This window comes from Hydra vulgaris, chromosome 11, assembly GCF_038396675.1.
Source record: "Hydra vulgaris chromosome 11, alternate assembly HydraT2T_AEP".
Taxonomy (NCBI): domain Eukaryota; kingdom Metazoa; phylum Cnidaria; class Hydrozoa; order Anthoathecata; family Hydridae; genus Hydra; species Hydra vulgaris.
In genome coordinates, this window is record NC_088930.1 from 16,957,634 (window position 1) to 17,029,722 (window position 72,089).

General features: G+C 26.3%; 3 protein-coding genes across 3 annotated transcripts in view; all 3 read right to left on the reverse strand.

Annotated features, from left to right (window-relative positions):
- Positions 1-8,457, reverse strand: part of LOC100212624 (3-hydroxyisobutyryl-CoA hydrolase, mitochondrial) — a 28,035-nt gene extending 19,578 nt beyond the window's left edge. Inside the window, exons 1-6 of the mRNA XM_065810300.1 lie at positions 8,315-8,457; positions 7,770-7,797; positions 7,098-7,136; positions 6,489-6,617; positions 5,414-5,498; positions 4,219-4,296 (exon numbers count right to left, since the gene is read on the reverse strand). Coding sequence (XP_065666372.1) covers positions 4,219-4,296; positions 5,414-5,498; positions 6,489-6,617; positions 7,098-7,136; positions 7,770-7,797; positions 8,315-8,328 — 373 coding nt within the window. The 5' untranslated portion in view covers positions 8,329-8,457. The remainder of the gene's footprint in view (positions 1-4,218; positions 4,297-5,413; positions 5,499-6,488; positions 6,618-7,097; positions 7,137-7,769; positions 7,798-8,314) is intronic.
- Positions 8,458-8,536: 79 nt separating this feature from the next.
- LOC101237483 (pituitary tumor-transforming gene 1 protein-interacting protein) lies at positions 8,537-16,644 on the reverse strand. Its single transcript, XM_065810301.1, has 7 exons — positions 16,538-16,644; positions 15,948-16,006; positions 15,612-15,714; positions 12,998-13,118; positions 9,239-9,304; positions 9,079-9,125; positions 8,537-8,832 (listed from the first exon to the last, which is right to left on the reverse strand). Exons 1-7 carry the CDS (start codon positions 16,590-16,592, stop codon positions 8,789-8,791), a joined length of 495 nt encoding a protein of 164 aa, XP_065666373.1. The 5' UTR covers positions 16,593-16,644; the 3' UTR covers positions 8,537-8,788.
- A 6,114-nt stretch (positions 16,645-22,758) lies between these two features.
- LOC101237570 (ceramide synthase 6) lies at positions 22,759-50,178 on the reverse strand. The gene is made up of 9 exons (XM_065810302.1): positions 50,041-50,178; positions 49,580-49,782; positions 41,402-41,747; positions 33,649-33,744; positions 33,377-33,505; positions 28,437-28,543; positions 28,174-28,264; positions 27,831-27,896; positions 22,759-23,002 (listed from the first exon to the last, which is right to left on the reverse strand). The coding sequence occupies exons 2-9, from the start codon at positions 49,771-49,773 to the stop codon at positions 22,931-22,933; spliced, it is 1,101 nt and encodes a 366-aa protein (XP_065666374.1). The 5' UTR covers positions 49,774-49,782; positions 50,041-50,178; the 3' UTR covers positions 22,759-22,930.
- Positions 50,179-72,089: the final 21,911 nt, after the last annotated feature.

Genomic DNA, 72,089 nt, shown 5'->3' on the forward strand with positions numbered 1-72,089 from the left:
TAATAAAAATATTTTTATTATAATTAAGAAAAATAGGAAGAAAAATATTTATTATAATTAAAAAAAAATATAAATATTAAGAAAAATTATTCTTTAAGATAATTACATAGCCGACTATATAACATGGCTAGATTTATTGTCTTGAAGGCAAAATATTTAAATGGTTTAAACTACATATTTTTTAAAAAAATGAGCAATAGTTTATTTTGAAATGCCGAAAAAGTGTTGTGCTGTTAGTTGTAAGAGTAATTGTAAGCAAAAAATTGAAGAATGCCCCAGTAACAGCAACCACATGCCATACAAAACCGTCTTTAGTTTTCTTGATAGCAATCATTTAGCAATCATTTAGAAATTGTTGAATTAAGTTTGTTAACCAAGCTAATTGGAGCCTCACAAAAAACTCAGCAATATGTATCTATCATTTTGAAGATAAATATTTAAAAAGAGGTAAACGTATAACATTGAACTATTCCAAATATCCTATACCAAAAATTATTACCAACCAAAATATTTTGTCAAAGCCATCTCTAATTCAATCATGCTTAGCTTTACGTAAGCTGCCTGCAGTTCATATATAAAACCTTGCTAGATAAAACAGATGATTTCAGAAAACCTGATCCAATTAAAAACATCGATCTTAATTAAAGTTTTTGTTCAGAAGGATTTTCATTTAAAAGAATCGATAACTGTGTGTTATACCTTTGAATTCTTTTTGATTAAAGTGACGCTACTCCTAACAAAGAGAGTATTACAATTGATAAAAACATGTAAAGCTACATATGAAAGGTATGCTAGTTCCATTACCTAAATGGTTTCAAAAAGGCAGTGTTTGTAAATTGAGCAGTGCTAGTATGCTAGTTAATTTTGTTTCTTATATGCATAAAGTTGCAGAGAAGGTATCAAATAGTATATTATCAGAGTTATATAAATTATCTCTTTATAAACCACAAGGACATCCAATTTACACAAATGAAATAAATATACATCAAAACAGGCATTATAATTATTAGAATTATTATTACTTTTGGAAAATGCTAGTGTTAGTGCTGACTGTGTTATTTTAATTGATGAGATGTATTTACAAAAGAGTGTCCCATATCACAGAGGAAGTTTGATTGATGCTGATGATGATGGTAATTTCTATTCTGGTATAGTTGTGTTCATGGTAGTTAGCTTAAAAGAATCAATCCCCTTTGTTATTAAGTTTGTTTGTGAAATTTCTTGAAGTTTATTGCATAATATCTATGAGAAAGATAAATTGTTACCTGCTAACTTAAAAAAAGTTTTCAATTTATCTGTTCAAACTTTATGTCCTGAAAACAACAAACAAAGTGTTCCGTTAGCTTTAAATATTTTTAATGAAACCACCAAACAACTAATGCAATAATTACAACACTGAAGGGTACTGTAAGTCTGATAGAAAGGTTTATTTTCAGAAAGATATAAGTATGTTTAAGTAGCAGTTTTCAAACTGATCCATTATAAAGACGTTTCAGCAAATATCGTCAAATGAGTGGTGGAAGATTTTTAGTCAGTTTAAATGAAGTTGAAAACTCCCTAATTAAAGTTTATATCAATTGTTGGACAAGCAATGTGATATCCAATGCAAAAATTGACAAAAATTACCTTTTATTAAAATTGGAAACGATATTCAGGAGAATGAGCTGTCTCGTGACTCTTATGAAGTTGCCATCAATGTAACTGATTACATCACAAAAAAAATTGCAAATAAATCTAACTGTGCTAACTGTCTGACATGATTAAGTTTCAATCAAGTTTCAACAGAATATCTTGAAACACTGTCACATGGTGGTTTAACAAAACCTTCTAAAGCATTAGCTAGTTATGTTTGTAATGGGTTTATATTCTTTGACACTTTTAAGAAATTATTATTATAGCATTTCCATAATATAAAAAGTGCATCCTTCTTGGCACTTGAAACATACCAAGCAAATGATAGATGTTTTAGGTGTATAGAACATAAGGAATGGGAAAAGAAATTGGTAAACACAATTGTTACCAACATATATTTCAACAATGAGCAACAGAATAAAAATAGAAACATTAAAAAATATGAAGTTGCTGTTTTTAAAGTTCGACAAACCATGAAAGACAAATAAATAAACACAAAAATAGTATATATATATATTTTTCACAACAAAGTATATATATTTTTTCTTTGAGAAATAAAAGAATCTTGATAGAACTTTTATATAAATGTTGTTGTTGTTTTAATGTAAATATAAGTGCACATTTAAAAAAAGAAATGATGATAGTTTTACTAACTTATTCCTGTATTAACAGGAATATGTTAGTTGTTTGAATCAATAATTTAAAAACTAAAAGATTTTGTAAAGTAAAAAATAATAATGGTTAAAATAGCTAGTTCATTTGGCTTAATGTGATTTATTATTAGCTAGATGTCTAAATAATTTATAGTTAAGAATTTTGGTAATAATAAAAATTTTAAGGCTAGTCAAGTAAATTATTTCGATAAATTCTTTAATAAAAACCTTCAGGTTTTGATTTTGAAGCTAAAAACTTTATAAAATTGGCCCACTAATTTTTTGCCTTCAAGGCAACAAATCCGGCTGTGTTATATAGTAGACCATGGTAATCATAACAGTATGTATATTGCTTTAAGTCCCAGGCTTCTAACTGTAAAAAAAAAAAATCACACAGAAATTGAATATATATATACAATATTACAGTGTATATACCTGGGATATTCCTAAGCCAATCTAAAATCAGATTGTTTTGAGAGGTTAATTATTTTTAGTGAACTTTGCAGTGTGACACGATGCTTTATAGTGCATAAATATTGATCTTGTTATTAAGAAACCACTCCTTTAATTCAAGCAAAAAAAAAGGTTTCAATGTTTTTTTGTATTGTTACATTAACATGCCTACAATGTACAATTAATCTAAACGTTGTTCACTAATAATCTAAAAACATAACTTTTAGAGGATCATTGATTGTCTTGATTAAACAACTTTTTCATTTGATGCATATTTGACATATTTAATCTTCTGAATTATAATTTCATAAACGCATCACTGAAGGATACCAAGAGAAAATAGAAAAAATATTGACAAAACTTTGAATACTAGAAGAAAAATTTTATCAAAGTGTTATATTGACTCAATTTCCAGCCACCAAAATAAAATTACATTATTTTTTTGCCCAAAATAAAATTACATTATTTTTTTGCCCAAAATAAAATTACATTATTTCTTTTGCCCACTCCAAACATTTTGCCTAAAATATTGACAAAAACATGAAAATATTGACAAAACTTTAAAATCAAATACTAAAAAAAAAAATTTATAAAAGTGTTATATTGACTAAACAATTTCCAGCCACCAAAATAAAATTACATTATTTCTTTGCCCACTCCAAACATTTTGCCTATGGGCATCAGTGAACTTTGATTTAAGAGCTGGCCTTTTGCTTATAATGCCAAAAATATGCTAACTCGTTTACATTTATTTATTATTATATTATTTTTATTTTTCTTCCAGACTTGCCTTGACTCTGAGTATTAAATGAGTTGCCTTTTTCTGATTTACCTTTGACTGTCCTCACAGTACTTATGATATATCATATTTTCTTTGTCTTTTCACATTTTGCGATTTTTATTTTCACCATTAACAAACTTTTAACAATAAAAAACTTTAAATAGGATAAAAAAACTTTAAATAGGATAAAAAATTTTTAGAGAAGTTTGTACAGAAAAGTATAAAAAAAGTTTAGAAAAAAATTTGTTTAAGATTTAAAAAAATATTTAAACAAAATCCTTTTTTTTTTGAACAAACTTCCTTCACAAGGCTGCAATGAAGATAAACATGAAGATGGGAGAGAATGTCAAATGTTCAAGGAAAAAAGTGAGATGAATAAAAGTTTTTAAAGCATGAACAAATATTTATGTTAAAAAGATGAAGCATTGTTAAATGACACTGAGATTGAGTTTTGGTTAATGGAAAAATTAACAATAGAATAGAAATTATGGTAATACTTGTAAAAAAGAAAAATACATGCAACCATATGATAATGGAACAAAGTGAAAAATCTAAAAAGTAACTAACAACCAGTCTTCAGTTAATATTATTCCAGCATAATCTATTAACGATTGTGAGCATAAAATCTACGTTTAGTGGTTTAATTCAAATAACTTTAGTGTTAACTAATTTCAAAAAAATTAAAACATTAAAATGTACCAATTTCTGAGTTTAATCGATACTCTTCTCTGAAGAAAACTTGAGATAACTCACATCTTGGACCACCTTCTGCAATTGCTAACAATAAATAAGATTATACTTACACCATTATTGTTTAAATACCATAAAAAAGTGATTATATGGAAAGATAAGGAACAAAAAATCTGAAAAAGGATTATAAATTTTCAAATTTTTCTCTATCAAAAAACTCAACAGTTTATACATGTTAACTGAACAACAGTTAATACATATAAATTGTATTTATTTAACAAAACTACCAGAACATCAAAATTAAAAAATTTTTTTTCAAAATTATTCAGTCAAAATAATAAATAAAACAAATGTAAGAAAAGTTTTTTTTAGAGTTGTATCAGTTAATTGGTATGGGATTTTTTTCCTTCTTGTTATTGTACAAAATACTCTTCAAAATTAGACATTTTTCTGTGTATAAAAGGACAACATTTTTGAATATTTGTTTTAATATGATATTGAAAATATACTTTTCAATATCATATTAAAACAAATAACAATATATGATGCACACCCTTACATGGACCATGAATTAGTAAAACATGAACAAATTACTTTCTCATTCATGGAAACTTACATTAAATGAAGAAAGTAGTATGGTACACTTTGTTGAATCAGGATTAATTAAAGGACTTGACTTTCTATTTACTTGAAATTCTGCAATGAAAAAGGGCATTTTTTTTCAGAAAGATATTTCCATTTAAAAAAAGCGTTAATAACATATTATCTATAAATGACATATTTTAAAATGTTAACCTATAAATAACTTAATGCATTTTAATACTTTTATTCTTAAATTTTGTTATTATTAATATACTTATATTATCTTTAATTACAAAAAAACATCATAATTACATATTTTTATGTCTTCTTGTACTTAAGATCTATTAAAAAATCATGACTAAACTTTTCTTATAACAAAATATGATTTAACTACCTTGTTATGAAACCTATTTTTTGTTTTAATTAAATCACTTGTTTAAAAGATTTCCTAAAAACCTCTAATTAACCCAATAGCATGTTCAATTTAGAAGTTGTGAAAAAATAAAAAAACAACTTTTTTGATTACTGCGTCATAAAGTGGCATAATCAAAATGTTTATAAAATAAATATATATATTTCTTTAAAAACCATTTTTGTATACCCTTAACAATAAAACTAATACCTCTAACGTCTCCTCCAGCACAAAATGCTTTGCTACCAGCACCTTTCATAACAATTGCTTCAATTAATGGATTGCTTTCCCACTCCTAGAAAAAAAGTATATTCTGTACACACGCTCTTGTTTGTGCTTGAATAAACTCAACTGTGAATCACTTAAAGTTCTTTCTAAACAAATTAATTTGATGCATAAATCAACTTTTGAAACAAAAATCAATTATTAGGCAAAAAAAATGCATGATGTAAAAACATAATAAATTCTAGTATATTATTATATGAAACAACACATCCTTAATGAATTTCTTAATATAATATTGCATTTTTTAAACCCTTGAATTTTTAAAACTTTACAAGATGCAAAGTTTGTCGATATAATTTAACAAAAATTGTATATATAAGTTTAATAAAAAACACTTGAATAAGACTTTCACAAATCAGTGAATAAAAAAATGAAACTATTTAATAGTGTATATTTGTTTAAAGTGGTAGGTTGATTAACAAGTTGTTGTAGCTATGAAGATATAAAACATGACAGCTAGGGATTATTCCCAGGTAATTTCTAAGAAAAATAATAAACCAAAATTCCCTGAAAATTTTTTCCATGATCCCAGGATTTTTTTTTCAGTAACCATGAATTTTAATAATAACACATTGCCTAATGTTTCCGCCAAAACTATAACTTTTTGTTTTCTGGACAATCAGAAGATCACTTAATGTTATTGTATGCTTGTTATAATTTATCACTGTGCAATAAAAATTTTAATTAATATTATATAAACGTCTTCAAATTGTAAAACAGGAACACTATGAATAATTCTTGCTATCTCAGATAGAAAAAAGTCCTATACCCGCTATCCTAGGAAAGCTATTTTTAAATCAATTCATTATAACATGATGTGTGTGAAAACAGGTTTTCTTAAACAAAAAACAATTATTTTTGAATTAAAAATTAAAATTTTGTAATGAAATAAATATTCTTTCAACCGAAAAAATATAACCAAAAAAATATGAATAGAGATTTTAGTGTGCATGTTCAATAATAGTCATATACAGAGAGTTTATTCTACATCTTTAAATACCTTAATGACTGGATGTATGGTTCGGACCATATTTAAATTTAAAGCATTTAAAGCCTTTGGTCTGTTCAAAGTTATCAAACCAGTTCGATTGTGGATTTCGAATAATACTTCATCTTCTGAGTTGCTGCACTAAAAACACAAAAAAATGAAAATGAAGTATCATATACACTGCGATTAGTGAATTAGAAACAAACTGGTTGCATATAATATTAAACTGATATTTTTTGTAATGTTAAATAAATATTAAAAAAAGTGTCAAATTATGACACTTAGTTTGACATTACCACTATCACAAAATTTGACAAATTGTATCACATGACAAAATGGCACATGAAACATGCAAAAGTGTGACTAGCGCCAAAACTAAAACACTGTCTACTAAAGAATTATTGTATACAATTAACTATATACAGTAGATATGTAACTATATACAGTAGATATGTAACTATATACAGTAGATACGTAACTATATACAGTAGATATGTAACTATATACAGTAGATATGTAACTATATACAGTATATATGTAACTATATACATTAGATATGTAACTATATACAGTAGATATGCCATAGCTTGGCATAAAAGGTATTTTAAAATGATTTCTTACCAAATTTTTTGTTACAGAAAATAATCTGAATGATAACTTCTAAATTTAAATAAGAAAAGTTAAAAAAAGCAATTATAATTGAAGAATTAAAAAAAAAAAAAAAGAAATATTCAGTGAAGTATAAAATGAAAATCTTTGAATAAATTCAAAGAGTCTGATATCACAAGACTAAATATTTTTTTCAACAATTAAATACTTGATACTAAATAGTAAATGTTTCGCAAATTTTTTTTTCCTCAACTTCTTTAAAATCTTGTCCTTTTAAAAGGTAGAAAAATTGATTTTCTAATAAAAATTTTGAAACTAAAATTTCCTAATTACATATAAAGTTATTACGTATAGTTTCCAAAATGAACAAAAAAAAAAAAAAACTAAAATTAATTAATATCCAATTAATTTAGATAAAAGTTTATTAATAATTAATAAACTTTTATCTAAATTTATATATTTATTTAAAATTAATACATTAATTTTATCTAATTTTTGTATTTTATAAATGAACTATTCCTGGTTACAAGTTGCATGTAGGTGTCAGGCTTCTAAATAAATTACTAATCGAATTATCTAATCATTTTTTCAATTATTTTTGTATTGTTTATTATTGTAGTTTTTGGTTAACAATATGGTAGGTTATAATATAATTTACAAACAAACATTATTACAAATACTTACCGAACAGTTCTTCAATATTCTGACATTTCTAAGAAAAATTCATAAAAAAATCAAAAAGTATTTCCAAATAAGCCTTATGAAACTGATTTTTTGGATGTTTTGTATCAAAAATATGTTTACCATTATTGTCACATTGGTAATGGTTATTCAAGTAACATGGGTTGAATAACTATTAACATAATAATTAGATTTAAACATTTCTATTAAATCTACTTAAAAAGCTTAATTCATTCTACATCTTTAGACATAGTGGTAAGGAAAGCAATAAAATAAATCTATAATTAGTTATAGGTATAGTTAATATTATAAAGTATATTTCTTAAACATTTCATTCATTTTATCTGAATTTACAAACCTATCATGAGTTTTATATATGCTGGATACATATATATATATATATATATATATATATATATATATATATATATATATATATATATATATATATATCCAGCACTAATTAGAATAGTTTAAAGTACCCATGAGGAAGGTATTTCCATAAAATTATATATAGCTTTTATACATCCAACAAACAAAAAACTCACATAGGAGAAAACATTCTTTGTATTCTTCTTCAGCTTCACTTCAATGACAAAACAATAGGTCAGTTTAATTAAACTGATCAAATATATCAAAAGGTATTAATAAAAATCAAATAAATATGGATTATAATAATAATGACTTTTAAATAATTAGCTACATTTTAGCTATCATTCAATAAAATATGGTGAGCAGAGTAAAAAAAAAAAAAAATTTAAAACAAATAATGCATTTAAAAAATTTTATACAACACTACAAAAAAATTACAATATTTATAATGCAGATCAGATAAATATAATGCTATTAAAAAACAGGTGAATTTTTATCTTTAAAAAAAAATTGACTTTAAAATTGAAGACAAACCAAGACGCAAAAATGAAAAAATGGTAAATATTTAAAACTTTTAACTGAACATAGAATGTCTTAAAAACTTGATTATAAAAATGAATATTTATATAAGAATTAAAAATAAATAATCTTTATGCAAAACGCTCATAGCTGGCTGTTTGCTTGTCTTTTAAACCTATAATCCAAGATCATATAAAATTGTTATTTCAACAAATTTTATAATTTATTTATTATTTACAGAGTAGAATGATAAAAACCAACAAACTTATTAAAAAAGTAAAAAAAATCTAAAAAAGTACATACAAAAAAAAATTTAAAATAAAATTATATAAACCTCTATTATAATTTAAACTATACAAGCCTTAAATTTACAAAAATAAAAAATCCATCTCAAAAAAGACACAAGAATGTATTCACAAACCGTATTTCAGTCGAATTTGATCGTGCTTAGCCTTCATTTCACTTTCCCTTCAAAATAAAAATTAGTCACCTAATTAAATAAAATCCTTAGATAGATTATCAATCATTTGATATTAAGTTACCACCTTGCAAAATAATAATAATTAAATTAAATGAAACACCTTTCAGAATGCCTTGCTTGTCTTTCTTCTTTCTCTCTTTGTTTACGGGCATCTTCTTTTGCCCACCTAAAATGCATATGTATTGTGCTATAAAATGTTAAACACATAAAGTAAGTTATTCAAAATTTACATTTTCAACTGCCAATTTTACTATAACGTCATCAATGAAATTATGCTTAACTACATGAAAGATGTTAGCTTTGTATTGGGATATAGCGGTAACTGATCAACTAGTGGAATATTAACAAACTTCTCTTGATCACTGTTCTAAATATTGGGAAATTTTAAAAACAATATATATTGATGTGTTTTTAAATTATTGATCATTTGGGTACTAATTTTTTTTTTTTTTAGACTAACAGTTGTTTTTGAATTATTGATTTTTGAATATGCCAACTTTATCCTATTTAAAATATCAACTTTTAAAAATATCAACTTTGAAAGCGGCAATCCTGATTATCTTTTCAGAAAATGTAAACAAACTTAAACCAATCTTTTTTTTTTTTTGATAAAAAAACAACTAATCAAATTATTACTCTTACAAAAGAATCTTTTGTGTAGTTTTGTTTTTTAATATTATAAAAAAAAAAAATACTTATAACAATTTCTTATAACAAATGGGGAAAAGAAAGTAAAATAAAAAAATCAAACTATAATGTTAATTTAAACCCACAATGACTGCTTTACCTTCTCAGACAAATGGAACTGTTCTACAATATTATCAGTATGTTATTACAGAAAAAAGTAAGAGGATTAAGTCTACTCAAGAAAATTTTTCATGCAAAACAAAGAGTGGGAGAAGAGATATGGTTTGCCATGAGAAAGATTTCTGTTATAAAAATATGCTGCCTTAGAAAAATGAGGAGATATGCTGCCTTAGAAAAATTGTTAATATATAAAATATGCTAAATGTGGAAACAAAATAATTACTGAAGTACAAATTGCGCAAAAATTTATCAAATTAAATAACACATTTCAATGCGAAATACAAGTTATTTAGCCTGGAGCACAATTACCAAAAAAACAAACACGAGAATTAGGTTGAAGAACTTTTTGAAAATTATTTATTTGATATTTCTCAAAAAAACATAGAAGCAAAAATAAAATCAGATAAAGATATGCCAAGATTGAATGCTGAAGTGATAGAAGATATGGCTTTTCTTCAAGATCAAAGAACATTGATGAAAGGTATAATGAGTAAAAAGTATGACATTGATATAAAAACAAAGAGTTAAAAAGAGAATTAAAAGGTACTAAAGAATGAGATCTTTTGAAGAAAAATGCAGAGTTAATGAAAGTTTTAAAATTGATTTAGAAATGAATGAGGTGATATCTCATGACTTAGATGAATCTGAGGCAGTTGAGGCATCAGGTAAATTATATCTTAATCATTAATTCAAAAATATTTAAATAATTATTTTTAAAAATGGTTTAATTTAAACTTTTATTCACTTTATTAAGTCAATAACGCTTTTTGTTACTTAGGTTCTGCTGCTCACCAGTCTTCAGTTGCTAGTGATAGTGATTTTAATTTTTCAATAAGCGATGAAAATCAGCTTCCAACACACCCAAGGGTAAAGCATCAAAAACCCTCAAAGTCTGGCTATTCAGAAAAAGCAATAGAGTTTGACAGAGACAAGCTTCTATTAGCTACAACACCTGTTAGTGTTAGATGCAGAATTAGCATTTGCTAACAAACAATGTTTCTAGGAGCTGTTATTAAAGCTTTAGGGGGAAAATATTCATGATTTAAATATATCTAGAAACTCAATAGCTAGAAGTAGATTTAAGTATTTCAAAGATTTAGGTAAATTTTTTTAACATTAAAAATCTTTATACTAAATTAAAAAATGATTATAAAGAGAAAAAAAATCTTTTTTAATTTAGGAGCCACCACCAGATCAAGCCATTATGAAGAAATGTTGGGAAAGAACTTGCACTTTGACAGTAAGTTGGTAAAAGAAATAAAGGAAACATTAAAAATTACAGTTAAAAAGGAAAGGGTTGCGATATCTGTTACCAGTCCTGAATTTAATACAAAAGACGATCCTTGACGTGGAATTATAGCTAAAGAGAGCACTAAAGGAAAAGATCAAGCTATTGTTATTCAAAACATTAATATAATTGGAGTCTGTACTGATACTAAATCAAGTAATACAGGTAGACTAAATGGAGCTATAATAATAATTAGTAGAATTCTGATTAATAAGTCATCACCGCATATATGAACTCCATATAACTCATGAAATACATCACAAAAGTTAGATTCAAGGGTTCAAGCAAACCTATAAACTTAGCCTTCCAAAGATACTGGGAAATTTCTCATGAATCCGTAAACTCAATAATTTTAGAACTGAAAAAATTTTAATTTAATTAATAAATTTAAACTATTTAGAACAAGAATTATACCACAATTACAAGTATGAACAACAAGATTGCTTTCAATGAACTTTTTAAAAGAATCATTAAAGTTAAAAGAGTCAAAAAAATAACAAAAACTTTTAAAAAGCAAACAACATAAATAAAAAGAATTATAAATATAAAATGTTTAGTAATCCAATTCCTATAACTCTCCTTTAACCATTAAAGTTCAGATTTAAAGTGTTTGGATCAGTAAAAAAACAACCCTTATCTCTTGCTCTTCATCAACCAATTTCTGCAATACTCTTTTATTTTGCTTAAGCATTTGATCTTGTCAGTCATGACATAAAATACTGCTAAACATATTCTACCTAGCAGGCTCACTTCCTAGATTGTAGCTTACTTATCTAACTGCTGCCAAAGAATTAAAACAAATGATCACACCACTGAATAGAAATATATTGAAGTCTGTGTATTTCAGGGTAGTTATTTACATTAACGTCTCTCTCACCTAAAGCCATTCTCCAAATATCTGTGGTCATCCGAATGAAATTTAATAGCTCTAAATATAAAATCATTAGAATTATTTCCAGGTGTTTTGAAATTCAAGCTTTATCTTCTTTTGTAATCAATAAAACTGAACTTGAAATAGTCAACAGCTACAAATACCTTAGAATCATGCTCAATGATAATCTTGATTACAATGGAAAAATAGATCTTGATTACAATGGAAAAAAGGGTACAACAATATAAAATCAGTACCATATGTACTTGATTGCCTCAAACAAATCGGACACACTTATGTTCAAAAATGTTCTAAACATTATTGGAATCGATACAACTTATTCAAGTGGCTTCAATATTAGTTTTGCTATTAAAGAGTTACTAGACAGGACCTGTATTAACATCCTTATAAAGATCTTATGCCATCTCAAAGCAACTATATTAGCTCAAACCAACAGCAGAAACCCAAACAGATTCCCATTTGCTGTGAACACTATAAAGATCACTACCTATTAATAAAATTTTATTCAAAAATATCTCTGTATTCTTCATGATGTTGTCAGTGTCCTCTACCTACTATGAAACATAAGGAACTCCGCCATCTTTTTAATACATAAATGACATCCACTTTTACCTGCATTTTCAGCAAATTTTTGTTTAATATTTAACAACAGATAAACTGTACAACTCATTACTTGTAATGCTATTCAATTTTAAATAAAGATTTATAAAATAATAATAATAAATATATATATATATATATATATATATATATATATATATATATATATATATATATATATATATATATATATATATATATATATATATATTGAAAGAAAACATATATATAGCACACAAACAAAAATATACAATAAACATTAAAAAAATTACTGTTTTAAGTTTCTTGATCTACAACAGTTTCGACAACAGCAGCAATAAAGAACTCCAATCACAATAAGTAGAAATGCTCCAGCAGACACAAAGAAAATTATTAATATAGCTGTACCATTTACTAAAATAAATAAACATAACATTATTTAAACATAATAAAGATTTTGCAAAAAATGTAAAAAACAAAGTAAAAAAAACAAACATAAAAAAACAAACAAACAAACAAAAATAGAAAGAGATGTTCAAGATAAAACAATAAAAATTATAATCTAATTTTTTTTATTGCTATTGTCTTTAGTTCAAACTAGACATAAGTAATTGTTAACTTAACAAGTTTAACTATTTCAGTATTTTTAGTTTAAGAAAATCAAGTTAAAATTCTACTGGTTTAAAGTTCTACTGGTGTCTACTGGTTTAAAGTTCAACTGGTCTAAAATTCTACTGGTTAAAGTTTTACTGGTGTTATCAGGCTGTTAAACGCCTTATACTGCGCAGTGGGAGGATAAGTGGACCAAGGATGTTTCACACAATGTAAAATTGGACATTACGCAACCAGTTTTTCAAAAAAAAAAAAAGGTAAAAAACTTTAAAATACTTTTTTTCTATTAATGCATTCATTATTAAATTAAAAATATAAATACATCTTACTTTATGAAACAAATATTCACATGAGTCAGAATAAAAATAAAAGTTGTCAAAATATTGCAACTAATTTGGAATCACTTTACTGTTTTCGCAATTTTTACAGAAAACTTGTTTTAAGCCAAATAAGATATGATAATTTATCTCCATTCTTGGTTGGTGAAGTTGGGAACACATAGGTAAGAAATTCTACTTCTCGGAAATTCTACATCTTGGTAATTTTTCTACAAAAAATCACTTTTTAATGCATTTATATTTTTTAATTTATGACTTTTAAATGCAAAACATATTACTTTTGATGGTTGACATATTTTATTGAAACTTCATTCTCTTATGCAAATTAAAAAAAAATATATTCTATGTATCTTTAGCTATGCTATCATATATGCTTTTAAACTTAACATGTTTTGAAATAAATAGTTTTTTGCGTAAATTTTTGTTTACATTTTAAAGCAATGACATAACCTTGAATGGGGTTTCAGGCTATTATCTAGAAACTTTTATCGAAACAACTGTTTTCAAATAAACAACAAATTTTCAAGTATAAAATAATCTGCTTTTTTTCTTAGGATAATCAGACTTATATCAGATAAGTTGTTGTATCTTATTTGATCGAGTCCATCTATTTCTCAATAAATTTTATTTTATTTGTTTGTATTAGGTTTACATCACTTCTAACAATTTTGTTAACTAAAAAGAAAATTTTCTTTCAATTGATGGTTAAGAATTTGACATCTTATGTTTAAGAAGTTTATAATTATCTTGAAATTTGGGACAATCTCAAGTGGATTTGGGCAAAGAGGTATGGCTTTTTTTTGCTGGGAATAAAGGTGGAAAGTATATGAAATTTTATTTTAAGGTTTTAATTCTAAATTATCTGGATCAGTGTATAACTTTCATTTATTTTGTATGTATCATTGTTTAGATGTCATCAGATTTATGATTTATCATTAATCTGATGACATCTAATTCATTTCAATTCTTTTAAAAAACTTTAAAATTTTACAAATTCTGTTAAAATCATTATTTTGATGGATGATTGTTTATAATCTGTATCCTTAGAAACCAGAATTCTTATAAACATATTAACTTTCTTAAAATATTTTCAAAAAGATCATTGAATATAGAATGATCAAAAACCGAATGAAACAAGTATAAACCTAAAAAATTTTTGAAGACAATATTTTTAAAGTTATATTTACCTTTCTTTTAAAAAGTGGAACATAGCCCCTGGTGCACCCGCCTCATAGACTATCTGGTCTACCCTGGAAACAATTATAACACACATTTATCATTGACAACATAAATGCTGAAATTTTTAGAGCTTCAGTTTGTCTGGCAAGTAGAGAAAAATCTATCGCAAGATTTTGCTACAAAAAAGCGGGGCACATGACCTAATCTCCCCTTTTGGTGTCTTGGGCTCTGGAAACAACTTTAAAATGCATGTTCATTATCACTACAGAAATACCAAAAGACCAATCCCTGCTTAAAGTAAAATGGTCATATTTTAGGATCTTCTTGGAGCTAGAAGCTAAAATTTTCAAGGAATTTTAATAAGTACTCTCAACTGTATGAAAATCAGCAAAATCTGAGATATAGGGTGAAACTTTTAAAAATTTTTGCCTCATTGGATATGGAATCACCTTAAAGATAAAAATACAATCTTTGGAAAAGGCTTACAATGCAAACTTATATGAAGATAGACGTGGTGGAAACTTAGAAACTTCTAGTAAGTTTTTTGTTAAATTATTGGTTCTATGATTTTTCCAATAATAACTTTAGAAAATGTAATACCTCCTACTTTGCATATTATGTTAGAAATACTGTTAAACTGTATAAAATATTGTTAAAGGAATATAAGACTTTAGATTGTCAGGATGATTTATCTAGAGAAATTTTTATAATGGCATTTTCTTTGTTGATGTTTTGATAACATAAAAAAAAGGAAAAACCTTGAAAATGCAAAACATACTTTTGCAAACATTAAAACTGTTCCATGATCCATCACATTGCATTGATGTTGGTTTCAAGCCATCTCTTTGTCCGCAAATTTTTGTCTCTGCACACCAAAAGCACTAAAATTCAAATTTTACAATACTACTTATTGAATTAACCATGTCTTGTCTGATAATTGGAAAAACCAAATAATTAGGGAGAAACAAAAATATTAGGGAGAAACCAAATTATTAGAGAAAATAATTGGAACTAAAATAAAAACATTTAACAAAAAAAAATCAGAAAATAACTTGAGAGTATTTCATTTTTATTTGAAGTATTAAAATAAACTATAAATCTTTTTAAAACTCACATTAATGTCAGCCACGCAGTCAGAGCATGACGTGTTACTCTTTTGTGAACAAAGTGAGCCTAATTCAAAAAAGCATAATTTTTATAAAATACTATAACACTCCACCCCATTTTCTTGCACACTCAGCTTTTTTATGCTCAAAATTTTTAAACTTTAAAATATTATTTATACACTTTTGAGAAATATTTTACTCTAATAATAATATATTGATAAACCATTTAAATTAAACTTCTGATAATATTAAAAATATCTTATATATAACATATAATTAAAAAATATAATAATATATTATCAATATAAAATATAATAATAGTATATTATTACTTTACATAATATCTAATATTATCTATTATTATTTGTTTAAGGCAAACGGTTTTGCACTTGCATGATTTGGAAAGACTTCCATAACACTATTTTTCATTTTAAATAACCAAATATTAATTATTTTTCTTATTTCATAAATTGTATATTAATAAAAATTTCTCAATTTGAATAAAATTTAAGCAATTATTAAATTACTTAATTTTTAGCGATTATTTTATTAATAAAAACTAAAGTACAAAATTGAAGAAAAATCATAAAATTTAAACCTGCAGAAGTAAAGTAAGCAACAAATGATAAAATCACAAATAGTTTCAAGAACATTTTAAACACGATACAGGCCTCACATCTATTTTTTGAAAACGTTTAGAATGATCTGAAATAAAATAAATAGATTTGATATATTTATACATACAAACTGATGTATGTATATGTATACATAAATATAAATATATATATATATATATATATATATATATATATATATATATATATATGTACATATATATATACATATATATATATATATATATATATATATATATATATATATATATATATATATATATATATATATATATATATATCTATATATATATATATATATATATATATATATATATATATATATATATATATATATATTTATATATATGTATATTTACATATATATATATTTATATTTATATATATATATATTTATATATATACATATTTACATATATATATATTTATATATATATATATATATATTTATATATATATATATATATTTATATATATATATTTATATATATATATATATATATATATATATATATATATATATATATATATATATATATATATATATATATATATATATATAGAGAGAGAGAGAGAGAGAGAGAGAGAGAGAGAGAGAGAGAGAGAGAGAGAGAGAGAGAGAGAGAGAGAGATCTGTGTATGTGCTTTTTTCGTATTCCATACTAAATTTTAATACTAAGCGACTATTTCTTTACTCATACATTCATCTACTTCAATAATAAGGTCTGTCTATAATACTGCCTTGGATACAAGTTATGGCTTTTCCGTAACGGATATTAAAGCCATTTTATCTTATTAGTATTTATTTACTGTTTTTTTTTTAATTATTATAAATTTCTGTAATGTTTTAAATCGTCGGCTTAAGGCCGTTTTTTTTGACAAAAATGATTTTTTATAACGTATCATCTTAACGTATGATTTTTGACGAATCATCTTAAAGGTTAAATTTTTATTCATTAATTATCGGACTACACAGAGACCACACTTAAACAAGTACGGTCACAGTGTAGTCCGGTAATTGATAAATAAAAATCAAAAAGAGAATGGAATTATACAATCACAGTTGGAATTATACAATTTTTTTTATTGTAGTAATTTATAACTGAAAATCTTCTCTTTTTTTTTATACGGCTGTGCGCACAGCCGTCGTTACTAAGCAATTAAAGCGACAACTTTTTTTCCTATAGCAAGAAAAAAAAAAGTTAATAACAATATTTTGTTATTAACATTATATTGTTATTAATTTGTTTTTTACATTAATAATAATATATTGATATTAAATTTTTTATTATTGTTATCATTTTTATTATTAATAATAAAGAGTTGCTTTTTATTAATAATACTTGTCGAAAGAAATTTTCTTTATGATTGATATTTATTTATTTTATTGTTTTTAATAAAAATGTAATTTATAATTCTTTTTATTTCTAAAAATAATTTTTTGACAATAAAAGTATACAATAAAATGAGGTTGTCTACAAAGTCACAAGGACAGCTGATTGACCAATGAAACTTTTTTCCTATCAAGTATGTTGGTAACATTTTTGTTTTGCTGCGACATAACCTACTGCAGTAAATCATGTTAAAAAATAAGTCCGAGAAGGTAAAAAAAGCCAATTTTTTCAGCAGTTCTAGATTTAAACATCTAAATGCGTTTGATAATTAAGTTTTTCCTAAATTTAATTATATCTCTAAAGGAATGCAAACAAAAATCTTTTTTGCAAGTGGTTTATATGGGCTATAATAGAGTTTAATTGCGCTCCATTGAACATTCGTAAAACTGTATCCTTTTGTTAATATCTATTAATTGTCTTATTTTGTTATCATGTATTTATTGTTTCACACGTTACTCAGTTCTTCATTGGTTGTTCAAACAGGAAACACTTGCCAAAATCAATTTTTAATTGTGTGAGTTCGATTTATAGTGCAGCTAAAAAAATGCGTTATTATGGTTTTTCTACGGATACCCATAATACCTTTTGCCCTAGTTGTTTATACAAACACCAAGTAATGCTTTTTCCACTTGTTTAATGAGTCCTTCAGTATATATTGAGAAAAGAAGAATTTATAATAGTTAATAGTTTAATTATTAAAAATTCTTATATTATTTAAACTTAATTTCTTTTATTATTTAAACTAATTTTGGACATAGACATTGTTTTAGCATTTTGTTACTCATACAGGCCTGACCGATAGCCTTATTATTTTTTAAACTTTTAATTAGCCTTTCAATTTGGGACTCATATAGAATATTTATGCATAAATAATAAATATATTTGCTTTTCCATTAAATTACAATATTTTAATAACTAAGTAAGAAGCATTTATAGTTTATAGTTATATATTTATTTATATAATATATTTTGTTATATATTTATTTATGTAATATATTTTGTTATATATTTATTTCATATTTTTTAAACTATTTTCATATTATATCAGTCAATAATTTACAATCAATAAAGTCACTTACTAATGTTGAGTTGTGATGAATTTTTTTTATATATATATAAAATTTGTCCGCACAAATTTTTTGCAAAAGTAGATTGATTTTTGTTGGTTTCAAAACTTCTTCATTAAATAGCTTTTTAAAATGTTACTCTAATTTATTTATAAGGATATATGTTTGTTTTTTTAAATTGTTTCCAGAATTCATTGCAATTTAGTTTGCATAGTATTAAGTTACCTTTTGCAGTTTCTTGCAGTAGTAAAATTTCGATTTAGTGCGTTAAATATTGCACAAAAAAATGTTTTTAAATTCATGTAAACATTTTTAAATATTGGATCAAAGTTATTTATTTTATATTGCAAGCAGTAAAAAGTTTTTTCATCAAAAAGATTTTGCACATTTTGATCCCAGTTGCTTTTTTAAAACATGTTTGTTGTGCTGGTTTTTATAATTTACATCATTAGGAAAAAAAATTTTATTTGCTTTATTAAGTAAGGTAGTTAGCTCATCAATAATTTTATCTATTTCAATTTTCTTTAGTTAATTTTTGAGAGATAGTAACCTTTTATAAACATTAATTGCATTAAATATGCTTTTGATTTAAAAGTATGCATGCTTATATGGGTGCCCGTTTGCTCCTACGCCCCATGCGTCATAAAAGCTCTTGGCGGGTATATATATAAAATTTGTCGTCATCACTTGTTAATTTAGTTGTTCTTTGGTGCCAAACTCTGACTTAGAAACACCAACCATATAAGTAGTTTAAATGCAAATAATCTTTAATGTTATTTTTAGATATTTGGATTTTTTCTTTTCTTAATATTCCGTTATTGTAAATAATTTTTTTTTTAAATAATTTTGACAATATAAAATAATGTAAGTAAATTTTTGAAGCAACCATTTCATTTAGTTTAATTACAAATTAGGGAAATAGCATGGTTTAAATTAGATACTCTCTACTGAGAATTACTTTAGACTCCTCCATCTTCAAAATCAAAAGGAAAATAAATAAAAAAGTTACTTTTTTAGGTTAACTTGAGTCAGTGGTCTTATTAAATGCCCTATGTTTGAGAACCTAAACCCAGTGAAATTATTAGTCTAATAGTGATCATATGATGTAATATGATATGAAATAAAAAGTATTTTTATTATATATGTTTAGATAATATCTAAGACAGTTAATAAAAAGACTTTTTACTCTGTATCGTTGTTTCAGTTCTTTAGTTTGTAAATGCCAAAACCAAGATCTTAGTTGCTTAAGGTTACAGTATTATTCTCGTCTAATTATAACTAATTTATAATTAAATTTGTTTAGACAATGTTTAAATTTGTCTAAGCAAGGTTTTGGCAACTCCAATTATAGAAAAAGTTTACTAGGTATAACGGGAAAAGCGGTAGATATAAATATCTAAATTTATTCTACTAGAATTGAACACAACCCTAGGATCACCAGCCTCCGGCTTCAGGTTAAAATTTTGACCTGTGTTACTATGAAACTACAACTTGTTTCCTCGATAAATATTTCCGGTATGTAATTTTCCAACACTTTACTCGGAACACGGGATGAAACTCTAAGATATCTGCACGTTTTAATTTAAGAAAAAAACCGTCTTTTAATTAAGGTGGCTCATATGGAAAAAATTATTTTTAATAGAATAAATTGCTACGGTTTATATATATTTTATTGTTCTTTTGATGATAAATGAAACTCAAATTTCATAAAGAAAATTGTAGATAAATTATATTTAAGGCAACATTCTACAAAATCAGAGGTAAAAGAGCAATTTTGAAAAAAATCAAAACAATTTTTCTTGATTAATTTTAGTTTAAACTCAAAAACTTTTTGGTTATAGCTTCATTACATTATTTTCATTCATTTCTACTAAAAGAATGAAAAATTAATTAAAATATCAAAAACGACACACAATTCTTAAAAAAATCACAAATTTATACATAAGAAAAAACAGGAGTTGTGTTATAAAAATTGATAAAACTATTCTTAGTTGATTATTTGAGTACATCTGAAGTCTTAATGATTAATGAACTTTTCTTAATCTCGAGATATCATGTTTTGAAGTTGCAAAGTAAGAATAAAATAAAAAAGTTATGAAAACACCGACCAAAAACAATAACCAAATTCCGATAAATAGAAATTATTAGCAAAAAAATGAGACTGACCAATAAAAAAGTTTAAGTAAGATAATATTAGTATTTTATGCAAAATGTACATATCATCTGGAAGAATTATAAATTTTGCATTAAATGGTATATTAAAAATTTTTTTTTTTTAAATTGAGTATTTTTTCTATGAGCCACCTTAAATTCGCTTTTGCGCGTGTAAGACTCTAACGAGTATACGCGCTTAAGATACACGAAAACATATTATCAAAACGTGCTATACTATTATATCGTATTTTCAACCGTGGAACCTAAATATTTTTATTAAAATCTTTTTTACTTGCATAAAACACATGTAAGAGTACGTAGTACGAGTACATACATCTTAAATACCCGTAAAAGTTATTTTTAACAACAAATTTAAATTCTGACACAAAAAATATTAATATTGATAATATTGATGCATCAGGTGTTCATATCTGACGGTAATATAATTTTTAGCATTTTAAACCTGACTGTGCGTGTGCATTTTTCCAGTTTTAAAATTCTAACGGAAGTTTCAGCGTTCAGGTGGCAATTCCAGTATTTAAAAGATAAATTTGTAGAGATTTAAGACAAGAATTCTCTGCAATTTTGTGGTATGAAACGAAAATATAACCAATGCAGAAACGAAAATATAACATAGTGAAAAAACTTTTGTAACAAAATTTAAAATTTACAGAACATTTTTATTGCTAATTTACACAATGTATTTGAACATTTATAACCATTTTAATCAAAAGCTTTTTTATAAAAACACACGTTTATTAGAAAAAATGATGGACATACTAACCAATAATAACATTCAAAAGAAAGTAACCGGGACAAAACACAAATCACGTTTATAAACATAAAAAAAATCTTTTATTTTGATTTAAAAATTTATCACACACATGCTTAACACAACTTCTTAAGTAAACACTTAATGCAAAATCTTTAATGACACACACTCAAAACACACGTTCAACACACACACACACAAAAACACACACAGGCTAAACATAATTTCTTGTGAAATAGATGCAAGTATAGCTGCATTTCTACAATAGATGTATGTGAAACGAACAATTGATTTTTTTTCTCTTGTACTTTTTACTTTTAGCTTCATACATTTTAACACGTACATTTAAATGAAAAATAATTAGTACATTAAAAAGTTTGAAAAAGAGTAAAATTTAAAAATAAAAAATAAAATGTAAAAAAATGTAAGAGTAATAAACACGTTTCCGACAAAATATTTTATAATTTTAAAACTCTTTTAAATTTCGTGATTCACTACAAAATGTAATATCAGAAAATAAAAAATAAAAACTTTCCTTAAAAAATTAAAAAAAAACCCACAAAAATCAATTATTATTTGGTTGAAAATATATTATTTCTAGATTTCTTTCTTGGCAAATTCTATATGTATATGTATATATATGTATATATATATATATATATATATATATATATATATATATATATATATATATATATATATATATATATATATATATGTATATATATGTATATATATGTACGTATATATATATATAGATATATAGATATAAAACATAAAATCTTTTCATCTTAATACAAACATAAAATCTTGTTAAATTTGGTGCAAATATCAGAAGACAAAAAAATATTATTTAGATACATCATTATTATATTACTCTTAATATATATTACCTTTATCTATTTCTATATATTTCTCTCTATCTATATATAATATCTATCATTGTATAAGGATATTTCATATAATGAATTAAAGTTTCTTTTTGTTAATACGAGAGTTGTCATCAGATTCTTCATCATCACTGCGATCATCTTTACCAACCTATAAATTCATAAAACTAAATTAACGAAGGTCAAAAGGTAATTGACGCCTTTTAGGCCTGTTACACCTTTTTATTAAAGGTTGTTCAATATAGTTAACCGTTTACTAATGAGGCATTGTAAGCAATGAACATAAACTATCACAGTAAACACATTAACCTATATTTATAGTCTACTTAAAAAGAAATCCAACTTCCAAATAAAAGAAAAACCTTTGAGCAAACAAGATAACAGAAAGTTATCAAACCAAAGAAGTAAATCTTAAAAACAAGTGATAAAATAGTTTAAAGCAAAAATTTTATTTCTATTTTTTTAATAAAATTCTAAACACATTTCCTTCTTCTATATTACAATGTTTTCAATAATCAGTTAAAGTTATATTTTTTCAGCTTTATCAGTTATGTCTTCAAAAAAAAAATGTTACAGACCATAAGGAAAAACTCTTTATTTCGAACTTTAAAAGGGTTATACTTCTTAAAACTGTAAAACTAAATAGCAAACCAGTGAATTTTAAAAACCCTTAGGCTTGATGAGTTACATTGCACAAAATACTAATAAATTTAATTAATGTAAACAATTTTAGTTTTTCCGGACAATTTAACAAGCAGGTAAAAATCGGAATAACTATTTGTTGAGTCATTCCTCAGCAAAATTAGATCTTTCAATTAAATAAATTCAAAATAAACAAAAAATCTGTTCATCTTACCGTAAAACCGAGTAACTTTAGACATTTTAAAAATTTTTAGTTACACAGTTTTAACTTTTAAATAGATAAGTAGAATTATGAATTTAAATAGATAAGTAGAATTACTTTTGTCTTATTTGTAAAAACAATTCTTCTTGCATAAATTGTAAGGTGAAACTTGTTATTATTGTTATTATTATTATTATTATTATTATTATTATTATGTATTTCACCATAAAGAAAAATTTACAAAACTAGTTATTATAAAATGTAAATACACAGATGGGGCAAGAACGAAACAAATTCAGTCTTAGCCCCAAGAATACAACTAAAAAATAAAAGACAATATGTTGTCTGGACGAAGTTAAAAATTTGACCAAACAACACAGTTTTCTATCTATTTTCTAGAAAAATGTTCAAATAATATACAAATTTTGTTTTGACTCAAAAAACAATATTCTACGTTTTTTTTACAGGATGGTTAAAAAAAAGAAGAGGTTTATAATCCTTTGGGGTAACTTTGACAATGTAAATAATACTCATTTTACAGTAGTCTTATCATTATTTATTCTACCGAAATCTTTTTTTTGAAAGATGTTATCTTAATGACTCATTTTATGATAATTAAAATTATTTATTTTCAAGCTGAATTGTTTTTACTTTCTTGCAAATTTTTTGAAACTATATTTCTATTAAATCTAAAAAAAGTCGAATAGTGTACAATAAGTGACTAATGTGATAATTATGTGACTGTCAACTATAAATTGTAATTTATTAAGTTTAGAAGTAAATTAATAAACTGCACATTTATTTGCACAATTACAAATTGCAGAGTTTGTTTGTGTTACTTATATTTACTTTTGCTATAAGTATGTCTTGAAACATAACAAAAATATTGGTAGAAAAAGTAATTACAACAATTATTCTAACACCATTCTTTTTAAATAGTTTCAACTCTATTTGTCAAGCTCCAAAAAAGTTTAATAAAAAATGAATTTAAAGCATAAAAAGTGCATTGGTGCAACAACCATATCTACTCATGAGTAGCATTTATTTTCAATTAGAATCATGGTTATGTTTTATTTTGGGATTTCAATTAGATAAACTTGATGCCAAAATGTTAGTTGCTGCTTATTTAAAATCACAAAATTGTACAACAAAAATATTTTCAAACAATACTCTTGGTGATGATTGGATTTCAGCTTTTATAAAGCGTTTACAATCAACCCATAGAAATGCATTAAATATAAAAGTTTACATAACTAATAAATGTTTATTTTGAAAACATTAAACATGAAACCATTTTATATGACAATCCCAGGATCGTCACATAAAATAGTTTAATAAATAGTAATAGGACATATTAAATAATAAATAGGACATAAATAGTAAATAGTACAATAAATAGTAAATAAGAAAAAGAAATGAAGTACTTAAAAAGAATAATGAATAGCAATAAGGATAGCTTCTCAGTGATGTTTTGTGAAAACGGTGTAGAAGAAGTAATGGCACTTCAGGCATTCATTTAAGGAATACGACAAAACATGGTCCAGAAAATTCTCACTTTAATAAAACCCAATCTGGTTAATTTGATTAAATTAGTTTTGAGGATTGGTTTTTTTTTACATTATTAACATGTGTTTAGAAACAAAGTGGAAAAAATAAAATAATAGAGTGTTAGTAAAATTATAAATGTTAATGTAGGCAAAAATAACTGAAAATTAATCCAGGATAAATTATTCAAGTAGATTATTACAGTGAAACAGAAACAGCTTCTGAAGGAAAAAGTGAAGTTGACTTTATGAAAGACTGAAAAAATGGTTGTTATTTAAAAAAATGCTCGGTATTTATTTTATGAATTTTTTGTGCCTTTATTTTATATTATGTTTATATTTTAGACCACTCATAGTTTTTATGTTATTTACTGATACATATATTTCATAGACATGAAATATATGTATCAGTAAATTTTTAAAATCATCAGGATAAGTTAAATACACACATGACAAAATATATTCAAATTACTTAAGCAAATAAGTTGCTTTAATAATGTTTATACTTCTTTTTTGTTGTTCTTTGCTAAGTCCATTTAGTTACTTTAAGTACTTTTTATAAAATAAATGTTAACTACAAATTTAAATTACATTAAATGAAGATAATAACACAATATTTCAGCCCTTGGAATTAGGATCGGCATTCGGCAACGCAGGCCTGAAAGCATTTGAGGTTGCCAAAAAATTGCTGACTTTGTTTTTATGTTATACAGTAACCCCTTTGTGTCAAATTTATTCACTAACTTGATCCCAATCTCTAACAGTTTGAGTTTGGCAAAAAATTGCCAACCTCATTTTTCCTAATTATAAGGGTTGATATTTTAGCCTATGTTAAAAACATATTTTACTCTCACAAAGTTACCACTTTACCGGGTAACTTTGACTGCCACATTAATTCCATAAAATCTTAGATTTAGTGAACACATTTTATTAATTAAATAACACCAGTTATGCACAACTTTTAACATTAAAATAGTTCAAGGAAAATGCTTTTTTTAGTCAAAAAGTTATATTCTTTATCAAAATTGGTTTAAAGTTACCCTATTTTACGGAACATTAAATATTTCTGTATAAAACAACTTGATAAAACAATTAGTTTAATAAAAATTTGTAAAAAAATAAGTGCCATTACTTACTTTTTCTTTTTTTTTAAATTTGAATTTTATTTTTTATAAAAACATCTTTAATTTACTGTTAACTTTTATTTTTTATAAAAACATCTTTAATTTATCGTTAATTTTATTTTTGAATAAAAAAAATCTAAGAAAGTAATAAAATTTTATTTTCTTTCAAAAAAAAAAACTCTTTATGAAAATTGCACAGAGCTGACATGTTTACTCTCTTGAATATTTTAAAGTAAATCATTTTAAAGTTTAACATCTATGGTCCACACTTGAGTGGTTTATACAGGTTTTCATAATGCCATTTTGAAATTTAAACACGTCACTGAGGAATAAATAAGGTAATTATTTACAACTAGATGCCTCACCTGGTGTTTTGCAGATCAGAATATTTTTATAATGCTACTGTCACTAGAAAAATTACAATCTAAAAATTATGAGCTAACAACTCACAATAAAATTGGGTTTTTAATTTCAGATTTTTTTTTTTAATTAGTTGACTTCACACTAATGAGCCTCACCTGTGTGAATATATTATCAGTTTATTGTCATGGCCAGTGCAATGCAACTTTGAAAACAGTATTCATTAATTTAATTATAAGCACTGAATTCACAATGTTCTTTTGAAAGTTTTAATAAAATTATCAAAACTGATTTACAGAAATCCAACCTAAAAGTTGGGAGATTTTCTTATTTGTATGTTATGCAAGTTAAATGCCATTTTTGATCATAACTTGTTTTTATTAGACTTAAAATTCATTTAGTTTATTTTGCTCTCCAGACCAGCTTTGTTATATATTTGCATCCTGCACAACATAAGCGTAAATATTAAACAAAAAAATCGTAAATATTAAACAAGCGTAAATATTAAACAAAAGCGTAAATATTAAAAAAATCGTAAATATTAAAAAAGCGTAAATATTAAACAAAAAAATTCTTAATATAAAAAAAAATTGAATAAATTCTTTATAAAAAACAAGTTTACTTAAATACACTTAATAACAAATTGACAACAAACACATTAATTTAAAAAAAAAATTACTTAACTATACAACAATTGAAAACAACAACATCAACATAACTAAGAATAATATCAAATAAATATTTTTTAACATTTATCAACATTTTGTTTTAATACAGTAAGGATTATTTACAAATTCAATATATACAAACTAAATATTGTTGCTAAAGTTAGAAGGTTATAGCAATTAGCTTCTTCCCAGTTGACATGCATCGTCCAAGGGACGTGCTTCAGACGTCTTGTCCAGATGTTTGTAAGACATCCGATGGACATCCCCCAGACAACGCATACCCACTAGGTCTACTGTGATGCACATTAATTTAATTCAGATTTAACAGGATTAGCTGGAAATCACTTGCAATACCAATTGCCTTAAGGAAGCATTCTATGCTTGTAAATCACTGTATTTTATGTTTGTTTTTATTTAAAAAAGAAAAAAAACTTCTCACCTTCCCTAACACAGCAAATTTGTAGACCATTTTACCGATCAAAATTCCCCAATAAAAATGCAATCCCTAAAAATATTAATAAACTCAAGTAAAATAAAACAGTTCTGTTATGTCTCATAAAAATTATAAAAACCATGTAATTATGCCTAAAATCTTAAGTAGAGCAACCAAAAATATGCTCTAGAAAATTTTTTTTTATCTATATTTTTTAATGCAATGGATAAACATCTTATTAGCATTTATTAAATGCTACATTAAAAAAAAATGCATTCACATATTTTTGGTTGCCATAATCATAGCTTATACAGTAACTTAGAATTTTATAATTCCTGCCACAACATACCTGTAAAATAAAAAGAAACCCAACAAGTTGATAGTAAGCAAAAAAAGGTCCAAGTTCAGACCAACTATAATATATCATGCAATGTATGACCCTAAAAGGCATTCAACAAAAAAATTTCAAAAATATTATATGTATATATATATATTATATATATATATATATATATATATATATATATATATATATATATATATATATATATATATATATATATATATAGGAAAAAAAGATACATAAAAAAATAACAATAGAATAAAATCTACCAAAATGGATAATACACCCAACGGGTCAAATAAAATACAACTGCAAATAAAAAAAACAATCCATCACAAAGCTTCTGCATTTTTGCATAGTTATAAACTTTTGCAGCCTTAAAATAAATGAAAAAATTACAAATAAAGAAAATATAACTTTTACTATGAGACTTCAAGTTACATATTGTTTCAACAATCATTAGACATATATTTAAAAAAAAATCATTTAAAAGTAGTATTAAAAATAATAACTTTAAAATATATATATATATATATATATATATATATATATATATATATAATAATATATACAGTATATATATATTTTATATATATATATATATATATATATACAGAGTGTTACCCAGGAATAAAATTTATACCGCGTTTCCATCAGATTGGGAATTTAGGCTGATGTCGGCTTGGCTGGCGAGTAAAAAAAAAAAAAAAAAGCTCCATCATTTCAAAAGTTTCTTAGATTAATGACAATAATCTTGTATGGCTGTAAATACAATATTCTTTCTTATTCCTTTCATTTTTTTTTATTATAAGTATAAAATTTAAATTTGTACAACAGAACTTTTAGATTAGTTTAAATTGCAACAAACAAAAATTGTAAAAACACAGTTGGAATACAAATAAATCACCGTGAATATTTTGTGAAAAAAATTACAAACAATAAATATTCACCAATAGTCTGTAGTCTCAAATAAAAAAATCAAAATATGAGATTTACGTGGTAAACTATCAATTTACAACATAATTCTCATATTTGGATTTTTACGTTTTAACTCGTCGACAAAGTACTCTAACAAATCGTCGTCAAAACACTCCTTCGGACCTTCTATTGCAATCATCATCAAGCTTTCTAATGTGCTTTGGCTTAGCTGATTTCAAAGACGGTTTTTAACTATTTTTAATTTTGAAAAAAATCTTTCAACGCAAGCTACACTCAAAGGAAATATAAGGAGTAACTTAATCAAAAACATACAATTAGCATAAACACTTATCAAAACAGGGTCAATATTAATCACTTTCCATAACTCTTGAGGCGTAAAATTGTTCCTTGACTTAGTTAAATTTTTTACTATCTCTTGATCTTTTTCTTTTGATATACGTATATCGAAACTGTTTTCCCATTCTCGGCGTTTATTAAATAACATAATTTTGAAACTTTCAAATTCGGTTTTTGTCTCAGTTTCTGAGATATCTGGAACTTGAACGTGTAATGCTCCAAATTTGTTACTGCTTTTTGGTTTGCCATAGTGAGCTATAAGTTGCTCTAAGCTTTCTTCACCATAACTAGAAAGTTGGCTGAGTGTTTTAGGCAATCGTCTTGGGTCAAAAATCGAAAGCGATTGCCAAAATTCCATTTGCGCGAAAGTGTTTTTTAGTTCACTTTTAAAACTATTTACAAAAGATCTAAAAATGTTTAACTCAAACTCACTTAGGTCAAAGTTTTTATTTTTTTTTTAATCGGCTTGTGGCTGGTAACAAAAAAATTATTTCATCAGTCGCTGATTTCATTTCAATAAAATTTTTTTCCATGAAATACTTTCATCGAGTACCCGAAACTAAATCATTTAAACTATGATTTGCTTGATTGACATAAGTTGGAATGTCGCTGAGACTAATTCCTACTTGCGAACTTTGTAGTGCTAGCACAAGTGGGCGAATCGCTTCAAACACATCTAAGAGCATTAATATTGTTGCAATGTTAGATTGTGAACTCGCTTGTATAAATAGCCCGAGTGCTTCTGCTTCTTTTCGTTTGGTGTAACATGTTGACAAAGCTTGTAAAATTGGTTTATAACCTTTGAACACAACTAAACAAGCTCGATCGTGTGCAATCCAACGAGTTACACTTGGACACACTGGAACTATGGATTCTAGTTTTCCATAGATTTTGGAGCATTCTTGCAACAAATGCATGGCTAGTGTGCGGTATTTAAAAAACTTCCATAGGTTAAGTAAAAAAATATCTACCTCCATAATAGTAGGAAAGTCTTTCAAAATATGTTTAAAACATAACGCAAGTTTGTGACTTGTACACCCAATCCAAACACACAGTGGCACAGCATCTTCAATGTAAGTTTTTAAACATCCTTTTACACCAGAATTGACGCTTGTTGTGTCCATACAAGCAAAGCGAGCATTTTTAAATGAGATATTGTTAGCTCTAAAAAAATTTCGAATAACATCAAAAACATTTGGAGCTGATAGACCAGAACCGGTGAGCTTACTTAAAGGAACTATCCCTATAAAATGTTCTTTAACGATGCCGTTGTGTTCGAAAGTGGCATGCATAGTCAACTGTTCAATCGAAGTAATGTCAGAAGTTTCATCCAAATAAAAAGAAAAACTCTCACCTCTTCTAAGTGACTGGAGTAAAGGATTTTTGACAAAAACAAAGATAATGTTTATATACTTTGCAATATATTTTGGAGACATATATGTTGCGTTTGCTGGGCCAGACAAAACGTGCGCCTTAACTTCCTTACAACCACACGCAGCAATAAGTTCAATAATGTCTGAAAAATTATGAGTATGTGCCCAGTTTTTCCTGATTAACAAATGCGTGACTCTAAAGAAGGTTTTAATAACGAAGCGAGAGTTACTTGTTTTTAATGTTTCTTTTGCAAGAGTATTTTCACGCAGCATTTTCCATATACTCGAGTCTTGCTTAGATATTTCATCAAAAGCTTGTTTATTTTTTAAAGCTATAGTATGCCTATGTGTATTTAAGAGATCTTTCGCACGCTCCGAGGGGTGATCTGCAAATTTGCCAGGGTTTTCAATAAATGCACGATTACTTTTTTTTCCAGGGGGCAAACGATATGCAAACTTTACATCTCATACTTTTCTGTTGTTTTATTTCATAGGTCATCTACATTTTTGATTGGTATTTGTGCTGGTGTGACTCTGTTTTTTTTTCTTTTTCCAAGAACTGAAGTTAAAGGAACTGCGTATACATCGTTTTCGCTTTCAGCTAATGTAGACTGATGAGGACTTTTACTTATTGCTGATGTAGGCTGAAGAGGACTTTCATTTACTACTGATTTAGACGGGTGTGGACTTTCACTTACTGATGATGTAGACTGATGAGGACTTTCACTTACTGCTGATGTAGGCTGAAGAGGACTTTCATTTACTACTGATTTAGACTGATGAGGACTTTCACTTACTGATGAGGACTTTCACTTACTGCTGATGTAGGCTAAAGAGGACTTTCATTTACCACTGATTTAGACTGATGAGGACTTTCACTTACTGATGACGTAGACTGATGAGGACTTTCACTTACTGCTAATGTAGGCTGAAGAGGACTTTTATTTACTACTGATTTAGACTGATGAGGACTTTCACTTACTGATGATGTAGACTGATGAGGACTTTCACTTACTGCTAATGTAGGCTGAAGAGGACTTTCATTTACTACTGATTTAGACTGATGAGGACTTTCACTTACTGATAATGTAGACTGATGAGGACGTTCGCTAACAAAAGATGCAGGCTGATGAGGACTTTTGCTTACTACTGATTTCCATTGTTGACTATAGTTTTGCACACTTGTTGTTTCTTTATGTTTCTCAAATAACGTTACAATATTTTTTGATTGAATTTTGTTATATTTTTTTTTAAAATAGTATTTTCCATTATTTGAAGGCATTTTTGTGGTCGCTTTTATTTTATTGAAAAATTTGATTTTTGTATTTGTTAATTTTGTTTTAGTAAATTAAACTTTATGTTTATTAAAATTTTTGATTTGTAAATTTAAAAAAAAATTGTAAAAACTTATGTAAATGTAGTATTCTTTTTTTGTTTTACGCAAATAATTTATAACATTTACAAACACAAATGATTTAACTTAATTAATAATAAAATGCTTACACTAAAATGCTTTACCAGCAAATTTAATTTACTAACAGAATTTTTAATTACCTTAATAAAAACTTTTTATTCTTTTATTTAATGAAATTTTGAAATGACATTTACATCCACCAAAGTCATTTTTTGAATAATTACTGTGCTAAAATCTTTGTTATATTCTTAACTAAAGATAAACAGCATTTGTTAGTTTAAAATTTTTGTATTGTAAATAAAAAGTCTAAAATAAAAACACGAATAAAAAAACAAAGTAACAAGCGAAATAAAAAATCCAAAGAACAACTGACATCGTCAATTAAAAAATACAGTTTTTATTTTATTTTTGAAGAAATTGCCGCGCTTTTTGAATGAATTTGAATTGAATGACTTACTTCGCTTTTTCTTTAGTAAAGAAAGTAATTGTTTTCGTTCAACTAAATTATTTTCTTCATTTACTAAGTATTTCTACATTTCTTGCGTAACACTTAAAATCTAAGTCTGTTAATAACAGGATTAAAGGTTGTTTTTTTAATAATTTTTTGAACTTTGGGAAATTTAAAAAAATTGGGAATTCCGCGTTATACTCGGTGCCATCAGGCTAGTTAACACTCTGATATACATATATATATATATATATATATATATATATATATATATATATATATATATATATATATATATATATATATGTATGTATATATATGTATGTATATATGTATGTATGTATATATGTATGTATGTATGCATGCATGCATGCATGCATGCATGTATGTATGTATGTATGTATGTATGTATGTATGTATGTATGTATGTATGTATTATATTTATTGAATACTAACTGTATTTTTTTTGACAGTTAATTCATTTTTATTATATTGATGATTATTAAAATGACATTGTAATTAAAGTAAAAAAGTTCACACACAAAAAGAGTCGTAAACTACTGGCATTACTACTGACAAAATTAATATGTACAATAATATAATTAAATACCTAATATTTAATAACATTAAAGTAATATAACTTTATATAACAGTTGATTAAAATAAATAATAATTCAAAGAAAAAATCAAAGAGCTTACTTCTAACCATATATCAGATGCATCATGAAGTACCATAATGACAGCGCCAATTCTTGTGAAACCAGACATCAAAGAATGCAGAATAAGTATGATTGTTACAATATGATGAAGGAACATCTGATAAAAATCCTTAACAAAAAAAAACTAAATTGGTGATCAATATCTTAATAAATACATATATACAATAAAAATAAATATAGTTTTCGGAAATTTTGGGAAAAATTTTTCTAAAACTGCTTGCTTAGTTTAGTATTAGGTGTTGATAAGAATACCTTTCTTTTTACATCAATAAACTGTGAAAATAAAAGTGAAGTGTAAAATGCCAACTCTGCAGAATAGTAGATTCTCATTGAGGTAGTGAAGTCTTGCTAAATATAAACATTTTTTACTACACTACAATAGTTATATCACAATAAAAAAAACTTTACAAATTCAGAAAATATTCAAAAGATAACTATAATATATATATATATATATATATATATATATATATATATATATATATATATATATATATATATATATATATATATATATATATATATATATATATATATATATATATATATATATTTATATATATATATATATATATATATTTATATATATATATATATATATATATATATTTATATATATATATATTTATATATATATATATATATATTTATATATATATACAGAGGCTATTTTAGGAAAAAAAGTTGGGCGTCAGTGCTGCCTGTGCCGACACACTTTCATAAGGAAATTTGCCGTATGTTTTTTGTGAAAATAACGATGTATGCCTGAAAAAAAAAGTCCTCAATTTCTGAATTTGGGTGGTGCCCAAATTGGCACCCAAATACAGTCGGCGCTGTTGAAAACGGTCTACAAGAGCCCCTGATATATAATATATATAATATATATATATATATATATATATATATATATATATATATATAAATATATATATATAAGTATATATATATATATATATATATATATATATATATATATATATATATATATATATATATATATATATATATATATATATATATAATATATATATATATAAATATATATATATATATATATAAATATATATATATAATATAATATATATATATATATATATATAATATATATATATATATATAATATATATATATATATATATTATATATAATATAATATATATATATATATATATATATATATATATATATATATAATATATATACATATATATATATACACACACATGACTGTAGTATCATTTTCAGGTACAAATTAAAAAAAAAAAGTATACTCAATGGGACAAACAGATTATCAGGTACATTTTTTTGTACCCTTAAACTTTTTGTCTCCGTAAGTATACTTTTTAGTAAAAAAATCTCTGTAAGCAACTTTTAGGAAAAGTGAAAAGTACGCATATCAACTCTCTTATGGCCTACTGCCTGTAAAAACGATCAGAATTAAGGTTAGACTAAAGGTTAGGGCTAGGTTTAAATTATAAAAAATCTGTAATTTTTAAATTTTCTTATTTTAGTGTAAATAAAAAGAATGTAAACAAGCAAAAGTTGCAAAAAAATATATCATCGTGAAGTTTTCCTTGTTTGGAAAAGAATTAGAACAATACCTATCACACAATTGCCAACTAAGAAAACTGTATTGCAATATTATCATTACAGAGACCTTATGATTGGAGCTGATTTTCCGAACATTTCTTTAGTTTATATAGCTTGTCTAGATTTCTTCAGTTAATATGCCCACTTGGTAATTTTTTTACTGCTCAATGTGCTAAAATAGATAGTTGTCTCCAAAAATGTTTAACATGTGTCCTTTTCTAATGTGTGTCCTTTTCTAATGTGTGTCCTTTTCAAAGTGAAGAAAACTTGGCTAAAGCGATATTCCTTTTGTTATATTGACCAGCATATCAAGTGTTTTTTATATCAAAATACTTTTTAATTTATAGTTTAAGCAATTTTAATTTGACTTTATATAAGTAAAATATGCTTTATATTTTTAAGACAATTATTAGGTAAAAAAAATTCAGTTCATAAAAGTTTTTACATTTATAATGAATTACAATATTTTTAGTGAATTTTTTTGTTTTATTTAGAGACAAGGTTGTTGACTTAGAAAAAAGGAGAAAAGATTTAAACAAACACAGAAACAGTTACAGTGAAAATTTAGTTTGGAAAATAAAAATTTTTTCAAGAATGCTAGAGAAGGTATTTGATGCAAGTTCAAGAAATGTTAGGTAAAGATAAAATTTCACAAAAAGTTGTAAGAAACAAAAACAAAAAAAGAAATTAAAATTTTCAAAAAGTGAAGTTTTTTGTCCATTAGAAAACATAAAGAGTTGGTTACTGAGAAATTTAAAGACAACAAAACATTTAAATACTTTCAATAAAGTAGAACCTCTGGCCTATTAGAAAAATTAAAAAATATAATTCTGTTCCGCTTTTTGTTACAAAAAACATTCAAAGCAATTTAGCTCCAATAGCATCACAATATGGAATAAGTTCAACAGCACTAAGTCTTGCCTCACTTATAAATAACAGTTCTGGAAAGACAGATGATTATTCTATTTCTGAACAAAGTATTTTGAGGTAGAAAAATTCAAGTATATATAAAACTGATTGTAATGTTTAAGATAACTTTATTATATTGGCTAAGGGTTAAAGTCTTACAGTGGACTCAAAAACTATAGTCTCTTGCAAAAGCAATCAAAAAAACTTTACAAGACTAGAAGCTTATTGACTATGTTGATTGTCTGTCTTTAGACACCACAGTCACAAATAATGGTTAAATAAAAGAGAGCAAAAGCTTTGATTTGGATACTTGTTATTGTGTATAAAGGTAAATATTGAAAAAAACTAAATATAAACAAAGTATCACAAAATATTTTTATATTTAATTGTGAATATTTCTTAATGAGTTAAATGATTCACCTTATTATTAAAATTTAAATAAATACACAATGGACAAGGCTGTAACAAAAGTCAAAAATGTTATGTTCTTAAAAAAATTTTTTAAATATATGTATAGAATATATCATGGTCTTTCTGAAATGGATATATTTGTTTTTATAACTCAAAAACTACTTTTACAGTTGCAAATTAAAGAAGCGCCATTTTCAGATATCTAAACAACTAAAAATTCAATTTAAAAAATGTTTAATTTTATTTCTTCACAAATTTAAAATTAATTTTATTTGTGGCCCTTTTTTAAATTTTGAAATATATTTATAGCTTATTATTTTTTTGCAATAATAACAAAATATGAATCTAAGTTACCTTTTTTTTTCTATTGTTTAAAATGATGTTTTAAAAACCTAATTACAATTATCATAGAGGTATATATATATATATAGCCTAATATTTTTTGGAACACAAGCAAACACATCTATGAGAATATACAATAAATGATTAACATGTTTACTATAAGATAAAATTAGTTATGGCTGCTACTTCTGGCAACTATGAGCACTGCCAAGCTCTAAAGTTGAATACATTTTGTAAAACACCCTTTGAGGGGGTTTAAATATTTGATATTGATGTAACATAAAAATTCCAAAAGATTTGTTGATGAATTCTATTTATTTTGATGAAATGAGAATAATAAAAATATGTTATTCTTAAATTTAAATTACTTCCTGTAATAGCTCTACCTCACCCTCCCTCATATGGAAATAACTAACATAAGGGTTGTCCCTTAAGTTAGGGTTACTTTTATTATTAAATTATTACTTATTTTCAATCACGTTAAATTGTTTACATTTTCTTAATCAATTTAGGATTAATCAGTTCTCAATGCATGAAGAGTCTTTTGTACTATGTTGCCAAAATATTTGAATGACTTCATTGAACAAGAGAGCGTCAAAGAGATAAAGGAAAAAATGATGAACTTTTTAAAGTTTTAAAAAACGTTGGATTTAATGCAGATAAATTGATGTAAAATTTAAGCATAAGTATAGTGAATGGCTTGACAAAGGAGAAATTGATTTTTAAAAGAGTGACTAAAGATATTCTTTCTAATTCAGAAAGTCTTGTTACACCATTAAACAATCCTATTGATAGACCAATTGTAGACTTTGATGATACATTCAAAATAATGCTTTAGAAAAACAAATTTTTATATACCCAGCATATAGTAAGTCAGAGCTGCAAAAGAACTATGCTATCCTAATAACATATTCATTAGTGGTTATTCAGCTAATATTCCATTACAAGATCTGGTAAATCATTTTTGTAAAAGATTAGTAGAAATACAGAAAGAAGTTATTTTGTCTCGTGAGTTTGATAAAGCAACGCTATATTACACAGCTGGATTTGATGGCTCAACTAGTCAAAGCATTTGTAAACAAAAATTATCAGATAGCAGTTCTCATAATTTATCAAATGAAAATTCTTTATTTAGAAAGTAAATGAAACGGCAAATTAAATTCCATCCATTGTTGTTTTCAAAGGGCAACAAATATCTATTAAGACCCATTTCGAAATCACTATGATTGATGGAAATGTGCACACTGCCTTATCCAACGCAACTGAGTGTATTTAGCCATGTTAAGTGAGTAACTTGTGTTGTTCTTTTAGAGCTATTTACAAGTAGAGATGAAAAAAAAGTTATTTTATGGAGAAACTTAAAGCCATTGTCAACCATTTATTGTCGACCTCTGAGTTTTGAGTCTTTGAAAAGAAACTAAATCTATTGATTGATGAAGAAAGTAAATGGAACGGCAAATTTGATTCTATCTATCATTGTTTTCGAAGGGCATAAAAATATCTATTACAAACCATATCAAAATCGCTATGATTGATGAAAATGTGCTCACTGCCTTATCCAACACAACTGATTCTAGTCAGTCATGTTCAGTGTGTGGATGTAACCCCTCAGAAATGAATGACATTGAAATTGTTACTAAAAACAAGCACTCCACTCACGATCTTCAGTATGGTCTTTCAAGTTTGCATGCTTGGATAAGGTGCTTTGAATGCTTATTGCAAATTGCATATAAAATAAAAATTAAATCTGTTCAAACAAGATCATTTGAAGCCAAGAATTCAGTAATGGAGCAAAAGAGTTTAATTCAAAAAAGATTATTGGATAAACTTGGATTGATAGCAGATCAACCAAGAGCAGGCGGTAATGGGAATGTTAATAATGATAATACAGCCAGGATAACTTTTTAAAATGAATACATATTTAGTGAAATTTCAGGAATTTATAAAGTGCTAATTGAAAGATTGCATGTTATAATTTGTTGTATCTCCAATGGTTTTGAATTAGACATTTTAAAACTTTGAGATTATTAGTTTGAAACTGCAAGATATTTTGTTAAATGTTACTCCTGTTACTACTTGTCTCAAATTCTGCACAAAATATTGATACACGGATACCTTATAATAGAAAAAATAATATTGCTTATTGGTCTTATGTCAGAAGAAGCACAAGAGGATTGTAAAAAAGATTTTAAGAGTTATCGCCAGCACCATACAATTCATTATGAATTGTATGGTGCTGGCGATAATTCAAAATGATTTTGATGAGTTTTCTTTAACTTTAGAGATAGAAGCAATTATTTTATTTTTATAAGAAAATTTTCTCTTCCTACTGTACTTTTGTTGTTGTTGTTGTTTTTTTTCATTTAATTTTTTCGATTATTTTTCTTGCAGTTTTTCCCATTAACAATAATGAATTCATAAATTTTCTAGCATTGACTTTTTTTTATATTTATAAAGTTAATGAAGAACTATTACTAAAATAAAAGTTTGAACAAATAAAAAAATAAAAAAATTTGACCTTCAAAAATAATAAGTCAATCAAAATGCAATGAAGATGTAATAAAACGACTATTGTGCATTTCTGATCCATTGGTGTCCAGTTTCAGAAAAACAACAAAAAAGAAAAAAAAAAATCCCGTTAGGAGTTTTAGAAATTTTATATTGTCCTGATATATAAGTTATGAGTTCTGTTTATTTTATTTTATTCTAAATTAAAGAGCACAGACCTAATAATGGTACTCTTACAAATTTCATTGAATATAGTACCAATATTAAATTAATTAACAATTTTGTCTCAAAATTGACTACTCTGGCCCACTGTAAAGTGATTTGAAATAAATAAACTCTTTGTTCCCAAAATTTTTTTCTTTGTTTAAACTTTTATTTTACAATAGTTCTTCATTAACTTTATAAATATAAAAATTAGTCAATGCTAGAAAATTTATGAATTCATTATTATTAATGGGAAAAACTGCAAGAAAAATAATCGAAAAAATTAAATGAAAAAAAACAACAACAACAACAAAAGTACAGTAGGAAAAGAAAATTTTCTTATAAAAATAAAATAATTGCTTCTATCTCTAAAGTTAAAGAAAACTCATCAAAATCATTTTGAAAACTGCTAATGTTAATTAGTTAATGTTATTAATTCCTGATAAATTAGTTGAACATTTAATAATTCAATTAAAACTTATTTACTATAAATTAGTCGAACATTAAATAATTCAATTAAAAATTTGACTAATTAAACATTTTTAGATTTTATCATATAAGCTAAACAGCCCTACAAATCGAATATTTAATACAAAGAAGATCATTGTTTTATGAAACAATAAAAATTACTATTATTACATAAAACAAGATTTTTACTAAAGATATGTTATTTTAGAAATCCTATTATATTAAAAAAAACTCGCAAACTTGCAATTAATAACTTTAAACTTATCTATAAATCATTCATTCATTTATTGTAATTATTACAATTAATTAAACGCAAAAACTTACGAGAAAATAAATTAGAAGATTTAAAAATAACAATAAAAAAAGTGACTAAATACAGTTGAAAGTTTTAATTAATTATACTTTACGAGAAACATTCATTTCAGAAAACTTTTACAGGATATAAAAATCATTGAAAATTTAAAATTTTTAAATTATAAATTTTCAAGACCATTAAATGTCATCAGGCAATTGCAATTCTCAACTTGTGATTACTTAATATGCCCAATGTAACTATAGGGTAATTTTATGTTCATTGACCAAGGCCATGTCACCATTTATTATTGCTACCAAAATTCTTACTTTGCTAACTTAAAACTTCTCCTTCATAACCAGACTCCTTCTTTTAATCATTCTTTTGATTGTTAATTTAACAACGCAATAGTTTCATTTTTCCCTCGGATTTAGGGAAAATGAGGTTGGCAATTTATTGCCGACCTTAAACTGTTAGAGGTAGACATCAGGTCAGCAAAAAAAGTTTGACACAAAGGTATAACAATAAAACATAAAAACAAGGTCAACAATTTTCTGCTGAATTCAAACACTTTTAGGTCAGCAGTTAGGTCCGCATTGCCGAATGCTGACCCTAATTCCAAGGGCTGTTTAGCTTATATGATAAAATCTAAAAATGTTTAATTAGTCAAATTTTTAATTGAATTATTTAATGTTCGACTAATTTATAGTAAATAAGTTTTAATTGAATTATTAAATGTTCAACTAATTTAAAGTAAATAAGTTTTAATTGAATTATTAAATGTTCAACTAATTTACAGTAAATAAATTTTAATTGAATTATTTAACGTTCAACAAATTTATAGTAAATAAGTTTTAATTGAATTTTTTAATGTTCGACTAATTGAAGATTTTTATTGTTTTAATAAGTTAATTTTATATTTTATAGGGGTACAATATTCATCTACTACTCTTACGTTTAAATTACTTTGGTCTTATTTAATTATTTTAAAATGATCATGCAAAAGTCAAAGGCTGTGATTAACTTTCGTAGTCATTTTGTTTTTTATACCAACTGTGGTTCAAGCTACTTTTTTTATTTAGAAAATAGCCTAATTAAATATTGGCTTTTGGTATTTATTATTTTGTTAATATTATTATCTTTTAAATTACAAGAACTTAAAAAATAAGATAAGTTATACTTAAGCATTTCTTATGTTAAACTAGTTGTTGAGGAGTATTAACTATTCATCATAACTATTAATAACATTTATTTTAAAAAACACAAAAGAGCTGTTCTTACATTGATAAGCTTCCCTTCCATCCAACTTTTAGTATCATAAAACCAATTTTTCGTTAGGACTGTGTAACAACCAAATAGAAACAAAAATAAATATATTGAAAATCTCCAGCAAGATTCTGTAGCTTTAGATAATAACGGAGAATGTGTAACAGCTCTGCGTTTCCTAAACCAGCTAGCTACTTTTGCTTCTTTCCAACTTGATTGCTCTGCAAGCTCTTTAATTTTTTTTGAGTCCGGAAATTTAGTGACTTGTGTAAAAACTTGTTCACATAATTCATTCTTCTCAACTGTTATGTGATTCTTGTTATGTATTCCAAGGTATTTACAATAATTAAGTGCAATATATCTACCAAAAATAAAATAAAAAAATAGTAAAACATAAAGTCAAGATAAGTTTTTCGGTATGACTGTGATGTGTCTGTAAGCATATATATAGGCAAATGTTTGTGAATTGTTAAACCAGTTGCATACTGGCCCCCTTTGATTCATACTTATTCTTTGATATTTTTCTTTAAAATTTTTTTTTCATTCTTCAAAATTTTCTTAAATAATTTCATTTTCTTTCATTAATATTTACAATATCTAATTGAAATACTAAATTAAATAAACAACTGTGTGAACTTAAATTTTTTTACATTTTTTAACAACTTAAAATAAACAATACAACTCACACCACCACTTGCAGCGTGAAAGCATTTTTTAGTGATTAACTGGTACAGATAAAATGATTAACTACTAGAGATGGGCTAACTTCAATATTATATAAGATTTAAAACCATGAACCATGATTTTTTAATTTTAACTTATAACTATGACAATCTATGATTTTTAATTTTGACTTATAACCATGACAACTATAATTTGAAATCATGTTTTGATTATTTGAAGTCTTAACCTCAAAAATTATTTTCACAAAATTAAAAATTTTTTTTTTAAATTATACTCATGATCAAAACAAACGTTTATTTCTCTTTAGTTATTCTTTATGGAACTTTTTACAAATTACTTAAGAAAAAGGAAAAAGTTTTAAATGCATTAACATTATGCTATTAGGATTATCAGGAGCTAGAAATATAACTAGCAATTAACAAAAGAGAAATATAAACAACAGAAATATTACTAGCAATTTTTTGCAACATTTAAACATTAATAATAAAACTATTCATTTTTTTCTTAAATATGATATTGGATTAGAAAGCCATCTGTGTTACTGTGTATATTGTACATTAAAAATAGCTGAAAATAAAATAAAAGTTTATAATAAAATTTTTGCTTACTGTGCTACTTTGAATGATGTATTTTATTTATAGTAAAGATAAAGATACAGATAAAGCTTTTCTTATATTTAGATTGAACACAGATCACTAGTCAGAAAATATAAAAGACATACAAAAAAAAGAGGCCTGACAAAAATAACAAGTAACAATACAAGTATACTTGTAATGATTACAAATATTAAATTGCAATTCAGATAAAGTTAATTGCCACATCCAATTAGCCACAACTAGGTCAGAATAAATCAATTGCTTGGTTGCAACCTTATTTACCATTTGTAATACTTGTTTTTTCAGGTGAAAAAAACTAAAGAAAAAAAAAGACTGACTACTAAAATAGGACAAATAAAAACTGTTTAATTAAAAATAATTGTTAATAAAAAAAAAGTGAAATTGAGAATTAAAAATTAGCGTAGAGCAAAAAAGTTAAAAGCCATAACCGAAATGAAACTTTTAATATAAAAAAAAAATTTTGTTTTATTTTTGCTAAATCTTCAATCAAGTTTAAATTAGTTAAATGTTTAAAACATATTTTAAAAGTAATTCAATTTATTAGGACTTTTTATTTTAAAAATAATTTTTTACGCGCATTGTTAATCTTTTTTATTTTGTTAATTTCATTTGACAAAGTTCAAATAAAAATTGTACTTTTAAAAAAACAAGTTTCAACATTATTAATGATTCATGTGCCCAATCATGTGATTCAAAATGTGACTAATATGTTTAAAAAAATGATGCATTAGCACTTTGAATTAAAAGAAAATGAAATTTTGGACTCATTTTGAATTGAGAAAAATGTGATTCAAAATATGACTGTAATGTTTAAATTATTTTTAATCACACTTCGAATTAAAAAAGTAAAAACATAAAAACAAACAAACAGACTTTTAGAACTTATAGAACTTTTAGAAATATCATAACTTATAGTATAAAAAATGTCCAGACATTCAGAACATGTCTTCTTTTGACAACACATCTTTAATTGATTAATTAAAGATGTGTTGTCAAAAATGACAACACATCTTTAATTAATCAATTAAAGATGTGTTGTCATTTTTGTCGTAGTTGATATCTATATCGTATTGTTTGTTTTTGTCAATCTTAACAAAGGTCAATCTTAACATTCAGAACATGTTTCTTGTGACAAAAGAATGTCACATGAAACATGTTCTGAAAATAAATTTTACTATACGCTGGGTGAATAAAAAAAGCAATTGCTTTTACTTAGTAATTGGTTAAATTATTAAACTTATTTAAAAAAAAACACAGACAATCCATTTTGCCTCATGCTTGAGGCGAAATGAGGTATTTGTGTAACAAGGAATAATGTAGACTTACAATATTATAGCCTGTTATAGCAATAACCTTAAACCTATAACAATTTATAGGCCTAATAGAATTTATAGTAAGGGTTAAGTCTTAAGTTTAAAATAATATGCTAGTTGATCAATAATCCTATATTAGTATATACTGTATTATATAGTGCAAATGGTACTATAATATTATAGGTCTATTTGTCCTTTTAATTTAAAAAAATACAATTAAGTTAGATGTATGATTTAAAAGAATTGAAAAGTCAGGGCAAAATGCAGCAGTGCACAATCCGTTTTTTTTTCTGAAACTATGATAGTCTGGTGTAAAAGTTTTATTGTGTGCTTTTTCTCAGGGTAAAAATAATAAAGAAAAAAAATTTAAACTTCTGACTAGTAAAATAAATCCAAAAAGAAAGGGTTTATTTAAAAGTAAATTAACTAATTAATCAATTAAAGATGTGTTGTCATTTTTGTCGTAGTTGATATCTATATCGTATTGTTTGTTTTTGTCAATCTTAACAAAGGTTTTATTATGTGAAGCAAAAATGTTGAAAGCCAAAACTGCAAAAAAACATTTTATAGGAAAATATATATAATACAGAAATATAGAAAAATATTCTATTATTCTCTCTCAATCTCAATTTAACTTAGTTGAATGTTTGAGAAAAAGCGTGCTTCAAAATGCAACAACAATATTTAAAAAAAAAGTACAGTAGCACTTCTAAATATTAAATCGTGTGTTTGCTTCTTTTTATTAAGTTTGGTAAAATTATATAACGCATCGTAGTGTATTCATTAAACAAAGTGTATACTACTTTACATGCTTTTAAAAATTTTTTTTTATATAATTGCAAGGAATAAAATCTTTATAGATCAAAATATAGTTTTATTTATAAACACTTTTATAAATAAAACTATATTTTATAAGCAACAAACTATCTGGTCATCCTGCCAAGCTACTGACAGGCATTTTTTAAAAATTTCAGTCGCCCTCGAAAAAAGCAAGTTATCCCGTGCCACCGGACAACCATGAGAGTAAACCCCTGAAATAGAGAACTCATTTTGCTCAACTGAAACTCCCTCATTTTACCCCATTGCACAATTGGTCAAATTGCCCATTTTTGTGTCAAATTTATTTTTTCATTAAATATTATTAAATTAGATTTAAATAACATACTTGGAACTTGAAAATTGTAATTTTCTAGTAATAAAAAGTTCAATAAAAAAAATTTAATAAAAACATTTTTTTTTTTATATCTTATTGAGTTAAGTCAAACACAACTCACATAATACATATTTAAAAATACCAGCATATTGTTTCTCATAGCATAATTTCATGAAAAATTATACTTTCATATCTCACGAATTCAATCCAAATACAATTTACAACTTCATGGTGGCCACCAATATCTGCATATATTTAAATGATGTGATTTAAAAATTTACAATGTTATCTCCTGGCATTATAAAATCCAACTTTCTTTTTAGATGTGCTAGTTTGCCTCAATGATACTATGATAGTATCAGATGAGCATAGAAATCTTTATAAAAATCCTTTGTTTGCCATACATCTTGAAGCTTTTCGAGCGTATTTGACGTTCACAAAACTGTTTGAAAGTTTCATCATTAATAGAATGTCACTACCAATTGGTAGTGACATTCTATTAATGATGGATGGTCAATAGGTCAGCAGTTTGAGGAGGTTCTATGGGATCTAGTACCATGGGAAAATCCTCACAAACAACTTTGCCATTTCTGTGCACATCAGGGTAAACTTCTCAGTTGGATTTCATGGCAACTTAATGCGATTTTGATTTATCAACAACATGGCCAATCTGCTGAAGAGAAGCTTCTGGGATATGAAACTTGGTTTCAGCAACTTGTGCCTTTTTTTCCTGCAGTTTTTGGTTGCCAGTTTTTGATGGGCAACTTGTATCCTATTTGTAGAAAATACTCAAAATGTCTAATCCAACAATGCAGGATTAAATGTTTTGTTATTTCCATTATCTAATAAAATTTTTATGCTATTTAAATTGCTAGTTTTTTCTTTTAGTTGAGCTTCTTCAGTGATTAATGTATCTTTAGACTCTTCAAATTGAAAAAGCAAAAGGCAACAATACAGAGTTGCTGATAGTTTATGGTTTCGTTATGAGGCTGTCTTTTTTCCACAAGCAAGTGCGCCCAAATCAAGAGGTACTACACATGTTAAAAACAATGACTCTTCTTCTTTTAAGTTACGAACACCATCTTCAAACACTGTTTGCTTACAGACACTTTGTCCAGTGGAGCCATCAAATACCACTATTTATTTCGATGACTTCATTCTGTACTTGACACAGTGTTTGTGCAGTGTGGTCTAGCAAACTCTGCATTGAGATTTTAGCATAATAGTCATTTACCATTACCTATTTTTACAATATACTAAACTTTTATTTCTATTTAGATAACAAGATAATTTTGTTGCTTTTATAATGTTGTATGAAGGATAAAGTTCACAGTTTTTTCTCATAACTATATTTTGATATGGTTGATATTCATATTTGGTCATATTTGTATCAGAAAGTAAAGCTAGAGTATCATTGTCAGATAGTTGTTGGGATACTTTGTCACTATTATCAAAAATATTCTTTATAGCATGGACCTCATCAAGTTTTGTTTGAAGTGAACAGTAATTAAAATTCTTAATTAAAGGCCTGCCACATGTACACTGTTTAACACATGTATACTTTTTTTTATTTTTAAATCAATAAATCATTAATCTCTGTCTGTAATCACTCCTTATGATTTTTTTCAAAACAACTTTTAAGTCTTTTTATCTCTTTCACATATGTATTAGTAATGTTTCCAGCTTATGGTCAGTGTTCACCAGATTCATTCTATTGGTAACATCTTTCAAAACACCAGTTAGAGATTCTTAATTTATTTTTATATTATGTAAATATATATATATATATATATATATGTATATATATATATATATATATATATATATATATATATATATATATATATATATATATATATATATATATATATATATATATATATATATATATATTTCATTTTAACCTATAAATTCAAAAATACACTAATTAGGAATCATTTAAATTATAGTATTTTTGGTCCTACTGTTGAAAGATGATGTGCTTAATTTTTATTTAAAAAGCCAATACAGGAAAAATTTTAGATATACCCTGTTGTCTAAAATTTATTTTTTAGACAAGGTGGTACTTTGTTGAAGCTCAAACTTATTTAAATTATCATATGTATACAGGAGGATATTGGAGGTTTTTTTAATTAACTTAATAAAGTAAAAATTTGTGTTCAAAAAAATGCAAAAACACATCAACTTCAAAGTTAAATAAAATTTCTTACTTACAAACAATAAACTTGCAGTAAAGTTCTATTGTTTTAAAAAAGATAAATCAATCAATATATAAAAAAAATAATAGCGCATATAATTTTGATTCAAAAACAACTTACAATTTATGTGGCATCTTCTATTTTTAATAAAGTTTTATTTTTAAATCTGAACAAAAATTCCAAATTCAACAGGTCCTAAAAACTTTAATATAAAAGCTAGTGACTTACAAATATCATTTTATTAAAGCTTGATAAGTATGGAAAACAACTTGTTAGCCAAGAACCAAGAGGCTGTATGCCCATTTTTTGTGTTTCTGAGAAAATTAGGTTTTAAAATTTTATTTGTATTTTTTAAAAATATTTTCAAAGTTTTATCATTTCTGAGACTAGCTTTATTGGATACATACCCAATTAATTATTGAATATTTATTTATAATTAATTAACTATTGCCATCAAACACAATTTTTTATTTCTTATTTTGACCACTGTGCATTGTAGCATAGCACATTTAAATGCATTATAATTGAAACTAGGTAGATTTTATTGTTAAAATGAAGGCCCTATTTCTCAACAATAAGATATTATTTAGATGCAATAAAAGCTTTAGTTCAAAACTTTAATTATCAAGTACCAGTTTCTTAAGTCATAAGTTAACTAAATGTGTATTTACCTTGTAAGAATTTTAGAACCTTCTTAAGACCAACTATAAAAGTTACAAACCTTGAAAATATAAATTTGGTCTTCACATCACATATAAAATTTAATATAAAATAACTTGTTTTTGTATTTAGCCATAGTGATCAACCAGGTCATATTTTAAAAATCCTGAAAACAATAGGGAAAAAATAATGCAGAAAAATTAGGAATTCAAAACTTTCTCTTTTTTTTTGTATTAATGACTGAAATTGTTAATGGTAACATTGATTTTTTATCTTATTTTTGGCTCCAATTTATTATTTAAACATATTAAAGTTAAATAAATAATAAGTTTGAGTTATGCGAGAAACGGATCAATGATAAATCCTCTGCTATTCAGGAAAATGGTCTGGCTAGATAAATTTGATATAAATAGTTTCTTAGATTCTTCCTAGATAACTGAGGCTATCTCTAGGTAGATATATTTGATGACTGCAGTTTTTGATTGAAAATATGTTGAAAATAAGTTGAAACAATATTTATTTTATTTTAAACAATTATGAGCAATTTATTTTCACATAAACACTATCATGAACTTTATAGATAAGGAACTTCCTATCGTGACTTTTTGTCCATGGGTTATCTGCATTTAAACAATGGCTGTAAATCAATGACACATAGTGCAATCCGGTAACTTTCTAATGTTCTTTACTAATATATTAAATATAGATTTGTAAAATACAGTATAACAACAAAACTCATATTTTTAAAGAGAATAAAGTCTATTTATTTAGTGACTAAAATTTTGATATATCTGTTTCAATGCCAAACTTAATTTAATTTTGGATGATATGACTAGAATCTATTATTCTTTGTTTACTAAATATCAAACTTTTTGTTTTATAAAGTATAACTATATATGTTTTATAAAGTATAACTATATAGTTAACAAGATATATACAAAACTTCTGTTTTTTGATTTTTTACTTTTTACATACTCATGTTAGATAACTTTAATTTCCTTGTACAAAAAAAGTGACAAACTTCACTTTTACAGAATGAATATTATTATTTTAACAGTTTAATTGTAATTGTAAAAAATTACATAAAAGATTAGGGTATGCCTCTTATCACAAAAATATCCAGCTTAAGAAAAAATCAAAAAGTATCTCTCAGTAAAAAAAAAGAGAGATATAGCTCTAATCTACAAACTTAGCACTTGAGTCAATAAGTACCATGCAAATCCTGTTTTTTGGTAATATATCCTATTAGATATATGAATATTTATAGATTTAGTAAACTCAATTATAATGGAAGAATTTTTGAAAAAAAAAAACCTTAACTTCGTTAGAATTATACTTTACTTAATTCTAAGACTGATTTAATATAAGTAAACTATTTATATAGCTTGTAATGTTAAATGCAATGTGATATTTGTAACTCAGTGGTTTAATCTATGATATATGGGTATTAACTAATAAAAAGTTCAGTTCTTAAATCATTTATTTATGTCCTTTCTAATTGTTATTATTTTATACTTTTTTAAAAACCATTTTGATGTGAAAGTAATTTGAAAAAAATATATATATACCGTTCAAAAATATATCGTAAGATAAGCATAATAACTGCAAGAATTGGGGCATAATATATATCAGTATGCTGTGGACGTCTGAACTCAGTAGTTGATTTAAAATCATGCCAATGTACACCTTTAGGTAACCAGTATTTTTCATTCCAAATATAAGCATTTACATCAGCCAATACTCCAAATATACGGTTTAGCATTATTTTAAACTTAATAAAAAATATGTTTAAAATTAAAAAAAAAAAAACAATGAAAAATTTTTTTCCCAAACTTACAAATAACAATGATTTTTATAAAAAACTATTCAAAATTTATGCTTCAATATATCTATGATGCTACTCCAAATGTATAATTTTATACAAGATTCCTTTTTAAAAAAATAAATTAAAATCGCTCAATAATTCATAAAAGAAAAAAACGTCAAGTATCAGGTTACTGTATTCACTTCTTATTTGTCAAATGTTTACCTTTTAAATTGATTTATTAGTTTATCATCCGGATAAAATCTTCCAACAAAAAATTCACGGAAAAGTTTTTTAATGATTTAATTAAAATTGTACAAAATGACAAAATATGTCAGACAAAATGCCCTTAAGAAAAGTTTTCCCGCAAAAACTGTCATGCGACTCTTACAAAATTTAAAACTCTCAAATACATATATTTTTTGAAAACGATGAAAATTTGGACAAAAATAACTGCAATAAAAGGAAAAATTTTAGAATAAAAAATGGTGGAAGCGTTTTTTAAAAACAACTTGAAAAACAAAACAAAAAAACCTTAAAACCTGCTCAGTACATTTGCTGATAAAAAGCTATTATAAAAAGAAATTGTGGTTTACTACATTGCGCTATTTACAAAAAAGTATGAAATTTAGGAACATTTTAGTTTCTTTGTATTTTTTATGTGAAAAATAAACGTTTTTTGCTTGTTAAATAAGGAAATTATTTAAAACATTAAAAAAAAGGTAAAAAAGCAATAGGTGTCATTAGCGTTTGGGATAGTCCATAAATGCTCGTAGAGGAAGAGGGGGTCTGAAATGACGTATATGAGATATGGGGGGGGGGGCAGTAGGTCAATTAAAAGTATGGAGACACTAAATTAGAAACAATATCATAAAATGTTGGGTTGGTAGGGGATCATAAAATGTTGGGTTGGTAGCGTATGGTAAAATGCGTGATGGGAGAGGGGGTTAGCGAAATAAAACCGTACGTACTTTATGGACGACCCCTTTTTACACTGAAATTTTTTAAATAATTAATTGTATCAAGCACCCTTTAAATATCCGTTAACAGTTCGTCGCGTTGGTTTGACAAAGTTCTAACTGAACTTTTTTATATAAGGAGAATTTAGTTATAATCTTTTTTAAATGTTTGATTAAAATTATTTATATTATTGTTATTTTTTTTGCTTATGTACTTTTTTTTAATTGATGTATAAAAATATATAAATAAATAAAAAACAATGATATAAATATTCTTATTTAGACAATAAAAAAAAGAAAAAGTGATTTATTTGCTATTCTCCTAATGTGAAAAAAATCAGTTTAAACCTTGTCAAACCAACGCGACGAGTTATTGTTTATGAACATGTTAAATCATCTGGAACAGCTATTCTGAAATTAAAAGTTTTTTATCGACAAATACCTTTTACTTCGATTCTGATTCGTTTATCGCCACTATTGACTAACGTTGACATCTTGCAGGTACATGAAGCGGGCAAAGGTATTGTTGAGTTGCATCACCAATGATTTTTGTCGTGTAAATATATCTACAATCCACACATTCGTATATATACAGAGCCGTCCCGAGGGAGGAGGGCGTAGGGGTGTCTAACCCTCTACTAAATTTACTTGTCGGCATATTGGACACCGGAGTCAGCAAAATTGGATCTATTGTTGGCAGTCGGAAAATGTCAGCTAAGGAGAACCTTTTTTTTTCAGGTCTTAGTCGGCAAAAAAGTTTTTTTTTTATTTCGTTGGCAAAAAACAGATACGTCAAACCCCTTTAAAATCTCTCTTTATATATATAGGCACACACACACACACACACACACACACACACACACACACACACACACACACAAACACAAACACAAACACAAACACAAACACAAACACAAACGCACGCACTGTTATCAAAACTCTTATATTATCACTTTTTTACTCTCAATTTTAAGTATTTGCTCTTTTTTATTCAGTTGCAAACGACAAAAAATACTAACGCAACACGGCGGGTAAAATTAATCTAACATGCTTTCTGTTTTACTCTATATACCTAATCTTTAAGAGTCGTTAGCTCACCAGGTACTTATCGACAATTTGCACAAAAAAAATCATGTATCATGTAAACCGAAGTATAATAATTTTATTTTATATAAACTAAATTCACTCAACTAAATTTAAATTGATAAAAAAATAATCTAAAACTACAGGGTGCGTCAGCTATTTGAAAATATGTTTTTAATTTATTATAAATGATAAAAGTCAAACAGAAAATATTTTTAATCAAAATCAATTATGTAAATAATATAAGATAAACTATTGTTTAATAATTTCATTCGATGAAATCCCCCTCTACTTCAATAACAGCTTCGATTCGAGACCTAAACCGACTGCGAGCGTGCTTGAGATGGCCCTCATCTATGTTGTCCATTACTCGACAATGGATTCTTTCAGAGAATCTTTGGTGTTATGGGGATATTTATTACCGTTTCTCTCAACGACGCCCCACACATAATAATCTATTAGATTCAGGTCTGGAGAGTTTGGAGGCCACAAGTTTGAAGTGATGTGATTATAAAAATGGTCCGCAAACCATTCCTGAGTGTTTTGAGCCTTATGCGCTAGTGCAGATTCATGTTGAAAAATGTAGGGCCTTCCGTTTTTTGCCATATTGATCCAAGGCCTAACAACAGTACCCAAGACTTCAATGTAAGCAGCAAAAGTGACTCTTAGTCCTTGCGGAAAGAAGTGTGGTGTCATCAATGTCCTTTTTTGCTAAAAACCCCCAAAACCATAGTTTGACATTAAAATCTACAACTATATACAAAGTGAACTATTTTTAACGACTTAAGAGTGATTCAATTAGTATATAATAATATACCAGAGATACTATTATCTACTAAGTAATATTACTCTTCTAGGGATCACGTTCAACAAAGTTTAAGAAAAAATTCCAAAAACGAATATCTAAACCTGAAACCTGGGGATGAAACAATAAAAAAAAAAGATATGCCAAGCTGGTAAAAATTATACATGTCGAAGAGGAAAACAAGTAACGAATAAGATTATTCAAACAAAAAAAAACTATCTGGCAAACTGTAAGTACGAATGTGCTAAGAAAATATCAGAAGATCAGCGAAACGATATCTTTTTTTATCATTTTATGCCTTAAATTCAGCTACTGAAAAGAGGCATTTCTTTATTGCTTCGATTGATCTCACAATCACTGCTAGACCAAAAAAACAACCACAAAGAAAACAGTGGCAGTGAAAATGCAAATAAAGAAACTCATGACCACGCTGAAAAACAAATTTTTTCAAAAAAGAAGTACGTCTATAGATATTTTTTTCATATAAAAGGAGAAAAAGTGCGTGTTTGCAAAACATTTTACCTAACTACACTGTCAACTTCACAAAAGCCAGTTTACACAGCTCGTAAAATCTTTTCCAACAGTTGAGTCACATTATTGTCATGTAAGTACCAATAGAGAATACCTTGAGTCACAACCTTTATCTTTCAAAAATGTATAATCTTTGCAAAGAGAAATGTATAAACAAAAATATTGAGCCAGTAAAAAAATCTACTTACTACCATATTTTCTCCACTGAATTCAATCTTGGTTTCACATTCCCAAAAAGGATAGATGCGACCTTTGTGAGAAGTTTAAAGTTGCTGAAAACACTGATACTATGTCTGAAAAATTGAGAGAAAACTTTGAAAGACATCAAGTTTTAAAAAAGAAATGAGAGATATACGTGCTGGAAAAAAAAAGAATAAAAAAAAAGAAGAAAAAAAGAAAATGTTCAGATTTTTACTATTTGACCCTCAAAATGTTATTTTGACTCCGCATGCTGAAATTAGTTCCCTTTTTTATCTGAGAAAGCTAAGCGTGTATAATTTGACACATTATTTTTCAACAACCAAAAAAGTGCACTATGCATTACGGACTGAATCAATGGCGGGAAGAAGCGGGAATGATCTTGCCAATGCCTTTTGCAAAATTTTGAGTGATATGGCAGAGGAAAACGACATTAGTGACTTTATTACTTAGTCTGACTCCTGGCGTTCTTCAGAACGCAGGAGTCAGACCAAGTAAATAAGTCAATCGGACAGTATATTATCAAATGTTACATTTTTAAAGAGGCAATCCAAACATTAACTCAATCACTATGAAATATTCCCTTTTAGGTCGCTTATGCGTCCAAGAGTAGGATCATGCCCATAGCGAAATTGAAAAGCTTACGAGGAAAGCTGACTTTTATAGTCCAATCGAATTGATAAGGATGTTGAAACAAGTTAACAGAAAAAATCCTTATCATACTATTCAATTGAAACCACATGACTTTAAGGATTATTCAGTAACAGCGTAGCTGTTTAATTACTAGTCAGTTCCTTTTTCTAACGTTGCTGTTTTAAAATTTACTCAAACATTTAAAATCTAGCCATGATCGCAATGAACCTATGAACTGTGTGAATGTCAAGTTAAATGAAAAACCTAACAGAAAGAATGCAGCAACAAGCCCATCAGCTTCCACTGTTTTGAATGCAAAACCAAAGATTCAAAATTATACAAAGGAACTTGCAGACTTTGAAAAAAAAGATATTAAAGCTGCATTTCCGTTTATGCCTCTCGAGGAAATAGATTACCATCAAGTTATTCTTCACCTATAAAATAAACATGAAAAACTTTTAAGAGTTGTACTTAATGTAATGTTTTTAAAATGTACCAAAAAAATGCAATTAAAAAAAAAAAAAAAAAGAGTAAACAAAATCTTGTAACCTTGTTTTGTGACTAAAACAATAATCTAATTTATAAAAATTAGCTTTTTATTATATTATTGTTTCAGATACAAAGTATAAAGTAACTAACTGCTTCAGTCACAAAATTTCGAAGTAACTAACATGTTTCCAACTACCGCTAAACAGCTGTTAGAACCTTGTCATAGTGAGAATATGATTATTTCACTATGACAAAGTTCTAACTGCATTTTGGGGGTATTCATTTTTCTATGAAGAGTGAAACATTTTTTAATAAATACTAGTAACTAATAGCAATAAAATAAAGTATAATAGCAATAAAATAAAATAAAAAGTAATAAATAATAACTTATAGCAAATGCTTATGTTATCATGAGTAAAAAATATTATCGATGGATTTTAATACTTTTTGATGGCAGGATCATAACAATTTTTAACATTGATTTAGTCAAAACTACTCGCGGTTCAGTTAGAACCTTGTCAAACCAATACGACAACTTGCTAAACAACTCTTTTGTTTATAGAAGCAAAATGTTTATATTTTTAGAAAGGATGTAACAAATCAACAATTGCATAGCTTTTTCGAGTTTTAATTGAATTTATTTACCTTTTTTCATTTCAATTTCATTGGTTAAGATCGCGATGTTGTTTAGTCTTCTTAGGTGTGTATAATTCTATTGTGTTCTTTTTAAACTGATAACAAATAACCTTAAACGTCAGTGTTTTTACCTTTTACGTCAGTGTTTTATTTTTGGAAATATAGCCCTTAAAATTTTTTTAACCGCAGATTTTTTTGTTCCAGATTTCTTCTAACGATTTTTTAACGAAATAATAATTTAGATGTTACTGCTATTGATTTTGAAAGAAATAAAAAAATCCTGAAGATCCTGAAGAAATAAAAAACTTTAACGTTAACTTTTAAATAAACAATTATGCAATTTAACAATTACTCAAATTAAAAGCGATTTAACAATTAATTAAGTGCAAGTATTAAAAATTTATCAACAAAAGTGCGTTTTATACAATATATTGTCGAATTTTGACTATTTAAATTTTTTTTATCTCTAAAAATTTCAAAGTTTTATTTCAGAACAAAAAAAAGTCAAAAACTAGATATTTGCCTTTCATTTTATAGGCGAAAAAACCATTGTGACATTAAAAAAAAAATCGTAAAAATAAATTAAATTGTCGGTTTTGATAGAATCAAAGTTTGATAATTTGAGCTAATGATCATGTAAAAATTTTATTTTTTTATTGTAACAATTTTTTTCAAAATTTGTTATTTAATTTGTTAGATACTACAAAAACTATTATAATATTCATTAAAACTTTGCAAACGCGTTGGTTTTTGCCAATTGTATCGACAAAACACAACGTGGTTGAACTAGTCACAATCCACCATCTTTAAAACGTTTAAAAGTGTTATCCATCATATCGAATTTCAATACTAGTTGTGTCCTTCACGCTCGTAAAAATAAAAAGAGTTTTTTCATTGCAGGATCCACCTATCGAAACTCTAGATGCCAGGGCGGCCGAGGGAGGGGGGACGAAAGGAACAGTTTTCCCCGGGCGGCAGATATTCAAGGAGCGCCAATTGAAAAGAAGGAACCTAAAAAATAAAAAATAATAAAAAAAGATTCTTCATTTCTAATAAAGGGAAATTTTGATAAATAAGGGCGCCACTTCGGGTGCTGTCCAAGGCGGTGTGACGGCTCTCGGAGGCCCTGTTAGATGTACACATAGTGCTCATAAGACTAAACATTAAGTAATATAAGTGAAGGGCGCTTAATCGTGCGGGCGGCCATGGCGCTCAATGTCGGATGATAAGAAAGCCTTAATTGAAAACTTCTAAGCATTTTAAAGAAATTAATAGTAACCATGAGCGAGATCTCGACTCGTTCTCATTTCTCGTAAGAAATGGGACTTCTCGTGAGAAACGAGAAATAGAAAATTCAAGCGAGAAGTAGAACGAGACTTAAATACTATATTATTTTCCAAATTAAAAATTATTATAATTTACAAAATGCTTAATAATTTGTTTTTTTAATTAATTAATATTTTGACTCCGTGATTTTAATAAATCTAATTAAAAATTTAATTTGTTTTTGACAAAAACAAATTAAATTTTTAATTAGATTTTTTAATTAAATTTTTTTTAAAAATCTAATTAAAAAATTTTAATTAGATTTTAAATATTTTTAATTAGATTTTAAATACAAAAACTTTTTGTATAAAATGGTGCACTTTCGACTTAATTTCTTTAGTTTACCAGTGGAATTCAACTTGACACATATTGTTCATATTGAAAAGAAATATTCTTGCCTCATTTCAACGATCAAAAACGTCACCAAGAAAAAACGAAAATTGGAGACTACATCACTGGACACCCCATGTCCAACAGTTCCCAGGCAGACACACAGGTATTTTAATTGAAGGAAAGCTGGATTCTTTCTTAGAAGAACTAAATTTGCCTGCTGATTTGCCAATGTACTGCGTGAACGACCAGGCAAGAAACATGAAACTTGCAGTCAAATTGTCAAAGCGCCTTGACCAATTCTTGTGCAACAATCATATTTTGCAATGTGCAGTTTGAGACTTATTTGGAATGACTGCTGGAATGGATGATGCGTTGCAAACATGCAAAGATTTGGCTTCTTTAACTCACCAGTCAACAGCTGCAGCTGAGTTGCTTGAATCAGAATCAGACGCTCAAGGAACCAAATTTAGACAGTTACGCCAATATGTTGACACATAATGGAACAGTGAACTGGATTGCATGGCTTCTGTCCTACCTCTAAAGAGTGCAATTATCAGCTTATGTACAAATGAAGATATTTTTTCTTCAAAGACCATCAGTGTATCACAGTGGAAATCAATCGAGGGAGCAGTAGAAATTTTGGCACCACTTAAAGAAGCTACAGAAACGTGGTCGGCTGAGTCTATTCCAACACTGTCGCCGATTCTCTTAATTTAATCCATGACAAAATTGATCAATTTATTGAGACGGATGGAAAAAATGGCTACGGTGTCTTGTATGCAATAAACTTGAAAAGCTGCATTGAGAAAAGATTTCCTCTTTGTCACACTGAATACTTATTGGATGCTGCAGCAAAATACTTAAATCCTGCTTTAAAGGGACTTCACTTGAAGCTCTTCAAAAAATTTCAAACAACAAAAGAATGGTTAGCCTCACAGGTTAAGGATAATGTTGAGTGCCAACCTGTTGCCAGAGTCCTTTCAGCAGATTTGTCCCCTAATTCAAAACTGAAGCGCAAGTTAAACGTCAGACTTGAAGCACAAGAGCCAAAATCTGAACTGAATCCTATTTTGAGCGAAATGTGCCAGTATGAATATCTCCCTGGTGCCAAAAAATACTTTCCGATTCTTGATTGGTGGAAATTGCATTCAAATACATTGCCAGAACTCTCTTCATTAGCTAGACAAATTTAGACTATTCCAGCAAGTTCAATTAAATCAGAGAGAGTTTTTAGCTCAGGTGGAAATGTCCTCCGATCATCTAGACACAACTTACACCCAGAAAAAGTAGAACAAATCATCAGAGAAAACATTGTCTTGCTGGAAAAGTTTGGTAAAAAAATTCTGAATTAATATTTGAAAAAGTTGTTTACATTTGACAAATGTCATTTGTGTCTATTTGTCAAAACCATGTTTACATTTTTTTTTTTTACTTGGATTTTAATAAATCTGTTTTCAAAAATTGTTAAATTTCTTGTCTCGTCTCGTTCTCGGTCTCACGAGAAGTACTAACTTCTCGTCTCGGTTTGAAAAAACCTAGTCTCGCTCATGGTTAGTAAAAGTAAATAACAATTTTTTTCAAATTACTTTTATATAAGCTGTTTTTGCTAATTACTTACTTTTACACGAAATCACTTTTACACGTAAAAGTTGTTGTTACGAAGTAGTTTTATTTTACTTTGTAAAGTAAGTGTTATGTCATTTAAATATTATACTTCGTAAGTTTATTTCATAAATAAATTTTTTTACATTTAAAAAGTAAATTACATTTCGATGTAAATTTTTTACGTAATAATAACCAAAATTGAAAAATTTTTAAAGTAGTTTACTTTACATAACTTACTATTAAAAGTAAGTTACATTTACAAGTAAAAGTAAAAATGTAAATAACTTTTACTTGTAAAAGTAAATTACTTTTTCAAGTAACATTTACTCATTCAAAAAACCTAACTTAAGTAATTAGGTTTTACACGTTTATAATTTATGTAAATAAAACAACAGATGTTTGCTTATAAGGATTAAAATGAAAAGTTTAATGAAGCAAAAAAGCAACAAATTTGTTAGCCTATTTTCACTTTACTCTTTAAATTAAGCTGAAACGCGCAATAAATTTGTTAGATAGATTTTTTTTTCAAGAATATCAAACAGCAAATATGTCAGACATAAAATTATGTCAAAATATGTCCGTAGAAAATATGTCTGACAAATTTTAGGTTAGCAGAAAATAATTCAGACATAAAATTATGTTAAAATACGTCCATAGAAAATATGTCTGACATATTTAATGTCAGCAGAAAATAATTCAGACATAAAATTATGTCAAAATATGTCGATAGAAAATATGTCTAACATATTTTATGTCAGCAGAAAATAATTCAGACATAAAATTATGTCAAAATATGTCGATAGAAAATATGTCTGACATATTTTATGTCAGCAGAAAATAATTCAGACATGAAATTATGTTAAATATGTCGATAGAAAATAAGTGGGACATATTTTATGTCGGCAGAAAATATGCCTCAGACATATTTGACAGATAACAACTCTGCTAGTATACAACAAAAACAAATTTGCTCATGCTCAATCCTTACTGCAACAGATGAACGCACTAAATATATTTCAAGTAAATATTTTTCAACATATACTTTTCATGTTTAAATAAAAACTAAGTCTGGTTCCAGAACATTTTACAACACACTTTTTTAAAAACAATTTAAATAAATACAATACATCTGAAACAACAAGACTCTATAAATTCTCAATTACATATCGTGGTCCCTATTTATTTAACAAATTAGTTTCCAGAAACGAATCGCTATTAAACTTAAACAACGAACACTCTCTGAAAATAAAGCTAAAAACTACAATAATCAAATTAAACAACTATAAGGACTTTTTTTAAATTTAGATAAAAGATAAATAAATGTAACTTAACATTTAATACAAGTCGATAAAAAAATTAATATTAATAACAAGCTATATATGTAACACATACATATATACCACGTATGCAACTGATTTTTTATGTGTATTACACGTCTCTGAAAAAGGTACTCGAAGACAAGACTGACTTAAGTCTCCTGCGAGCTTCCTATAACTACAAATAAGTAATTATTTTTATCAATCTTACAGAAATTTCGTTTTTATCATATTTATACACTAAAATTATTTTGAAATGTGGTAAATAAACTTATAGTGAAACATCTAAACACTTCTCCAAAAAATCAGCATATTTAACTTTATATATTGTATTTTTTATTTTAATTGGAATAATATAGAGATATATTTCTCGGATTATTTTTACGTACACGTTATTATATTGTTGTAATTGGTATTTATTTTAATCATGTCTCGGAGTTGTATGCAACTATATTTTTATTTACTTCGTATATTTCGAACTTTAAATTTATAACCTATATTTGTATATCTCTACCGCCAATCTATGATTGGTTACTTGTAAATACTTTGTAGTTGTAAAATAAACATGTTTAATATATATATATATATATATATATATATATATATATATATATATATATATATATATATATATATATATATATATATATATATCTTTCAACAAAAAGATTTTCTAATAATAAACAGTTAAAAAAGCTCAGGCCTGCATTTTTGTCAAATTCAAATAAAATAAATTCAAAATTGTTAGCATGAGGATATTCGGTAGGGTATAGCTGGTCTAAAATATCTAAAACATAAAATATTAGTGGCTGTACTTTATCACAATTGTACATCATATGGGCAGTATTTTCATTTTTTGTTTTAAACCGTAGACATTTTTCTTTTCTAATCTAAAAATCAATTAAATTTTCGTTTGTGGGCAATATAAAATGTTCTGTTTTTCAAGAGAATTTCGCTACCTTTATTGTTGCTGTTTTTTTATGAAGATTTGGAATATTTCTAAACTTATTCATTTAAAATTTTCATGCTTTCATTAGACGCTTTCCAATTATAAAACTGTTTTTTTTTTAAAATTGGTTTATTTAATAAGTTATATAAAGTTAAAGCTGTTAGATTTTTATATTCGTACTTTGTTTTTCTTTTGGCTATATATAAAGAAATTTTTTTATAAACATAATTTTAAAATTCCGTTGAAATTTTTTGCTTCTATTTCCTCGACAAAGTTTTTGTATAATTTTTTAACTCGTTTTCAGTCAAGCCTATGCTTTTATAATGAAAAAACCTGGCTGAAATGTTTTAGTAACATCGGCTATTATTACTATGTCGTTTTTTACGTGTGTTTTGTTTTAAGTTAAAAACTTTCCAGTGAACCTTTTAATCATTGTGTTAAAGAAAAGAGGTTGATTCAAAGTTTCTTTTATTTTAATTTAAAGGTAAACTATATTTTTGTTTTAACTTATGCCAATTGACTAATAGCTGAGAGTGAAAAAGGGATAACAGATTGATCTGAGAAAGGGTTTTTATTTTTATACTATATTATTTTTTCTTTTTAGAAATATGTATAAACTTAGATTGTTTTTGAAAAAAAGAAGAGTTTACCTTAATTTATATGTGACTTTTAAGTATGTTTACTAGACTTATTTATTAACTTTATTGCTCATAAAAATTTTGTTGATTTTCTTATGGTAAGATGTTGTCAAATAAAAGTTCTGTTATTTTTCGAAACTATTTGTTAAATTTTCTACACTAATTTTCTTTCTGCTTGCCTACTTTTATTGAAAAATAAGATGTCGCAAATAGCCTACAAAGTGTCACAGTTTTGGTACCTAAATTCTGTTTTCGGTAATTCCGTAACTGGATAATAGGGGAGGAATTGGCTAGTAATTGTTAAAGCAGTTATATTTGACTTACATTTTTAGTATTTGGATTTAAATAATTTGTTTATTTGATCCTTATTTATAAATTTATGGTTAAGTATAAGATTTAGAGTTCACATACAAAGGGCCACTGATGACAACATTGCTGTGGATAGTTTGTTAGATATTTTTTGTTTGACAAAAGCTAATTGAAATAAAAATTATATGATACCATACTATGTACCATTTTCTTTCTAATGATATATAACATTCTAGTATTGAATCAATATAAAAAAATTACTCCACGTACCTATATATATATATATATATATATATATATATATATATATATATATATATATATATATATATATATATATATATATATATATATATATATATATATATATATATATATATATATATATATATATATATATATATATATATATTATGTATATATATATATATATATATATATAAACACATATATATAAATATATATATATTTATGTATATATATATATATATTTACATATTTAAATATATATATATTTACATATATGTGTGTGTGTATATATATATATATATATATATATATATATATATATATATATATATATATATATATATATATATGCATATATACATATATATATATATATATATATATATATATATATATATATATATATATATATACATATATATGTATATATGCATATATATGCATATATATATATATATATGTATATATGCATATATATGCATATATATATATATATAAATATATAAATATATATGCATATATAAATATATATGCATATATACATATATGTATATATAAATGTATATATATTTATATATATATTTTTTATTATTTTTTATTTTTTCAATTTCGTTTAGGTGCCCCAAGAAAATCCTTACGGTCTTATCACAGAGCACCACAGATGTGCATTTAATTGATAGTTCACGCCTCCTTCTTAACCTATGTCGCAAAACTTGCCCAGAGATGTGGTTTGAACCACAGATCCTTTGTTTCTGAGGCAAGTGCGCTACCACTGTGCTACACACACACACACACACACACACACACACACACACACACACACACACACACACACACACACACACACACACACACACACACACACACGCGTATGTGTTTGTAAATGGCATATATGCTTTGCTGATAACTGCATAGCATATATACCATTCGAATGTTAAACAGCTGTGATAGTTCGAGTCTTGGACTAAATAAAAGGTAACACGAATGTTTTCATTCAAATCCAGTGTTTATTAAATTACCAAGCTTTAATAAACATAAAACGCAAAAGTAAAATTTGTTTTTTTTGTTACCCCTTTTAATTTATTATTGTAAGTTAATACTATAAAGTAGAACTTTAAACTCAGAAATATTATATAAAAATATATAGTCAACTTGCTTTATTTAAAAGGTTATTCCTTTTCAAATACTCTGCCGCTATTATTTGCAAAGTTTCTTTTTCCAATTCCGCCTTCAAACCCTTTTAAGTTTTTAAATTTTGACTTTCTCAAGCGCGATCTTAACATTTTTAAGTTTCGTTTACGCATTTGCTCAAGCTTTTTTTTGAAGTCTAACTTGACAAAGTCAGACTTCAAAGTTCAAGTCAAACTTCACTTAAGTTCGCTTTTTGTATTTCACCCTTAAAGTGTTTATAATTGTTTTTCTGCTTTTTAAAGATAACACAGGTCAACAAAAAAAAAATTTTTTTCTGGTGCCGAGCAAACAATTTGTTTTTTGTATAGCATTTCTCATTTTGATTTCAAATATGTAACTCTTTTTTTACCATCAGGTCAAGTTGTAAAGATATTTAGGTTCAAATCTTAAGTATTTAGGGTAAAGTCCCTAATATTGTCGAAAAAAAAGTTATTCAAAAGTATGTCAACCTGGGTCTCAAAAAAAAGCGTATTTTCATAGAGATTTTAGAAAACATAAATATTTTTCCTTAAAATTTATTGACAAAAAAATTATGTGAAAAAATGCTAAAGACTCTTAAATAAAAGTCAACAGAATGTTATTCACCAAAAATACACAAAATACTTATTTTTATTACAAATGAATAACATTTTTAAAATCTCTATGAAAATACGCTTCTTTTGAGACCCAGGTTGACATACTTTTGAATAACTTTTTTTTCGACAATATTAGGGACTTTACCCTAAATACTTAAGATTTGAACATAAATATCGTTACAACTTGACGTGATGGTAAAAAAAGAGTTGCATATTTGAAATCAAAATGAGAAATGCTATAAAAAAAACAAATTGTTTGCTCGGCACCAGAAAAAATTTTTTTTTTTGTTGACCTGTATAATTTGTATTGCTTCCATTTTTGCAAAGAGATTTTCATTTTGTTAAAACGCTCCTTTCATTGGGTATCATATTGGAAATTTCCGTTATTTGAAAAAAAAAAATATTCATAAGCTTTTAAAAGAATTCTCAATTGAAATTTTGATACTTATTTTTGTTTTTAAGCGTTCTTATTGACAAATGACAACCTTGCTTTACCGCTCTTTAAAAATCTAGTTTTTCTAATAACAGACCTTTTATTTTAATTTTAGCATTTATCTTATTATAAATTGTTTTCACAAAAGATGTAGAAATCTTTAGAATTCAAAATGTTTCAAACTATCAAACAAAAAGCTCTATCAACCCTATCAAAAGTTTTCACCTGATCTATTGAAAGAATGCAAGTATTTGAATCACTTTTTTTTTAGCAATGCTAATAATTATGGCGTTAGAGAAAAAAAATTGTTAAGGTTAGTCATTTTTATTATACTTGTATAAATTTCTATAAAAATTTCCAAATTCTAGTAAAATTTCTTTTGGCTCGGTTATCCCCGTTTCTGCCGTATATTTCAGAGACATATTGCTTAGCTAGTTTTTGTTTTTCTAAACTTTCACCCTCTAACCTCCACCGAATCTTTGCTCTCATTGGCGCGCCTTTGGATTTTTTTTTTCAATAGCTTCAAGTTTTAATTTTTATTTGTCATGTAATTTGTTCATATTGTTTTTTAGATATATATTTTTTTATGCATTTCCTAATAATTTCAAAATTTTGAATGCTTTTGTTTTTTGTTTGCTTCAATTTTTTGTTAAACTATTTTTAAATAATTTTTAAATTTTCTTTACCGGCTTCTCATCTGTTTTTTTCTTTTTCATTTTTATCTTTTTTTTATGTTACGTATTTGCCAGTTAGTAAAAAATTTTACAATCGTAATTAATAAAAGAAAAAAAATTTTTTTTACATGACTGGGGCTAGAAGAAAACAAAATTAGTCTTATCATTAAGCCCCGAAAAATACATCATTATAAAAAAGAATTTTCAAATAAAATGCAAATAATATATATAATATAAAATGTTTTACAATATTTAACTTTTAAACTTTCAAAATATTTAGTAATTTAAAGAGTTACAGTATCGGACAAAACGAGTGCAACCAAATAATGCTAATTTAGTTTCTTTATATAAAAGTGCTGCATATTTTCAATTTAGAGAAATAACTATGTAACTGTTTAGAGACAAAGTTCTTCAAGTTTATTCATCACAAAGTTCATTATTTGTACACGAAAATTAATAAATTAATCAAAAGTATTAAAAAAAGTTGATTTCCTTCTGGACAAAACAAGTGCAACTCGACAAAATGTTGACCAAGCTGTATTTCGCTATCAATATTTCGTGGCGAATCCTTTGTTGTCGATCACAACCTTGCATCTTCGAGGCATAGATTCGATCAGGTGATCAATGAAACTTTGTGGAATCGCTATCCAGGCCTTTTGGATTTGTTTAAACAGTTGATCCTTATTACGAACACCTTCACAATTAATTCTGCGGTTGACGATCTCCCACAGGTTCTCGATAGGGTTGAGATCCGGAGATTGAGACGGCCAATCCATCACCGATAGGTGGTTGTATTGAAACCACTGCTTGACTACTTTTGCAGTGTGTTTCGGATCGTTGTCTTGCTGAAAAACCCATTTTATTGGCATATTCCATTCAGCATGAGGTAACATAATATCTTTCAGGATATTTTCATACATGAAACGGTCCATTATTCCATCGTTTCGATGTATTGGATCTAGACCGTTAGCAGAAAAACACCCCCAGACCATTACATTGCCTCCACCATGCTTCACGGTCTTATGGCAGTAACGTAAATCGAGGCGTTTTTCGGCCGGTCGACGTACACGACAAATGCCATCGCTCCCAATGATGTTGAACTTCAATTCATAATTGAACAGGACAGTTCGCCATTTCTGCACATTCCAGTCAATATGAGATATAGCAAACAGGAGTCTTTTGTTCTGGTTTTTTTGTTAAATCAGTGGTTTCTTTGCAGGGCGTCGAGAAAACAATCCGGCTTCAACAGCACGTCGTCTGATTGTTCGGTCCGATACAGGCAGCTCTAATTGCTTTTGTATCTCGACTGATGATATCCAGGGATCCTTCTTGACGGATCTGACGATCATAGAATCCTCTCTAGAAGTGGTGGAACGCAGTCTTCCACTTTTGTTATCTGCTGCCAACTTCCCCGTAGAACCATATTTGGAACATAGCCTTGATACGGTCCATTTTTTCACGCGATATTTATCACAAATACTTTTTTGTGACATTCCACTCACGTAATCGCCAATAATTTCCTTTCTTAGTTCCAATCCAAGACTGTCGGGAGCCATTTTTGCACTTGAAGTCATAAAAATAATAAAAATAAATAATCACGCTTCTCAAGGCTTACCGTGTTACATTTACCTTGTGATGATACAATAATGTTCTGTGGAACACAACATCTTGGTTCGATGTGGACTGTATTGATGTAATGAAACACTTGTTGTATTTTACTTCTTGTATTGATGTTCTTCGATAAAACACTTTGATACAAGACACTTCGATAAACTGTCTTGATAATACTGACTGATTGACTTCCATATACTGATTGAATTACATGTCGATTTACATGTCTCTTATATAGTAAAATGAACCTGTGTGAACCTGTTCTGGAAGATTCTAGATGCTTCTTTTCGATGTTTCTGGAAGCTTCTGGATGCGTCCGGATGCTTCTGAATGTTTCTGGATATTTCTGGATGCTACTGGATGCTTCCAGATGCTTCTTCTGGAAACTTCTGGAAACTTCTGCATGCTTCTGGAAACTTCTGGATACTTCCTTTAATTATTAAAAAACTTCCGTGACGTTGAAACGGACCAGACTTAAGAAAATGAAACAAACCAAAAAAGTTGCACTTGTCTTGTAAAAAAAAAAATATTTATATATATATATATATATAGTAAAATATAGTGAAAAATTAAAAATTTTAGAAGAAATTTAATTCATTTTCAATTGCTATTAGCAATTGCTTAAGTTTTGCTTTGAATTAGTTTAGAGAATAATTTATTTTCAGCTTGTTATTTAATATAGCATTCCACAGTTTAGGGCCTCGGTTTGCAATTGAGAATTTAGTAACTGAATAATATATTTTGGATTGAATATAATTGTTTTTTGAAAATCTGGTAGGGTATATGTGACTTATTTTTTTTAAAAATTGAATTAAATAAAATTGGAGATATTTTTTTATCAAGTTTGAACATGAAGATAAGAACATGATAAAGGTTTAATTTATATACATTTAGAATATTGAGTTCATTAAATAATGTTCGAGTGTGAGTGAAACGATCTACGTCTGAGATTATCCTTATAGCATGTTTTTTTTTACTCAGCAATTTTTCTACTTTTGATGAGTTAGTGCTGCACCAAGCAATGTTTGGTAATTTAAGTAGCAGTGAATTAAAGAAAAGTATAGGTTTTTCAAACAAGATAGATTTAAAAACTGCTTGGCTTTGTACAAAATGCCCAAATGTTTTGATATTTTATTTTCAATTAGCCCTTTGTGGTCTTTCCAGGTTTCATTTTCATCTTATAACACGCCTGAAAACTTTATTGATTGTTCTCTTTTTATTAGTTTATTATCAATAAACAGATCCGGTAGTTTTAGGGGAATATATGCTTTTTTATGAAGACGTTGGAACAAATTAGGTGATGGTGATCTCAGTTTTTATCAACGGTTTCTGTGATTTCAAAACGTTTTTAACGTTTTGAAATCACAGAAAATGTTTTTAAACGGTTTAACGTTGATAAATCAACGTTGAAAAAAACTTTCATTCTAATCGTTAAATCAACGTAAATTCAACGTTAAGTTTCAACGTAAGTTCAACGTTATTTCAACGTTATTTGCCGGCTGGGTTGAGCGTTAGGGACTACTTAAAAATTCAATATAATAGTAACTTAGCCGGCATCTCTACGTTGTTTCAACGTTGAAATTTGGTTGAATCGTTGTTCCAACGATTCAACCAAATTTCATTTATTTAAGAAACTGGCTTATTTAAGAAACTGGCGAAAATGCCACTCTAATGTTCTAGCTCTGACAGAATCACCTTCTTGTAGTGAAGAAGAGAAAGTCGAAAAAAATAATGACAATTCAAAATTTACACAAAATATCAGTTAAGTAGAAGAAGACAAAAATTCGGAAAGCGTTTATGAAAGTGAAGAATTTCTTTATGATTATTTGTCTCAAAGTGACAATGACACTGTTTTTCTCAGAAGAAATTGAAAAAAACGATGTTTCTTTTAATCATAAACCGGCGAAATGGCAGTAGAGCACTGCTGTCCACGTGAATAAGTAAACGAGCTGTTAGCTATACTGATAGCAGAAGTCTTATGCAATCTGCAGAAAAAGCTTTTTGTATACCAGTCTCAAGACCAAAATAACAGTATTGACCACCTCACTTGCTTTCGACAGTAACTAATTTTGGAGCCTGAAGCAAAGTTCTTTTATCTTTCAGTGAGGATAGGAAAAAAGGAAACAAAGTACCAAAATTAGATAACGTTGATAAGTTCTCGATGGCTGAGGGCCATTGTTATTAATTATTTTTTGTATGTTATTAATTATTTTTTAGTGATATTTTGTTTAATCTTATTAGGTTTGTAAAAATGTTCAACAAAAGTTGATTTGTGAAACTGTTTTAAATTATTGAGTTTCAAAAGAGAGTGTTGTATTTTCTTACTGATAAGAAATCCCAAAACACAGTGACAAAGCCTGATTATAATAGCGATTTTATAAGCCAAACAAGTTTTATTTTGTCAGTAGCTAAATTTGTTGAAGTGGACAAGATATTAGATTACAAAAAAAACAGATATTTTATTAAATAGTTATATCATTTAGTTTCAGAACTTTTTTAAATTTCATGTCTACAGCTTTATGTCAAAACTAATAAAAACTTATAATTGTATATATACAAGACGCCAGTGTTCTAATATATATATTAGAACAATGGCTTCATATTTGGTAGTATAATTTCAATGGTTTTAGGGCAATTAATGTTAAATGTTTACAGTTTCATTTTCATTAATATAATTATAATACATTATGAGCGAGGTTATGCAATTTTCATCTATATATTACAATTATTATTTCTTAAATAATTTTGTTAGGAGTTGTTAGAGTTATTTTGTTGATACAAAATTTATAACTATTTATATAACCATTCATATAACAATTTCAATTCCACAGAAAGAAAGCAGGATTGAAAAATTTGATTTACAACTACAAAAGAAAAATGTTATAATGAGAATGTCTAATTACAAAAAAGAAAACATATACAAAGAGAATTTCCCAAGTAGGTATTAGTTTTATGTGCTTGGATTTTATAAATTTCAATTTTTATACCTGAAAATAAAAATGTTTTTGTAATTTATACCACAAATTAGTAATTATATTTTACAGGTTCACTTATTTAAGATTTAAATGAAGTTTTTACTAATTTATATATTTATATATATATATTTATATATATATATATATATATATATATATATATATATATATATATATATATATATATATATATATATATAATGTAAATTATGTTAGTGTATTTTACAAATAGTGTGCTCAATGTTCTTAAAGAACAGAGCAATAATAAATTAGTAAAAAACTCTTATCTAACTTTTTTCTTCAACTTGAAGTTTCACCATTGCTGGATCTCTCTCTCTCTCTCTCTCTCTCTCTCTCTCTCTCTCTCTCTCTCTCTCTCTCTCTCTCTCTATATATATATATATATATATATATATATATATATATATATATATATATATATATATATATATATATATATATATATATATATATATATATATATCCTCCTCCCCATGATAGACCACTTCGGGCGGCCCTGTCTAACAGTTAAATTTCCTTTTAAAAATTCAGAGTTTTTTCGAAAAATTTTTATGGCCTCCACGGATATGAAGGGCAAAGGTGGAAAAATATACTTAGAAACACTAATTTATATGGCTTTGTAAATGGAATACCTTTATAAGTTGTAACACCTTTCCATTCATTATATTTTTTTCAAGTTTGCCTTTTTTGATTTTTTTAAATATATATATATTTTTTACAACTTCTTCTATTGTATTCAATGGAGCAAAAGAAACCTCGGTTAATGGAATATTTTTCGACTTTCTAAAATACGCTCTATTTCAAATAAGTGATGCAAAAGAGAAACTTGTGTAGATTTTATTCAATTATATGTAGATTAATTTAGTTATTTGTAGATCTTTAATTATATGTAAATATATGTAATATTTAAATATATTTTTCAATAAAACAACTTTTATATCTTGCTTTAATAATACTATTTTAACTAAACTTAACTGAAAAAGTTCTAAATAGTCTAAGTATAGACTATGAGTAGATTTAATATCCATAATATACCTTAATAATGTAAAAGAGAAGTGCAACAGCACTATTATACATGCATACTACGTTTTGATGGTGATCTCAGTTATTATCAACGGTTTCTGTGATTACAAAACGTTTTTTAACAGCCTGTTTAACGTTGATAAATCAACTTTTAAAAAACTGTCGTTCTTAACGTTGTTTCAACGTAAATTCAACGTTATTGTAACGTTTTTTTGCTTCGAACCAACGTTGATATAACGTTTGAACCTAACGTTGATTTAACGTTAATAAATCAGCGTTGAAAAAACTTTCATTCTAAACGTTAAATCAAAGTAAATTCAACATTAGGTTTCAACGTAAGTTCAACGTTATTTCAACGTTGTTTTCCGGCTGGGAAGAGACAACTTCAGTTAGTTGTAGAAAACGGCTGCCTTAACAATGAACGTATTTTTACTACATGTAGAAGAATAGTAGGACACTTTAAACATTCGGTTAAGTCGTACAAACATTTGAGACAATCTCTGGAGATTTTGGGACTTCCTAAACACAGCATCATTCAAGATGAGCTGGCTAGACGGAGTAGCACCTTCCTCATGCTGAACCATTTAACTGATAAAAAAGATGCGATTCTGTTGGTTCAGTTAATATGTCAATCAATTGCATTAAAGACTATGAAAATTTCAAAGAATCTCTTTGTGAATCTTTGAATCGTCGTATCGGAGACTGCGAGAACGAACCTATATATACTTTTGCAACAGTACTACAGGGTGGCGCAAAACTACCAATATGGTTTGAATGTGAAATAACAGTTTTATTTTATGATTAATTATTATCATTTTTTTGTTATACAGTATGTTAATGGAAAATAGGTTGGGCTTTAGTGTAAAAAATTTTATCCCGGTGGTCTTTTTACATTAGATAGAGCACATTAGTGCTCTATCTAGTACATTTTGCATAACGTTTTTTAAATTTTCCTGTGTTATGCTATTTCATTGCGAATGTTTTTTTTACTGTGGTATGATCACTTGCTTATTTACGTATACCTTTCTTTAAAATAACTCCAAAGAAAACAATCTGGTCCTGTTAAATCTAGTGAACGTGAAGAATAGTTGAAATCACTTCTAAGCGAGGTAATGTTACCGCCAAAGATGTTGCGTAACAGAGATATTGTGTCTCTTGCAGTGTGTGCTGTGGCTCCATCTTGTTTGAACCAAAACTGTGGATGGTTTTCTACGGCTGGCTTTAAAAAATTGTCCAGCATCTTTGATATTCAGCATCATTAAACGTAACTGTGGTGTTATGTGCATAAAAGAATATGGACTAATGATCCTATCTGACAATACCCCCCACCAAACTGTACACTTAAATGGGTGTAATTGTTTCTGATGAACTGTTCTTGGAATTGTTGATCGCTGTTCTGTTGTGTAGTGTTCCATTTCAATTTCTTTAACTTTTCTTTACAAAATTTTAAAATGAAATTAAAAAGTATGAATGAATTTAAAAAGTTATTAAACATTCAAACCATGAAGGTAGTTTTGCGCCACCCTGTAGGTCCCAGATTTATAAATAAGATTTTTAGAAGCAGGACGATGACTGAGAAAGCTTTTACTTTATTGATTGGTGAGTTGAATGCATTGGACATCGACGAGGTTATTTAATACTGTGAGGCTTATCGGCAACCGGAAAAGAAGCCGGTTAACTCAGCAACGAGTGCAAATGCATGTGTTTTTGAA

Excerpts from the sequence above, each read along its gene's own strand:
- LOC101237483 (XM_065810301.1), bottom strand. The coding sequence starts at position 16,592 with ATGTTCTTGAAACTATTTGTGATTTTATCATTTGTTGCTTACTTTACT. Across the intron at positions 15,715-15,947 it reads ACTGCGTGGCTGACATTAAT|TGCTTTTGGTGTGCAGAGAC; the intron begins GTGAGTTTTAAA and ends TTTGAATTTTAG. Across the intron at positions 8,833-9,078 it reads TCAAATTCGACTGAAATACG|GTTTAAAAGACAAGCAAACA; the intron begins GTTTGTGAATAC and ends CTTGGATTATAG.
- LOC101237570 (XM_065810302.1), bottom strand. The coding sequence starts at position 49,773 with ATGCTAAACCGTATATTTGGAGTATTGGCTGATGTAAATGCTTATATT. Across the intron at positions 27,897-28,173 it reads GGTTTCTTTTTATTTTACAG|GGATTGCATTTTTATTGGGG; the intron begins GTATGTTGTGGC and ends TAATATTTTTAG. Across the intron at positions 23,003-27,830 it reads AATTTGCTGTGTTAGGGAAG|GTTGGTAAAGATGATCGCAG; the intron begins GTGAGAAGTTTT and ends ATGAATTTATAG.